Genomic DNA, 72,089 nt, shown 5'->3' on the forward strand with positions numbered 1-72,089 from the left:
ATAATATGTATCATAAGAATTACTGTTTTGTAAATGAGAATGTGATACAAAAGTATATGTATCAGATTCATTAAAAATTGGCAAAAGTTATTATGATACATAAGCAATATGCCCCGGGCAGTCATGTTTAATACATTAGAATATGATACATAAACCTTAATTTTATATTCGAGTTTGACAATGAGAAAAACATACAAATCTTTTCAATTGATATATGGAAAGATTATTATATTTCAGTTGCTTACTAATTCTGATACATTGTAGTAAATGTATCAGATACATTGTAGTAAATGTATCAGATACATTAAAACAGCAGATACATCTAAAATATTTGCTATTACAAAAAAAAACCTATTAGACATCAATCAGTTCTCCTTGACTTGGAGATATATCTCTCCTAGATTTTTTTGAATCGTCGTTTTCGCTAATATAACCATCCATGGCCTTCTTACAACCATATCTCCACAAGAGTGCGGTATATCTTGAATGAAAAAATTCGACATTTAGTCCAGTATTTGAAATAAAAATTTCATCACTAAGATATTCAGCAAAAATGGCTAGGAAAACTTCATAATCCCTGCAAAAAAAGGAATACATAGGTTTAAAAAAAGTAAAATTGACATATTAATGATTTATGTCTACATAATTGTTAATACTCACAAGCTGGCACTTTTCTGTTGCGCAATTTCTTCAACGTATTCAACTGCAAATGGGTGATGTAGTTCAAGCATGTTATCGGTTGATTTGTCCTTTTATGAATCAAGCGATGACCAATCAGTACGTTCGTTGTTGTCAAAGAAACCACTATCTTGCAGGTTTGTCGGTAACATTGCTGCTATCTTTTGGATCTCTTGGGAAGGGTTGCTACTTCTTCGTCCAGGCGACGAATCATACACACGTATCAACCTCTTTTTTAATACAACTACCGCAAGAACCCAATGAAAATCCCTATCACAGTTTACGGGTATGTATACCTCATCTATCAAATACCAGGACAACTCAGCTAGTATTGAGAAACCTCTTATTATGTTCTTCACAGGTCTCTTGTGATGAGCTGTAATAGTGTCCCTTACCATATCTTCTTGGGTAGAAATGTCAGGTGGAATGTGATAGTAGCGTGTGTGTGCAGATTTGATAAAAATTTTGAAAATGTAGTTTGTCGTTGTGTATCAATACTGATTGCTCAATTGCATCTTCGATTTCTTCCGAAGGTAGTAAAATATTACATCGATGTGTTGCACATTTTAAGAAAGTATTAGTTATACAACAACAAACTGCATGTATCAGACTATGTATGTATCAAATACATTAATCTCTATATATCAGATAGTAAGTATGACTTGTATCAGATTCTTTATGATGAAATTTTTACCTCATCGTTCCAGCATCTGTTCGACTGTGACATTAGATAGAACCAGTTCTTATTTTTAGGAAATGCCACTACAAAGTCCATTTTTTCAAATCCGAATGAAGAGCACTTGGATTTATAATGTTCCTCCTTCGGTTTCCTGAATAGAAGCTTATATTTAAATAACATAACATATATAATACACAACTTGTATTGATATAAGTTGTATATATCATATTTACTTGTTGCCATGCGATTTTAGTAGTCCTTTATCTATCCATTGAGAGTAGTCTGTGGAAAGCTCGGATGGGGAATGATAGCATATATCAAAACCTTCATAAGGGTGTGTCTGATGCATAACAGATGTCAATTTTTCCTTACCCTTTTCACTCGACCCAAAGTTTGAAAGATATGGCGATTGTAAGATCTTAGAAGGAATCCTACTTCTTCGAAATGGGGTATTTGCATCATCAGGCAATACATTGGGTTTCGACGGAAGAGTGGTAGGTAGCTAGCTATCGCATAATAGACATTCATCCTGAACTACTTGCTCACGACTAACAACGGTCAATGGCATGGCCGGTAATGGAATTCCATAAATTAGAGTATCTATCACATCCAGAGTTTCGGTCGAAAATGATGTTGAAGTATTGGATTCCGATGTGTTTGGTTGGATTTTTTCTTTTATAAACTCCTCAACTTGCTCTTCTACTTTATCAGTTTTATCAACGGCTACTCTTCCATCTTTCTTTGCATTGTTCTACATGTAATGTATAACGCCATTATAAAACTTATTAATATTGAGTTTATCTCAATAATGTATCTGATACACTACCTGTAATGTATCAAAATCAGCAATAAGCTGAACAGTATTTGCTTTTTGTGGTTCCATTTGGTGTGCTGATACATCCTTTAATTATGGTGTAATAATAAATATTTTCGGTTCCTACAAATGTAATAAAAACAATTACTTAAGAAAAAAACTGCTAAAATGATACATTACCTTAACCAAACTTTGTACTGATACATTACTTTTAATGTATCTGCTTACATATGAGGATCAAATGATTCTGCATTATCTGCTACAATATTGTGTTCTGATACATCATCCACATTTTGTATCTTGTTGGATGGTTCAGCTTCTTGAAAACATAATAACATTTACTTATGATATATATGTATGAAATATTTAAATATCTATATATTTAAAGAGGTTGAGCTTACACAATATATATAGCATCAAATTGGTCATCAATTTGTTCCTGATACATTACCTTTAATGTATCAGAAGAAACATGTTGATCAAATGATTCTGGAACATCTGATGAAATATTTTGTTCTGATACATTGTCCACCTTTTGTATCATGGTGGATGGTTCAGGTCACTGAAAATATAATAACATTTACATATGATATATGAAAATGAAATGTATCCAGAAGTTTAAAAGTATAAATATCAAATATTACGTGATGTATGTACCTTAATATCTTCCTGGACATTAGATTGGTCATTTGCTTGGGGTGGGTCAGATTTATTTGCAAGATTGTGCTCCTCTGATCCAGTAGGTGCTTGTTGTTGTTCCACTATATAGAATGTTTGATCAAAATCATCTGTTTTAAATTGAGATGATGTGCTAGTCATGCAATGCGCTATACTGTCAATGGCTTTCAAAAGATCAATATGATTTGAATCAATTTTATTCTCCAAACGTTTGAACTTTCGGTCGACCTTGATACAGTTATATGAAAAATCAGAATGTATCAACTTATTAAAAGTATATTGTATGTGATATATCTTAAAGTAATAACTTACGTATCTCTTTAGAGACTTCTTTATGGACTTCTTCAATGCTTTAAATTGCATATGAACAATTTGCTCCGAATGACTGGAAGATTCACCTCCTACCGTTGACTTCGCCTCTGGTACATTATCATGAGAAACATGCTTTTCTGATTCATTTGGTGGTATGACATCCTTATGCATGTTGGTTGTTTTTACTTGAATTGTCTCTTTAGCAGGGGTAGTATTCATTTTTTTGGAAGGAGGTGGAGAAGATGTATCAGCGACATGACTAGATCTTTTTAATAATTCTGTGGGTGGTGTTGTTGAAAAGTCCTCAAATTCGGGGACTTCATGAGGTTTTTTAAAATTGACCTTGGCAGCTGATGTAGAAGCTTCAGGTTGATGTTGACTGCCATGAATGACAATAGATTCCATTTCATGTTGAGATGACACAATGTTGGAGCATCGATACTGCAAAAAATATTATTGCTTGTCAAAAAATAAGTGAATAATTGATACATAATAATTCTGGTACATAAACATGATGTATCAGAAACATTAATCCTTGATACATGAGAAACAGATAGAAAAACAACATTATCTAAAGCAGTAGAATCTGATACATAAATGCAGATGTATCATGAGATGTAATTCTCGATACATTATAATTTGATACATAAGGTAGAGTTTTCAGGAGCTGTAAAGACTGATAAATGAGTTTCTGATACATACATTTATATGAATCAGAAAGGTTATAACTTGATACATTTTCATTTGATACACAAAGTAGATGTATCAGGGGCATTATATCTTGATACATTTATAACCTGATACATAAATATAGCACCTGATACATCTACTTTATGAATCAAATTATAATGTATCAAGGTCACGAATATGGAATGTATCTTAGATGTTATGTATAATGAATCGGTGCATCAATGAATAATCTTCAATGCATGTACCTCACTGAAGATGGTAGACATGAAGGTCTCAAATTTTGACTTCACGGAAACAACACGCCATTTAAGAATTCTGAAAATTTTATTACCCACTCTTACAGTAATTTCAGAGGGCACTTGAGATGCACATTCATATACCCATGCATTCAGAGCGTATGGCATGTCGCTTAGATGATACATTTGTTTGGTATTTAAAAACTTCTACCTCATTCCTTTTATCAATTTGAAAAATGCTATTTTCTCCCATGGGTATTGCTCATATCTACCATCTTCTATCATCTTGAAATCATCAACAGATATAGGTGCATCACCTAGTTAAGAAAAAATAAAAGTGTGGATGAAGTAGAGAATGGCCATCTGAACAACATCTTTATTTATTTTCCATCCTCTAACCAGAAAATGCACAACGAAACGAGCATTGTTGACCCCTTTTTTTGCACCAGGAAAATATATAGACAATAATCTACTTGTTGGGTCATTAGAATACCGAAAGTCATTGATATTACCGTTACATTGCAAACCAGTAATGATAGCAAAATCCTTTATTGTAAATCAGATTATATTACCCTACATGTGACGAATGTGCAATTCCTCTTTGTTTTTTTGCTCTACCTCAAGAAATAAGAGGCATTTGGTGATTTGCCCTTGAAAATTGCAGTTTGGCATATCTAAGTAGTGACCAAATATGGATTGCCTAAATAACTTTATACCTTCTTCACCTATTGATGATTCAAAATCATCAAAAATATTAGCCCTATATGCCGTGCCGAATCTCAATGGGTGGGACGGGATCTTCTTGATGACGTACTTCATTTCCTGTATTGACCTGAAAAATGGTTAAATACAACTTGAACTTTATACATAAATACAATATATCAGACGCATTAAAATATTTGATACATGAGAATCTGATACATACAGAAGATGTATCAGAAGAAGTAAGGCTTTATAAATTATAATCTGATACATAAATGTAGATGTATCAGAATCACTAAAACTTGATACAATAGAAACTGACATTTAAACACGATGTATAAGAAGTAGTAAATCTCCAGAAAAAATGACATTTAAAAAAATACTAGGTATCAGAAGTGTTAACGCTTGATACATGATAATCTGATACATAAACAATATGTATCAGAATCAAAAAATCTTCATAAAAACGTCATTAAAAAAACTTAATTGAACCCATACCTTTGGGAGATTAGGGAGTGTTGTAACCCCTTCAATCTTGTTATCTAGTTCTTTAGGTGCATGTTTAACTGGAGCTTTCGACTTTAATTTCTCAGATAGCTTATCCATCACTGCTAGATCGTTATAATGTTTGGATCTAACCTCGTCGTAACCTTCTCAAGATGAATCAGAATCAGGTGAAACAAGAATTCCTTGATTTTTGTCCAACTGTTTGAGACCATGAACGAATTCCATATGTATCATTGAAGATATGAGTTAAAAAAATAGAAAAATTTACAGAAGAAAGCAAAGAATACCAATTTTAGAAGATTTTTCAAAAATTTACAGAAGAAATCAAACGATAAATTTTTTAGGAGAAATCAGATTGAATGAGGATGAAGTGAGATTTCAGATAAGAAAAAACTTAAAAATACCTTAGTTAGAACCTTGAAATTGAGTAACAGATGTACTCATAAATTCAAAATCTCAAAAACGGATGAAGAGCAGCGAATTAGGGCGAGAATTTAGGGAGGAAGAGTGATGTATCAATGAGGGAGCGAGGGTTAAAGGAAAAAGAGGGATTTTGGATATTTTTTGGCATAATAGGGAATACAAATAAATATGATATTAGAATATGTGTAAAAGGGTAATTTTTCTATTATTATATGTATGGTGTTGGAATGTTGTAGTGTAGAGTGAAAGTGGAAATTATGCTAAATTGTAAAGGGAATTGGGTATGCTGGAGCATATGATTGTAGTGAAAATGGGTTTAAGGGAAATGAGGAATTGGTAATAGGGCCAATATGGTTAGCAATTGAATTTAAAATTTGGCCATATGGCTTTCAATTATAGTCAAACGAGTTAACGATTTAGTTGAATTTGAATATAATTGATTAAATCGGCTAAGAATTAAATAAAATGAATTAACACTAATGAATTAATGAGCTTCTTAATCTTAATAAAATAAACTAATTATCTTAATTATAAACAAAATATAATATATTAATTAAGCTAAGCTAATTAACAAAATATTTAATCTTTTTAGAGGATTTTCGAATATTTATAAAAGATAATAATTCTATCTATAAATATATAGAAACATATATATTATTTAGAAAATTATAGAAAACGACAAAATCGTTTTAAAAGAACTTGAAAATATCTCAAATTTTATATATATAAAAAACTAATTATTTTGAATTGTTGAACACTGAAGAAGCTAGATGACTAATTTACGTTGTGGAGGATCAAAATTGGGTGTCAACAATCATCATCATCACTATTATTATTGTTGTTATTGTTATTATTATTATTATTATTATTATTATTATTATTATTATCATAGACGCCTACTTTAATGCGGGTATTTTAATTTAATAATTTTACAATATTATTTTACTCGATAATTTAGCCGTTACAAGTATGTATTAAGCAGAACTTTCAAATTTTGTCAAATATTTTCATATTTAGAAAAACAATCCTCCTTATTTTTTCGTTTATGGGAAGAATATTATTATTCTCAAACCAATTTTGTCTATTTTTCACTTTCTCTCCCACATTAATATCCCATAAAATCCTCCTACAAAAATCAAAAAATATTTTCTTTGAAGGAAGAAATCACTTTTTCTCCAAAAATAATTGGGAAGAGCAAGTGGTTGTCCATTTGTTGCTCCCTTTTTTAATTTGGGGCCCACTGAAAGTGGGCAAGTTGTCCACTAGTTTTCTTTTCCTTTTGGCTATAAATTGTCAAAGTTTAACAATTGAAAAGATAACATAAATAATGCAATATCTCTCAATTCTCTCTTTATTTCATTCTCTCCTCCTTATTTTGCTAAGTTTAGTTTAGTTTATAACTCGTTATCAGCACGAAGCTCCTTTTTTTTCCAGAAAATTAACTTCTATATTAGGTAATTCTACTAGAGAAATTTAATTTTAGTTGTCGTTGGTATTTTTTAAATTAATTTTCATCATGCCAAACTTGTCAAAATTAGAGTTTGTAGCATTTGATATTTCTAGCAAAAATTATTTGTCATGGGTACTTGATGCTGAAATCTACCTTACCGCTAAGGGTTTTGGTGATACTATAATCGAAGAAAATAAAGCATCAAGTCAGGATAAAATGAAGACTATGATTTTCCTTCGTTATCATCTAGATGAAAGCCTGAAGGTTGAATACTTGACAGTGAAAGATTTAAAAGAGAGGTATGACCACCTCAAGGCAATGGTATTGCCAAGGGCTCGTTATGAGTGGATGCTGTTATAGTTTCAAGATTTTAAAACTGTAATTGAGTATAATTTTGCTATATTTAGAATCACTTCCAATTAAAATTATATGAAAAAACTATAAATGATGATGACATGTTAGAAAAGACACTAACTACTTTCCATGCCTCTAGTGTGATATTGCAGCAACAATACGGTGAAAAAAGTTTTCAAAAATACTCTGAATTGATCTTATGCCTTCTAGTGGCTGAGCAACATAATGCTCTTTTAATGAAAAATCATGAAGCTCGTCCCACTGGAACTGCTCCGTTACCAGAAGCAAATGTGTTAGAAGCACATGACCAGTCTGAAAGAAGACAAAATAAAAATCAAGGCCACAATAATGTGCGTGTATGTGGTAATGACAAAAGACGATATAATAATCGTCATGGTGATGGTAAACATAAAAGAGAGAACAATATGAGTTCTCAAAATGGCCCTTCAAGAAGTAACTGTCATCATTGTGGCATGAAAGGCCAATGGAAAAATAAATGTCGAACGCCTGAATATTTTGTAAGGCTTTATCAAAATTCCTTTCAAAAAAAGATAAATAGAGGTGATGCCTCTTCTTCTAATGCTCGGATAGAGTCACATTTGGTGTTTAAAAATAATGATGAGGCAAGACCTTCGCTTAATGATAATATTGATGTTTAAACACCAAATGGAGGTTGAAAACTTCTTTAAGGATTATAATTGATGTTTAATTTCATTATATGATTTACAATATGTTGTCATTTTTATGTACTTTTGATTATCATGTTTTTACGTTTCTTTATTTAAAAAAAAGAAAAAAGGACTTATATTTTTCTAGCAATATTGTTACTTATTTTATCTATTATAATGTATTTTTATTTTATGAAGATAAATAAATTTCCCAGTCTTCAATTTGTTCCAAGATGAGTAATGGAGATATATATCTTTTGGGTAGTGCCACAACTCATACGATATTAAAAAAAAGAAATATTTCTATCATTTAATTATGAAAAAGGCCTATGTCAATACAATATCCGGTAGTATTGATTGAAGGCTCTGGAAGAGCGGCCTTATTACTACCTGGAGGACCAATATTGGTAATTGTTAATGCATTGTGCTCAAGTAAATCTCAAAAAAACTTGTTAAGTTTCAAAATTATTCGCCAAAATGGCTATCATATTGAGACTTCGAATGAAGGAAAGGTTGAATACCTTTATATTACTACAATAAATGCGGAGAAGAAAATTGTGCATAAAAAATTACCTGCATTTTCTTTTGAATTGTACCATACAAATATTGATACTGTTGAATCACATGCCATAGTAAATAAAAGGTTTACTGATTCTAATAATTTCATCATTTGGTATGACCGGTTAGGCCATCCTGATTATAACATGATGCGCAAAATTATTGAGAATTCACATGGACATACTTTGAAGAATCAAAAAATTCTTCAATCTAAGGAAATCTCTTGTGTTGCTTGTTCCCAAGGAAAACTGATTATTAAACCATCAACAACTAAGGTTGGGATTGAATCCCCTGTGTTTCTGGAACGTATACAGGGTGATATATGTGGGCCAATTCACCCTTCATATGGACCATTTAAATATTATATGATTTTGATAGATGCATCTACAAGATGGTCACATGTGTGCTTATTATCAACTTGCAACATGGCTTTTGCGAGATTGATAGCACAAATTATAAGTTTATGAGCAAAATTTTCAGATTATGCAATAAAGAAAATTCTTCTTGATAATGCTGGTAAATTTATATCTCAATCTTTTAATGATTATTGTATGTTAGTTGGAATAAAAGTTGAGCATCCGATCGCTCATGTTCATACTCAAAATGGTCTAGTAGAATCATTGATTGAACGCCTCCAATTGATAGCCAGACCATTGCTAATGAGGACAACACTTCTTCTTTCGGTGTGGAGGTATGCTATTTTGCATGCAGCAGCACTTGTGCGCATAAGACCAATAAATTTTCATGAATTTTTTCCATTACATTTGGCTTTCGGAAGGAAGCTAAATATATCCATCTTAGAATATTTGGGTGTGCAGTATATGTCCCAATTTCTCCACCGCACAAAGATAGGTCCCAAAGAAGGTTAGGAATATTTATTGAGCATGAATCTCCTTCTATTATAAAATATTTAGAATCTATGACTGGAGATTTATTTACGGCAAGATTCGCTGATTGTCATTTTGATGAATCAATATACCCAACATTAGGGGGAGAACATATGAAATTGGAAAATGAGATAGATTGGAATTAATTAATACTATCTCACTTAGATCCTCAAATAAATTAATGTGAGTAAGAAGTTCAAAAGATGATTTATTTGCATAATATTATAAATCAACTGCTTGATGCATTTACTAACCTTCTACGGGTTACTAAATCGCATATCCCAGCTGCTAATGCTCAAGTTCGAGTTGATGTCCCAGTAGGACAACTTGTTCAGGCAAATGAGGCTATGCCACACTTAAAATGTGGAAGACCAATTGGTTTCAAAGATAAAAATCCTTGAAAAAGGAAAAGAATAAATGATCAAGATAATCATAATTTGGGGGCAATTACTCAAGAAGATCCTAGAGACACAAGAAATGGTGATACCACCGAGGAGGTCCAAGTACCTGAAAATAATAAGAATGAAGAAATCTCAATAAGTTATGTCTCGACAGGAAAATGGTGGAACCAAAATGATATTGTGGTCGATAATATTTTTGCTTATAACGTTGCCATTGAAATAATGCAACAAGATAATGATCTTGAACCAAAATCTGTCGATGATTGTAGACAGAGAAATGATTGTCCAAAATGAAAGGATGTAATTCAAGCAGAGTTAACTTCACTTGAAAAACGTGAAGTTTTTGGATCAATAATCCAAACACCTGAAGGTGTCAAACCAGTAGGTTACAAATGGGTTTTTGTACGTAAACGAAATAAAAAAGGTGAAGTTATAAGATATAAAACACGACTTGAATCCCAAGGTTTTTCACAAAGGCCTGGAATCGACTATATGAAAACATATTTCCCTGTGGTGGATTCAATTACCTTCAGGTATCTAATCAATTTGGCAGATCATGAAAAGCTTGAAATGCACCTAATGGACGTGGTCGGTGTCTATTTATATGGCTCATTGGGCCACGACATTTTTATGAAAATTCTCAAAGGGTTCAAAGTGCCTGAAGCATACAAAGATTCTTGAGAAACTTGCTCAATAAAGCTTCAGAAATCCTTATACGAGTTGAAACAATCAGGGCGCATGTGGTACAATTGTCTTAGAGAATATTTTCTAAAAGAAGGATATAAAAATAATCCAATTTGCCCTTGTGTCTTTATAAAAAATTCTGGATCTGAATTTGTCATAATAGCTCAAATGAATCCATGTCACAATTGATTGGATACGCAGATGTGGGATATTGGTCGATTGCAAATAGGCTATTTATTTATATGTGGTGGTACAACTATATCATGGTGTTATGCCATATTTTTAATCGAGGTTAGATAAAGAACAACATATAGACTCTAAAAGGATTAATTATTGTATAGAGTCGCCACCTAATTTATTAAGAAAAATAAGGAAAACCTATTTGATGCATGATCTATATGATTCACGTTTTGATCTACGAAAAACTAGTTTAGATTCTAGATAACGGTTTACATTATTCCAAAGGGAAGGTGTTAGGCATCCTTCGAAATTCACAAAATGTGGTACCCGACTAGACTTAATTTATCAAAAAAGGAGGAGATAAAATTATTATTTGCAAGTATAACATACATATATATAAAAGAAATATGAACTAAAATTGTATACAAATATATGTGTAAAAATAATATGTATCAAGTAAATAATGTATATTATCATCAACTATTTATATAAAAATATGAGAAAGAGAATATATATATAAAAGATAGTTTTATGCAATATTAAAAAGAATTGCCCTTTATTAATATATAAAAAACGAAGCTCTTTTACCATTAAAAATAAACCTTTCGTCATGTATGAAAAAAATACTTCTTTTATAGAGAAAAAAACAAATTCTCAAATAATATTTTTTAACTTACAATATCAATGAGAGGATAAATTATGAAGAGTATTTTAAAGAAAAAAAATATTTAATATTGTCTAAAAATGTAAATTAATTGATTAAATATTTAACAAAATTAAAAAAAATTATGTAAGTAATTACGGCCTAAATTTTAGCTAACGTCAATAATATACACAATAAAAAATTAAAAATAATATTTGAACTTCATTAAATTCAAATAGCTTCAACTCTGGGATGAGTACCTGTAAAGACACTTAGTAGAAGTATTAGTAAAATATAAATAATAATAATAATAATAATAATAATAATAATAATAAATAAATAAATAAATGAAATAAAATCCATCTTATAAACATGGGAGGCCTTGGAAATCGACGGTAATTTCTTCATCGACCAGCTTTAATTTGTAACTATATAATATATAATGTAAACTTAAAGTAAATTTTCCCTCTTTTAAAATAGAGGGGCCTCAAAAATCGACGGAGATTTTTTTTCATTGGTCATACAATATAAAGTGATTAACGCAGTAACTATAGTAAAGCGGTAAAGGCTTAAAACAATCTAAGACATTTGTAATAGAGTCAAAAATAAAGAAAATTGCCGAGAAGCTTGAACAAGTCACTAAAAATATTAGTCCACAAATAATAATAAGAAATAATGCATAACCATAATAATAAAATAAATCACAAAGAAGGCCACGTACAGTTAATCAACAAATGAATATAATAATTAATAATAAGAATAATCAACAACAATAGAATAGAGCAGTACATGATAATAATAATAATAAAATAAATCAACACAAAGAAAGCAACGTACACCAACCACTTGGAAATTCAACATCACATCAAGTTGAATTCAAAAAAGTAGTAATAATGACAGCACATTCTTACAAATAAGGATACAAATTTAAAAAATGAGTAAAAGTGAAGCTACCCGGTGTTTGACAGAGATGAAGTAATCCCTCTAGATCTGATAAAAAAATAAGACGGAGTGCTGAGAGCTTCCAGTTCCTAGTTTAACGGAGACGAAGGTAATAAGGATGTTTCAACGAGCTTAAGCTACTGGCAGTTCTCATGAGCTGTTGTATGTTTTTTTTATTATTATTTTATTATTATTTTTGTTTTCACTCTGGTTCATCGGAGCTTGAAGCTCCTCGCCGGAGATGGAGGTAAAAAAAAAGCAGAAAGGGAAAGGAAAGTCGGTACATGGTGAGTCTGTTGATGGAGAAATGATGAGCTGCTGGATTATTTAGTGTTGGTGACGAAGTTGGACTTATGAATGAAAATGGAGGAAATCTAATTTCATTAGAAATCGAAGTCGAGCAGATGACCAAAATAAAGAAATGATCATAAACTTGCTACTTTTAGCTTTAATTCCCACAAATGAAGTTGAAATCACCAAGAATAGGATGTACCCCCTCCTCCCTTGATGAAATTCCTAGGATAGTTTATATAAAGTAGTAAAAGTGTCTTTTTTGGTTTGATTTTAGCCTTGCGTGATAATATGCGTAGATTGAGGAATTGTGGGGTATGTGAAATTATTGACTTTTGATGCCAGGTGCATTTCATTGATGTAGTAGAAAGTTAAAAAAAAATGGTGTGGGGCTACTTTATTTCAAAAGAAGAGGCCCTTTTTTATAAAATTATGGATTCAAAAATTATGACCTAATTAAATATCTGAGTAATTTAAAATATGTTTTGTATTTAAAAATATTAAAATGAATATGAACAAATATAACAAATGACATGTAAAAAATATAAATTAATGAACTGTGATAAAAAATAGCTATAATTAAAATTTAAAAAAAATTGAGAAAATTCCCATCTAAGGATAATTATTAATAAAATTGATTTAAAATTATAAAAATATACTTTTGAACTATTTAACAAAATAAAAATTAAAAGTATTAATTTTACAAAGTCAGGCCAAAATTGGGTGTCAACACATGTCATTCAACAAAGCAAACTATGGTTGTCACTTTCTCAAATCATGCAGAGATAATAGTCGTCAATGAAACAAGTCGAGAATGCAATTGGTTAAGATCAATAACTCAACACATTCAAAAAACATGTGGCCTTTCTTTGAAAAGAGACGTTCCGACAATATTGTATGAAGATAATGTTGCATATATAACTCAACTGAAGGGAGGATACATCAAAGGAGATAGAACAAAGCATATTTCACCAAAATTCTTTTTTACTAATGATATTCAAAAGAAGGGTGAAATAGATGTCCAACAAGTTCGTTCAAGTGACAATTTAGCAGATATGTTTATTAAGGCATTACTGACTTCAACCTTTGAGAAAATGAGATACAAAATTGGAATACATCGTCTTTGAGATATTAAGTGATGTTTTCATCAGGGGAGTAAAGTACGCTCTGTGCTCTTTTTTCCTTAGCCAAGGTTTTATCCCACTGGGTTTTCCTGGTAAGGTTTTTAATGAGGCAACATTCAAGGCGTATTACAAGATGTGTATACTCTTTTTCCTTCATTAGGCTTTTTCCCACTAGATTTTTTCTAGTAAGGTTTTAACGAGGCACAACATCTATGGATGTTCAAAATAACTATATATATTATTTCTTGTAAAGTTTTTATTGAGGCACATTACACGTGGACATCTAAGGGGGAGTGTTAGAAAGTAAGTGGAAAGAGCAAGTGGTTATCCACTTGTTGCTCCCTTTTCTTTACGTGGAGCCCACTGAAAGTGGACAAGTTGCCCACTAGTTTTCTCTTTCTTTTGGCTATGCCAAAGTTTGGCAATTGAAAAGATAACATAGATACTGCAATATCTCTCAATTCTCTCTTTATCTCACTCTCTCCTCCTTATTTTGCTAAGTTTAGTTTAGTTTATAACAATAATCCATTTTATAATTCTTTTTCCCCCTATTTTACTCCGTCTCTTCAATGTTTATCCTCCTCCTCCTCCTTCTACTACCTAGACATGACAGAGGCAACAAAAAAATCCATCATATTTTCTCTGCATAGAACTCACATATTCTTTCCTTGAACCTATCTCCACCAAGATGCCACCACCACCACATTACCCTCTTTGTCCCACCATAGACATTATCGACCATCTCCACTCATGTTTTCACTGTGAGAGTCGCATTCATTATTCATTTCCGATAAGAGCTTGAGTTCTTGTTCGAAGTTGTATACTCGAGGTTTTGGTTCAAGTTAATTTTTGGTCGACGAATTTCAGAGGTGTTAGAACATGAAGGTTCAATCTTTATATTTGTTCTTGATTGATACATGAAGTTCCATGCTTAACATTATGCATTTTTTTGAAGTTTGGATGAGATTTTGTAATTGATTATGTTAATTTTCTCCATTTCGTATGCTAAATAGTATTCTTTCAGTGTAAAAAAAGAATGACATACTTTTCTTTTCAGTCTATTTTAAAAAGAATGACCCTTTTTTTATATTTGGCAAACTTTAATTTCAACTTTCCACGTGACATGTTTAATACCACAAGATCAAAGGATAGTTTGATACACTTGACATTGCTTTAATTTAGGACCATAAAATTAAAAAGTCTTCTTTATTTTTTTAAACTCTGTGTCAAGTCAAACTAGGCTATTCTTTTTGAACGGAGGGAGTATTATGTTTAACTTGTGTTTTGCAAGTATAATATTTTTTAGATCATTTTAGTCACTATTGATGTTCATTGTATTCATTTTTTTATGTATTGAATTAGATTTCTTATTTTGTTGGTTTGGTCTAAGCAATGTAAATTAGTATGACAAAAGTTTTTCTTTTATTTATTTGAAGTTAAATTAATACTTATGTAGAATGTATAATATTTTAGTGTTGCTTATGTCATATTTACATTTATTGTGACTAGAATGTGTAATGTTTTAAAGCACAAAATCTTTAAGAAATTTGACCTGAGAACATGCCTGATGTAGCGTGATTTCACTAACCGTTAAGGATATATCATGAGTTTATAGGAATGAGCATACTGTGAAATATGAGTATATATATGAAGAATTTCATATCATAAGGTTGTTATTCGTAATTTCATGGAGTGAGATTGAGGTCGTTGTGCTAAAATTATTGCATCTCTAGCTAGGAAGTGAGCATGGGCGGGAATCTGTATGAAGTTCATGGGCATTGATTATAGGCATAACGCTGATATGTGAGACATAAGTAAGGTGTCATAAAAATTGAAATATGAGGAATATACTAGAGTGAGAATGGATTGATATCCATCATAACTCTTTTTGAACACATTAAAATCTAATTTCAAGACTGGATTGAACCCTATTATCTCTTAGGTCTAAAGCCGACATGCTAAGTCTATGGCCTATTCCATATTCTCTAACTGAGCTATCTTCACTTTACTCTAATGGTTGGAACAACGCTAATCACATGACTACTAAACTCTTCATGATGGACCATATATGCAGATACTAAAGTTCTTTCTAGGGGTTCTTTCTAGGATACTTCTCTTAACTTTCTCCTGTCTCTATTGTCACCTTTCTATAACCTCTACTTATTGATGTACATAGTCGCTTTCTTTAACTCCTAATAATCAAACCCCTCTTTATTAGACTACTATGACCACTTTTCTAAGTTCATATCTACCTAACTTAGGAAACTTGAACTATATTTAGGGGCTCATCATCATCTACCTATAGCCCCTTCGGTCTAACACTTAAGGGTACTATATAATATAATCTTTATATCAGCCTATTCAATAACTTACTACCTCATTACTAACTTATTGGGTGCATGACTATAGCTACATACTTTACTTAATCACTTAGGTTACTACACTTCTAGCTCTAGCACTTCTACTATGAATGGCTCATAACATTGCAAATTACACTATCTTTTGGATGACAACACTATCTAAGTGTTCTAAAACACACTTCTCCTCCTTAAGGTTTCATCTCTATAGTAAGATTTAGAGAAAAGAGTATGAGAGCATATATCATACTTTGTCTCAATGCGTGATTTAGGTGAACAAGAAAAATGGTGCAGCTTTTGGAGTCAAATAAAGTTAAGCGCACTAATGGGATCTTCTTGAGTTTTTTGCAGCCTTTTAACATTCTGCTAGATCTATTTGAGGAAACTATATTGATAAGGATCTTGAGCTTTGCTATTCTAGCACCTCAAAGATGAGGAATAGTCAAATAAATTGGAGCAACACATGAATCTGCATATATTTATTAGGGAACAACTCAATTGCATGATTTAAAGTAAGAAAGAATGGGGAACTTTCTTAAATATTTGTAGTCCCTCATTTATAGAAGCGGGCCCCTCACAATCATAAATAAAATCTTGTTGGCATGGTTTCATAGACTCTAGAACACTTGAATTATATGCTCTGATATTAAGTTTATCACGATCTGAGTCTATATCTTGAATGTAGTTGGCACTCAAAATCATTATTGGATATTGACTAATGCAAAAGCTGTTAAAATATGAGCATGCATAACCTAAAAAAATGAACACAATAACTCTAAATTAAGAATATAAAATTTATATAATATGCATATGTTTGCAAAACAACTGAGACTGTAACTAAACTTACTCATCTATGAAGTCTCTAACATACTAAAGGTAGGCTATCAGGACAAGACCTAGGCTACCTGAATATTCTACTAACAATGTATACTAACTACTAATACTCAAAATAAACTGGAGCTCTCCAAAAATAAGGAAGTATCAGCAAAGCTAGATGAAAGTGATCCTAGTGATGCGTTTGATGTCGATCCTGAATTTGAATATACATCATTAAAGGATGAAACATCAAATGATGTAAGTACATGGACTGTACGATATGTAAAATAGCTTAATAAAATAACTAGCTAAAACTGCACATACTGAGTTGAATGAGTAACTCTGAATATAGATTGAAATAAAGTCAAATCAATAGTAATACATATATGTGTGATTTAACAACAAAATTTTACAACTGAAAAAATGCAATAAAAGCTAATACTAATATAATATGACGTTACTTTTCTTGGGGAGTTTCTTACAACTAAAATACATCACGTGAGCTCATGATATCCAACAACTAACCTAGTTGGAAGGGTTTCCCTATACATTGTCAGGGTATAAAATTTATCTATCTGATATGGATCCACTAACTGAGCCTCTCGGGTTAAACATGTTGGCTGACTAGCAGTATACTCAAATCATATGGTTGCTCGATTTATGGGACTTAGATTTTCTAAACTCATGTTCTCTCGGTGCTAAATAATCCTCCCAAAATAATCAATTTAACTCATAATATATCATGAAAACTGTATCCGAAATCATACTGTGAGTCTTTGCTCAAATTTGTAAAATTGTATTGCTGGTGAGATTATGCTCACAACTATCTAAGCCATAGTGATTTTCTGTGTTCATGCTAAAAGACAATTCTCTTTTGAAATCACATCTATTTGTAATGAAAAGTTGTAAACTATCATAATAAATCTTCAAAGTAACTTAATTATTTTTTGAAATATAATCTTTAAAATAGGTATAAAGAAATTCATGATACACTTTTTTGAACTATTTCTTGAAATAATGCATTTGAAGTTTAAAATAAAGAAAATATTTCTTAAAATACTTCTTGAACTTACTTATTTCATGAAAACAATGCATATGAAATACTATGACAAGGTTTTCAAATAACTTTGGATAAAATGGTCCATGCTTCATAATAAGATTATCAATGAATCAAAGATGATTAATGATATGAAGTACCATAATTTTGATAATAAAAATCAAGAATCAATGATAGGAGATAGAGGAAATTCGAAATCATAGATTTAGGGGTAAACGCCATAGCTTTAATCTTACTATGGTGAAACTGTAGATGTAGGGCGTGAGGAATAACTAAGTTCCTCACTACGATAGCCTTACATACCTTGAATCACTGCAATTGATACTCTAACATTGAAGAGCTAAAGTTTGTTCTTGAAACATGAGATGAGTTTTCTTAAAACCCTAGGTTTTGATACTAGATTCTTGCTTAGGATACATAACCATATGTTAAAAGTACTAAAATATTATGAGGATGTGATTACCTTGATGTGAAAGAAGGCAAAAATCTCTTTGAAAGATGATGGGTCTTGTTCAAAATCAAGTCTTGAACTATAGAAGTGAGTTCTTGATTTCTATAGAGATAAGAAGGGGATTTGATGTTAGAACCTTGTTAATAAATCATGATCATTAGAGATTAGTAATGTTTTGAAATACTTGAGATGCATGGGAGGAACATACCTTGGTGTTGCAGATGGAGGGGAGGAGAGAATTTGAGAAAAAATAAGCCCTAATTCGTCCAAGATAAGTTTTTTAGTGACCCACTGACTTAACTTAATAAATAGAGTAACTTAACATCATGGGTACTGGAAAAATGGCCTGGCGCGGCATGCCTACCGCCCCGTGGAGTGTACTGCCAATTTGACTATCCTTGAGTAAAATGCAAATAAATTTTAACTCAAAAGTCATATTGACAAGTGGTTGGATGTGTTGAAAAAAGACTCAAATATCTTTAATTTGGTGGGTAATGGGTCACATAACTCTTTCTATTCATACTTTTTTGAAGTTGACCCTTATTTGAACTTGCACGAAAACTTAGTCGATAGAGAAGCTTTAAACTTGACTTAGTACTAGGGGTTCTTTATGGCCTGAATTCACATCTAATACACTAAAAATACTTAGAAATTGATCTTAATACATATATACAATTATAAATCATCGGAGTTAGGCCTACATAGACGGAAAATGATTCGGGTCTTAACTTTAAAATTTTTAGGGCTGTTATAATTTTTGAGACACCTTCTTGAATAATTAGTGGAGCAACCAAATGATATGTGTCAGTGTGACACCTGATTCAATGTAGTACCCAATCCAATATGTGTCGGTATGACACCCGATCCAATATGTACCGGCGTGGTACCCGATTCAATATGTGTCAGTGTTACACCTGATTCAATAAATACTTGCGTAGTACCTGATCCAGTATGTGTCGGCGTGACACCGCATCCAACAATCACAATTACAATCCACAATGAATAGTTCATGCACTTGTACAATCAAATAACAGGTTCATTGCATGCAGTTGGTTACAATAGTCATTTCATTAGGTTCATTCCATCTTTCCTTGTTCACATACATTCATGTTATTCTATTACTGTAGTTAACATGAGCATATAATATAGACGAAAAAATAAATCATCACATACCTCGAAATCAAGCCTGAATGCTCCTATAAAACTTGAGTTTTCCCTTTACGGAGTCTCTTGGCTTGTTCTTGGTCTAAAATAAATAATTAATATAAAGAATCAATGAAGATGACCTAATTTACCTGGATTATATCAAAATACTAACCCTTGATCAAGTTCATGATCCTACCACCCAACTAGGACTTTTTGCCACCATTAGTTTCAGGCCAAAATCTTTCCCCCAAGTTAATTCCTATAGATTCTACTAACTAGGAATCAAATTATACGTTAGAGGGATGGATTACTAACCTTTATCAAAGATATTGGTGGAAAACTGAAAAAGAATGGCCCTAGACTGTCCTTTTCTCTCCCAAAATGAAATTGGAAAAATAATCCCATTTTTTTGAGATTTTTACCTGTTTAATTCGCGAGTGACCCACCATAGCGGGACCAGCCCACCATAGCAGTAATAATCCCTTCGTGGTGGGTTGCACGGGAACATAGAATCTAAATTTTAGTCCCAAGCCCCCATTTTGCAACACACCCTCAATCCTCGACGTTCTAAAATAACTCTTTCACTCTAAGATCAATTACGAGAGTTCTACTCGCCCGAATCCAATTCCGTAAAGTCATACAAGCTCCTTAATGTCTTGACTATCAACTCAAATGATCAAACTCATAATTTAATCTCCCATCCATTGCCGAATTACTTCAGACCTAACCAGATTTTTTCCAAGTCTGACCTATACTCAAATTTTTAAGTTACTACTCAAAAAATTTTTGGCTCAAATTCTTTCCCATTGACTTATCATAACGATGGAAAAAAATCATTACATTTGCTAACTTCATGAGCGATTTCAAATTATAACTTTATAATCTAGAAAACTAACTCAAGTACCTGGATCAACAGTTAATCCTAACTATTCTACAAGCACTCCAACAAGATAAACTCTCTTCTTTGTTACAAACCTCCCACTTGCACTCACTATAATCAACATAAAAGTTATACCTCATTAACACTCTTATTACATACTCGATGAGAACAACATAAACACTAATTCTAGGCTGCTTGTTGCTTCCTTCTCCTCCTTCCATATTGCTTCTATTGCTCTGAGAAAAGCCAGTATTGTGTGTGCAATAACTATTCATATTTGTGTCGCATCTCTTTCTTTTATATGTTTCACTATCATATATAGACAATTTCAATTTGAACTTGAACGTTGTTGACGCGCTTTTCTTTAGTTAGATTAGTGCAAGTTCCTTCCATAAATATCCATATGCATTCCTTCACTTATGTTATCAGTAATAACTCAAACTACGAACCTGGTTCACAGAGTGTTGCATAAACCTAGTTCATTTGTTAATCATCAAAATTCATCGAAGCTACATGATGCGCGCCACACCCCAACATATTTTTAGAGTGGGTTAAAGTTCCATATTAGTTGGGGAATGGATTAACAGTCTACTTAAATGGACTTGATAATTCTCTGCTCATGAGCTAGCTTTTGAGATTGAGTTAAATCCAAGTGTCATTTTTTATATGGTATCAGAGTTAGGTTCATTCTTGTTTGGGCTGTCGATTCATGCTCCAGTAGGGCTTCTGAGTGTTAGAGTGGGTTAAAGTCCCACATTGGTTGGGGAATAGACTGCGGTCTAATTATATAGACTTTGGCAATTCTCCCCTCATGAGCTAGCTTTTGGGGTTGAGTTAGGCTTAAGTAACATATCTTTACATATATATATATATATATATATATATATATATATATATATATATATATATATATATATATATATATATATTCATATATTCATCTCAACATCCTCATTTTTCGCTATTCTCATCAATTGGACGTGCGAATTATTCACCAGCCAATACTCCGCTCCATACAACATATCTGATATGACCACTCTATGCTATTATAATAGTAATTATTTTATTGAATAAACGTTTACAAAGTTCTCACTTTTTTATCATCATTTGTATTAATTATAGTTAGAGTTTTAATTGTCATTATTAAAATTTCATATACGGGAGCTTCTTTTTTGTTATTCTAATCTTTTTTAGTTTATTCTATTCATTTTCACATCCACCCCTCAAAAATTAGAAACCCCAGATCAGCTCCACTAGCAGTTAGCATATTTAAAGATAGAGGTGGTCCATTCTTAAATGACATAATACATAAATATGTTTTTTTTAATTTGGCCTAATTTAATATTTATGTCTTTTAATTTTAAGTATGCATAAGTAGATATTTAAACATGTATAAAGTTGAACAAGTAGACACATATGTCCTATGTGTCGTCCTCCAAATCAATTAGAGTGCATCTCACATGAATCGCCACATAGAACGTGTGTGTCTATGTGTTCAATATTATACAAGTTTAAGTATTTATTTATACACACCAAAAGTTGAAAAATCATAAATATCGATTAAGGCCAAGTTAAATGAATATATATTATGCCTTCTTTAGTTTCGTACTTCAATAAATAAAATCACATAACATGAGACGAAGGGGGTATAATCTTACAAAGTTTGATCATAGTGTCATTTAAAAATTCGGGAAAATGACTAAAAGGACGTCTACTAGACAAAATTTGCAGTAATACACTCATATTTTACAGGTTTTTTATGACCCTCTGGATATTTTTTTAGAAGTATTTTTTTGACATTGATTAAATGAGCTGAATAATAAATCACACTTTGTAATTTTGTTTGTACACATGCGCTGATCAAAAGACAAAAAAAAATCAGGAATTTGATTATTATCACTCATTTACTGCTCTTCGAACAAAATTAAAAATAGAAACTCTCTCCTTCACACTTCAATTTTTCCATAGAGTCTTAAAATTTTTAATCTCGTGAATCACTATATTCTTTCATAATTAAGTTTTAGCTTGTGTCACGGTACATTGGATAAATGCCAAATCATACTTTGAGAAAAATCCATAGGGATACTAGATCTCCAATAAAATATGAATGTGTTATTGTAAATTCGATCATAATTTAAAAGTCATTTTAGTCATTTTTCGTTGAAAAAAATATATGAGTAATAGTAGTTTGTATTCGTATATCTAAAACTCTGGATCCACTTCTTCCTTTGAGGATTTATTGCAATTAGATCTTCGTCTAAAATATCCATTACTTAATTAGCATTAACACAAATTTCTTCTCTTCAAGCTAGTCCCTCAAATATCGACAAGTTCTAGTTATGGTCCATATAAATTATGCTAAAATATATTTAATCTTCAATTAATTAATGTGTATTTTTTATTTCTGAAATTATATATATTTACAGATTTAACAAAAAATAGTAAGTTCTAAACCATTCATCATTAATGTATTATGTTAAACTTGTATTATTAATTTATATTTGAGGGTAATATAATTCTCAAAATATTATGAATATCTCATATTTTTTATATAAACAATAACATACGAGAGGATGATCAGCCACACTGGGACTGAGACACGGCCCAGACTCCTACGGGAGGCAGCAGTGGGGAATTTTCCGCAATGGGCGTAATCCTATAAGTGAGATTTAGGGAGAGTAACATATCCTACCTCTATCTTTGTTGGATAGTAAGATTTTTTATGATAGACTTTTAGACAAGAAAAGAATTCAAAGCATGGTATGATGAAATCTGAATACACTGATCAGATGAAGAAGAAACAGAAAAATAGAAATGAACTGCAAAGACAATTAGGAATCACTACTTTGGGAAATTTTCTCTGTATATGATTGAATGAATTTGTACAAGCTATTCCAATCTATATATAAACATAGCATCTTTACTAACTAACTTGACAGCTGACCCTAACCAACTTTGACAGCTTAATATTCTAACTAACTGATGGACCACTAACTAACTATCTTTGTAACAGAAATAGAATAAGCTAGTTATTCTAATGCTATGTAATTCATGTAGTTTCAATACTCTCCTTCATACTAGGTCCCATGAAGACATTTAGGACACCTAGTTTGGACAATAAGAACTCATGTTGTGTCCTTCCCAAAGCTTTAGTCAATAAATCTGCCAGTTGAGCATGTGACGGAATATACACAGTCTTGATCAATCTCTGTTGAATCTTCTCCCTGATGAAGTGACAATCAATCTCGATGTGTTTCGCCCTTTTATGGAAAACAGGGTTTGCAGCAATCTGGATAGCTGCTTTGCTATCACAGTATACTAGCACTGGATCTTCAATCTTAATATCTAACTCTTTGGCCAAGTTAGTGACCCAAATTACCTTAGTTGCCAAACTTCTATATTCAACTTTTGCTGAGCTTTTGGAAACTGTTGCTTGCTTCTTGGATTTCCAGGCAATGAAAGAGTGACCAAGCTTCAGAATATATCTTGTTATAGATTTCCTTGTGTTTGGGCAAGAATCCCAATCAGCATCACAATACCCTGTCAATCTCATGTCCTTTTATGATGACATCAATAATCCTAACCCTGGTTGAGTCTTAATATACCTAAGAACTCTCGATGCTGCATTCCAGTGTTGTATTGTAGGTCTTTACGTGAATTTACTTAATATTTGCACAGTATAGGCAATGTCAGGTCTTGTGATGGTTAAGTATAGTAGTTTCCCAATCACTCTTTGATATTGTTGTGCATCTTCAAATAGTTCAACTAACTCAGTTGCATTATCAATTGCATACTCAGTTGTGGTCAACTTCATATTGCATTCCAAAGAAGTTAAAGCTACCTTGCCTCCTGTCAATCCAGCTTCTGCTAATAACTCTAGAGCATACTTTCTTTGATTCATCAAGATTCCCTTCTTTGATCTGCTAAACTCAATTCCTAAGAAAAATTTCATCTCTCCTAAATCTTTAATTTTGCAAGATTGATGAAGAACTTGCTTGGTTTCCTGTATCAACTGTGTATTATTCCCAGTTATTAACATGTTATCTACATAGACCAATATTATGACCATGTGGTTACCTTGATTTTTGGTGAATAGTGAGTAATCTAGATGGCTTTGCTTGTATTCAAAATTCATTAAGGCTTCTGTCAGTTTGAAGTTTCACTGTCTGGATGCTTGTTTCAGTCCATACAAGGACTTGACAAGCTTGCAGACCGTAGGTGTCTCCCCTTGAATCTTCAAACCTTTAGGTAATTCCATATAAACATCTTCTAACAAGTCTCTCAGTAGGAAAGTATTGTAGACATCCATCTGAAATAATGGCCAATTTTTAGCAGCAGCCAATGCAGTGACAGTTCTGACTGTCACTATTTTCACCACTAGGGAAAGTCTCTTGGTTAATAATCCCAGCAATATGGTTATACCTCTTAGCCACAAGTCTAGCTTTATACCTCTCCACAGTTCCATTGGACTTGTATTTGATCTTATAGACCCATTTGTAGCCAATCATTAACTTACCATGAGGTATAAGAACCAGGTTCCAAGTCACATTATCCTTCAAAGCTTGCAGCTCTTGCTTCATAGCATCCACCCATCTTCAATCATGTACAGCTTCTTCATAAGTAGAGGGTTCTACATCTGTGGAAATCTTGGCTATGTATGCTTGGTAAAGGGGAGAAATATGCCGGTAAGAAACATAGTTAGCTATGGGATGAGAAAGTTTGGTTACTTTAGTGACAGTGTGATAATCTTGATGCTATGTAGGTGGTACAATGGTCCTTGTTGACCTTCTAGGAGAAGTACATGCAGCTGGTTGCTCAGGAGCAATATTCAGACCATATTGATCAGTATCAGTAGCATCAGCTGGATCAACATCTAATCCCAAATCAACATCACCACCTGAATCCACTTGACATGGTCCTCCACCTGAATTCAAAATACCATCACCACTTCTGGAATCCACACTAGTTTCAGCATTCACTAAGGGATCAGGTAGATCATCCTCATCCAAGTGAACTGGCATAGTAGGCAAAAATACAGTGGCAGGAGAATTTTGAGATGATCCACCCTTAAATGGAAACACACTTTCACGAAACACTACATCTCTTCTTACTAACTATTTTTTTCCAAGTAAGTCATAAAAGATATATCCTTTCTGAGTTGTAGAATATCCCATCAATACACAAGCAGAAGCTCTAGGTGAAAACTTGTTAGGTTTTACAATCTTAGTTGCATAGCACAAACAACTAATAATTCTAAGATGAGCAATTGAAGCTTTGTGTTTATGAAACAATTCATATGGAGTTTTACCCTTGAGAACTGGTGTGGGTAATCTATTTATCAAGTATACTGTAGTTAAAACATATTCACCCCAAAACCTAATAGGTATGCTCCCTTGGAATCTAAGAGCTCTTGCCACTTCTAATATATGTCTATGCTTCTTTTCCACAACACCATTCTGTTGTGGAGTGTGTGAGGACAGCTACTCTGATGTATGATGCCTGAATACTCAAAAAGATCTTTGCATTCCTTATTAAAAACTCACTATCATTATCAGATTTAAAAATCTTAACAGAAGTGGCAAACTGAGTTTTTACCATTAAAAGAAACTTCTTGAGTACAGTGACAACATCAGACTTTAATCTCAACAAATACAACTATGTCATCCTATTATAATCATCAACTAGTGTCAGAAAGTACCTAAAACCATTGTGAGTAACTGTTCTGTAAGGACCCCATACATCTAGATGTACCATATCAAAGACACTACTACTTTTAGTACAACTCAAGGGAAAAGGCAACCTAGTCTATTTTGCTAGGGGTCATACTGTGCATTCATCCTTGATGATGTTGTCCTTTCCTTCCAGTGCTAATGACATTTTCCTGAGAACATTTATTGATGGATGTTCTAGTCTCTTATTCCACAGTAGATATTCTCCAGCATTGTATAGAGCAACAACCATCAGATTTGGTTCTTTATTTGGGCTATGATTATTGGTGTGATCCAACAATATGTAGAGACCTCCTGTTTCTTTACCAATCTCCTTCACTTGCCCAGTGGATAGGTCTTGAAACACACAAAAGTCATAAAAGAATCTGATTAAACACTGCAATTGTTTTGTGAGTTGTGATATAGATAAAAAATCATACTTAAAATCAAGCACTACCAACACATCTCTCAAGACATCTCTACTATCCCACCTATACTTCCCATCATGAGAAATTATGGTGGTTTGACCATTAGGTAGATGAACTTCCTTTCTACTTCCCTCTGGTAGAGCATATATATCAATCAGTGCATCTAAATCTGAAGTAATATGTTTAGTAGCTCCTGAATCCACTATCCAGTGCTTATGACCAATATTAGTACTATTTTCTACCACAAAAGCATGAACAATACCTGCTATGTCATTTGTACCTGCCATATTAGCTGCACCTGCCATGTTAACTGCTGGTTCTTTTATGGCCTTTTCTTTGTTAAGAATCATCACAGTCAACTGCATTTGCCATTCTTGTTCCTCCATATTTCTTCCTAAACTTAGGATGACCTGGGAGATATCTAACCACTTTATAACAAGTCTCCTTGGTGTGTCCTTTCAGCTTACAAACCTCACATTGCAAGGCATAGTTCCTCTTGCTTCTTTGTGAATTGGAGTTATAACCAGTATTGTTAGGTGAGTTAGTGTTTCCAGCTTGTTGATAACCATAACCACCACCACCTAAATTATTATTTCCAACATGGAAACTACTCTGTGTATTGTAACTAGGTTTGGTACTCCCTGCATAAAGAGCATTTAATGATTCTCCTAATTCTCCCCCCCCCCCCCCCGAATATGAACCAAATGCCATTCTGTGACTTTCATCAACAATGATAATTGAATAGGCTTTATTCAAGGAAGGTAGAGGTATTATCATCAGTATTTGGCTTTTTTGTTGGCTATAGGATTCATTTAGTCCCATTAGGAAAAAAAATAGGCGTATGTACTGCAAATGACTATGACTAGCATACACCTTCGACTTATCACATCCACATGATGGAGGAGGGACGAGTGCATCAAATTCATCCTAAAGTATATGCAATTTAGTAAAGTATGCAGATTTCCCTATGTAGTTGATAACCTCTAGATCCATCAACCTTGTCAAAATGCTCCTTCAGATCTTCCCAAACTAATGTTGCATCTGTAGCATACACATTCCCATTCATGAGCTCCTTTGACACAGAATTGAGGATCCAAGATAAAACAAACGCATTACACTTCTCCTACTGCTTTTGTAGATCATCTCCATAGTCACTCTTCTTACAGGTTCCATGCACGAAACCTAGCTTGCTCTTAGCTCGGAGGGTGAAGAGCATTGATCTGCTCCAAACTACATAGTTCTCCACGCCTGTGAGCTGAATGCCAGACAATTGTGCTCCTAGATTATCTGTCTGATGAAGATAAAGAGGATGACTGCGCTACTTCTCAACTGTCTCAATTGTATAGTTATTTGCCATAGATTCTTTGAGAAATTTAGAAATTTTTGATCAATTTCAACTGGTATTGCTGTGAATAAAAGAGGATCGAAGTGAACTTGAATCAATCTTTGTGTCGGTGCTCTGATACCATGAAGAAATCTGAATCCACTGATCAGATGAAGAAGAAATAGAAAAGTAGAAATAAACTGTAGAGAGAATTAAGAATCACTACTTTGGGAAATTTTCTCTCTATATGATTAAATAAATCTGTACAAGCTATTCCAATCTATATATACGCATAGCATCTTTACTAACTAATTTGAAAGCTGGCCCTAACCAACTTTGACAGCTCAATATTCTAACTAACTGAATGGACTACTAACTAACAAACTTTGTAACAGAAATAGAATAAGTTAGTTATTCTAATGCTATGTTATTCCTGTAGTTTCAATATTGTACTAAGAAAATACGATAACTAGATACAAAGCAAGTGAAACAAAATATACAACAACAATAACAACCCAGTGAAATCCCACAACATGGGGTCTGGGGAGGGTAGAATGTACGCAGTCCTTACTTCTACCAAGGTAGGACGGCTGTTTCCTAGAGACCCTCGGCTCAGTAAAAGCATAAACGCATAAAAAAAATGTTAGATAAGAATAGGAAATTAAAAGCTTTATGAGAAAAACAACAAATAAATAACGAATAGATAACAAATAAATACAAATAAATAAATACAAATAACAAATAACAAATAACAAATAACAAATAACAAATAACAAATAAATAAATAATGATAGAGTAATCAAAGCATAGAAAGTAATAAATAATAACAGAAATAACAGAAATCAGAAATCAAAGCGCAAGAGATCGTAATGCACTACTACGCCTACGGATAAAGAAGAATAACGAGACTATGAACTAGCCTTCTACCCTAATGTAGGTCCTCCACACCCTCCTATCTAAGGTCTTGTCCTCCGTAAGCTGTAACTGCGTCATATCCTGTCTAATCACCTCTCCCCAATACTTCTTCGGCCTACCCCTACCTCTTTTCTAACCATCCATGGCCAGCCTCTCACACCTCCGCACTGGGGCATCTGTGTCTCTCCTCTTCACATGTCCAAACCATCTCAGTCGCATTTCTCGCATCTTGTCTTCCACCGAGGTCACTCCTACCTTGTCCCGAATAGCCTCATTTCTAATCCTGTCGCTCCTGGTGTGCCCACACATCCATTTCAGCATTCTTATTTCGGCAACTTTCATCTTTTAAATGTGAGAAGTCTTAACTGGCCAACACTCTGCCCTATACAACATAGCCGGTCTAACCACCACTTTATAGAACTTGCCCTTAAGTTTTGGTGGCACCTTCTTGTCACATAGCACTCCGAAAGCGAGCCTCCATTTCATCCACCCTACCCCAATACGATGTTGACATCATCGGCAATCTCCCTGCTGCCTTGCATGATAGACCTAAGATACTTGCAACTACTTCTCTTTTGGATGGCCTCGGCACCAAGCCTAACTTCCACGCCAACCTCTTGAGGTGTCTCACTGAACTTGCACTCTAAGTACTTTGTCTTGGTCCTACTCAACTTAAACCCTTTAGACTCCAAGGTATGTCTCCAATCCTCCAGCTTAGCATTAACTCCGCAGTGAGTCTCATCGATCAGGACTATGTCATCCGTGAAAAGCATACACCATGGCACCTCACCTTGAATTTGTCGTATCAATCCATCTATCACCAAGGCAAAAAAAAGGACTAAGAGTTGATCCTTGATGCAACCCCATCACCACTAGGAAGTGCTCTGAGTCCCCTCTTACTGTCCTTACCCTGGTTTTGGCTCCCTCGTACATGTCCTTGATCACCCTAATGTATGCCACAGGTACACCTTTAGCCTCCAAACATGTCCATAGTATTTCTCTTGGGACTTTATCATAAGCCTTTTCTAGGTCGATGAATACCATATGCAAGTCCCTCTTCCTCTCCCTATGTTGCTTCACCAGTCTCCTCATAAGATGGATGGCTTCTGTAGTTGAGCGTCCCGGCATAAATCCAAACTGATTCTCTGAAATAGACACGTCTCTCCTCACCCTCATCTCCACCACTCTTTCCCACACTTTCATAGTATGGCTTAGTAGCTTGATACCTCTATAGTTATTGCAACTCTAGATATCCCCTTTGTTTTTGTATAGAGGGATCATTACGCTCGACCTCCATTCTTCGGGTATCATTGTCGTTTTAAAGATGACATTAAATAACCTAGTCAACTACTCCAAACCTACCGAGCTCGCGCTCTTCCAAAATTCCCCAGGAATCTCGTCAGGTCCGATTGCTCTTCCCTAGTGCATCCTACGAATGACACTCTTAACCTCCTCGACCTTAATACTCCTGCAATACCCAAAATCGCGACTCCTCCCTGTATGTTCTAAATCTCCCAACACAAAGTCTCTGTCCCCTTCCTTATTCAAGAGTTTATTGAAGTATGACTGTCATCGATGTTTAATGAGGGTCTCGTCTACCAATACTTTTCCATACTCGTCCTTAATGCACTTCATTTGGTCCACATCGCGTGCCCTTCTCTCCCGCGCCCTGGCTAGCCTGAATAATTTTCTATCCCCACCTTTCTCTTCTAGTTCAGCATAAAGGCGTTCAAAAGCTATTGTTTTTGCCGTCGAAACCGCCGACTTCACCTCTTTCCTCGCTATCTTATAAAGTTCCCTATTCGTCCACTTCTCCACCTCATCCGTGCTTTCTATCAACTTCGCATACGCCATCTTCTTTGCTTCCACCTTTTTTTGCACTTCTCCATTCCACCACGAGTCCCCTTAATACCGACTATAACCACCAGTCGAGACTCCCAACACTTCCCTTGCCACAGTCCCAATACAACTAGCCGTCCTATCCCACATACTGGTCGCATCCCTATTACTATCCCAGGCACATATGACCTTTAACTTCTCTCCCATCTCCAGGGCATTAGCCGTGGTCAAACTCTTCTATCTGATCCTACATCGATCATCCCCGAACCTCTTCTTCCTCATCATCTTGATCCCTAAATCCATCACCAAGAGCTTATGTTCGGTTGTAAGGTTGTCTATCGGAATGACCTTACAGTCTTTGCACAGACCTTTATCATCCTTCCTAATGAGTAAAAAGTCTATCTGAGTCTTAGCCACCAAACTACGGAAGGTTACCAAGTGGTCTTCCTTCTTTGAGAAACTCGAATTGGCTATCACCAACCCAAAAGCTCTTGCGAATTCCAAAAGTGAAAGGCCTCCCCTATTTCTGACCCCGTAGCTAAAGCCTCCATGCACATTATCATACCCTCCCGAAATAGACCCGATGTGCCCATTAAAATCCCCTCCCCACGAAAAGCTTCTTAGTAGGTGGTATACCTCCCACTAACTCGTCCAAATCCTCCCAAAAACGCCTCTTATCCTCCTCTCTTAAGCCTGCTTGTGGCGCATAAGCACTAATAATATTGAACGTGCTCCCTTAAACGACCACCTTAATCGACATCATCCTATCGTCGACTCTCCTAACCTCCACCACCTGATCTTTTAGATCACTGTCTACTAAAATTGTCACGCCCCGAGAGGGTACCCTAGGCGTGACCGGCACTCAGAAACCATTTCTGACTTCTGAGAGAATCACTTGGTCTCATTTCTTATTTATTCATCAGCGGAAGACTTAAGAATACTAATGTGGGCTTGTCATAATCAAAGGAAAAATAGATAATTATTAGAAGAAGTAGTTTCTAAGGAGAACTACTCCGATTACATCATCAGACTCTGTCTATGAAGCCTCTAATACTCTTAGATGGTGCCAATGACATGTCCATGGCTACCTCAAAAGAAACATCACACTCAACAATAATAAAAGGATAAGGAGTTCCTTCGAATACAAGAAGGACTCACCAAATAGCTGAAAAGAAATGATCTTCAACGATGCGCCTGTTGAGGATCTCTAACACCTGTATCTGCATCATAAAACGATGCAGGTCGAATGACGTCAGTACGTGGAATGTACGAGTATGTAAAATGGCAGGAAGGTAAGGACAGATATCAAGATACTCCTCTCAATAAAACTCAGCTCAGAACTCAACATCATCTCAACATGAATATGTAATGCAAGTTTAAAATATAATAATAAAAATAATAGTAATAAGCAATGCTTACTCAGTTGGGAGTTTCTCTAACCGACAACCATCACTTATGAGCTAGCCATGATACAACGAAACGATGTCGTTGCCACATCCATCCAATACCTTGCCAGGGTAAAGGACATCACCATCTTGGATCCACTCATCAAAGTCCTCTTTTTGGGACTTAAGAGGCATAGCCTCCATCCTACGCTGACTACGTAGTTCTGGGTTTGAGTCAATTAAACTCTTACCCAACTCGGTGCTCAATACTACTCCCAAAATATGTGCTCATATTAAACTCATCATCTAGTCTCATTGGACTTTAATTTAAATCATCAAACTCATCTCATTACCTCTTCATCAATTATTATACTTCGAAAACATCATTTACATCTCATCAAAACATCTTGCTCAAAACATCATTTACTCAAAAAAATCATTTAAACTCAATTCTTTTGCTCTTTCAAAACTCAATAAAATACATATATAGTATTAATTCGTATCACTCTTTTTATCAATGAAAATATTAAAAAGCCAACATCTTTACTCAAAATATGTGTAAAAATATTCATGAACATCAAATCAATTAGGATTCATGGGAAAGTAGCCATGAACAATAATTCCAATAATATGAGAGATAACAATAATAATAATATTAATGCATAAATATATCAAACTCAATAGAAGAAGAATTATTTCATTTAGAATTCAAGATTTGGATAAAACTCAACTATAACTCAATTATAATAAATTTAAATATTGGGTGCATGGACGAACTCAATCCAATGCTATGAAAGCCTTACATACCTTAAATCCGAAGGTTTACTCCGAATTGGAACACTCTTGGATCCCTAGCCTTTTCTTCTCGCCGGAGCGTTTTGTGTACTACCCGGAGTATAAGAATCACCGGAGTAGTATTTTTATACTACTAAAACTAAAACTATATTTGAGAAGAAGTATATAGAGAGAAGAAATGCTTAAGAAAGCTTGATGAATAAAATGAGGAAATAAGGTGGGTATTTATAGGTGGGAAAGAGGGACCTAACAATAAATAAAATAATTATAAAGAAAAATCTGAAAATTTAATGGAATATATTGATGTCATGGATGATATTAAATGGAGGACAATTTATGCCATGCATGATGTCAAATGCATCTAGATGTTTCCATGGTAGGTAAGATGAGTTCTTTTTAACAGAATACTTGTTTTCGAAGCTGCGTTTGAATAAGATAAATTCCTTATTAGGATTTGGTGTCTTCATAAGAATTGTAGATATGGAAGTCTAGTTTCATATCGTTTCAAGAATCAACCAATTTGGAGCAACCTATAGTGAGATATGAATTTTCTTCTATCAACACTCAATTCCGTCACAGCACTATATCTTGCAAAGATTAATTTATTTGACCTAATTATACTCCGAATTTGAAGTTATGTTCTTCATGAAAGTTGTAGGTAAGGATCTTGTGATTACCCAGAAATTTGAATCACCTAATTTGGACCAACCTATGAAAAGTTATGCCTAAAATACAGAGGCTGTATTATTTTCGTCGATAATTGAAATATCGACATACAACATTTTAGGGGTTGTTACAAAAATGCCTACCCCATTCCTATATTTCGATCTACCTGAGAACCAAAGCTTATACCCATCTACCTCCCTAGCTTTAGAACCTACCCATTTGGTCTCTTGGACACAAACTATATTAATCTTTCTCTTCTTTAGAATCTTAACTAGCTCTATGGATTTGCCCGTTAACGTTCCAAGAACCTACTCTCAGTCTAGATGCTCCTTTAACCCACTTTCCCCTCCTTACCCTCGTCCCCGACCCCGTCCCTGAATGAGAACATGACCCTAGTCTACCATCACTATCTAAAGCCACAAAAATACGTAGGAATTAATAAATTATTCAAAAATCTAAAGTTAGCAAAATGCAACGATAAGTGTATGAAAAAAATATAGGTAAACCGGAGGGTTGGAAAGAACCTGTTCCACGTCGGAAACACTGTTCACGCTGGAAACACTATTCACGTTGGAAAATGGAAAACCGCGAGACGACGCTGGAAATCAATAGATCTAGGCCAAATCTGAACAGATCTGGAGGTATTCGTCGGAAAACAAGCAAAAAGAAAGAAAAAAGAAGAAGAAAGAAGAAGAAGTGAAACAAAATATAATAATACATAATCTTTTTAAAAAAAAATAACAACACGATTATTAAATAATATACTAATAAAAAAATGTATAAGAGGCTATATATATGGACCAAAAATAAGTCAACTAAAAGTTAAAAATGCTTAATCAAATATTACAAGAACAAAAACTAAAATTCATCAATAATTACGAGACCAAAAGTGCAATTTTCCCTAATGTAAATGAAAAACAAGAGGGTGCTTTCTAATATCAATCATCAATTGCAATACCACGATCCCAAATTGCTAGATGCAATGTTATCTATTATTATTTGGGGCGTTTGGTAGGATATATTGGAAAAATAATACATATACATAAGTTTTGTGTATTTTTAATATTTTATTTGATATATTTTTCCAATTAATGTATAACTAATGCAAATAATAACTGTAAACTCTATTTGATATAAGCTATATAGAATTAATACATCGTAAATCATGATATTAGCAAGGCAAAGATTTTTAATGTATGTATTAGTATGGTTAAAAATACAATTGCCTCCCAAAATCTTTTCCACAGCCTTTAACTGTAGTTGTGAAGGTTATTTTTGTTAACAAATACTAACTTCTTTTAGAAATTATACAATGCATTTTATATTTAATACATCAAATCAAACAACTGCATAAGAAATAATCTCAACATAAGTAATACCAGCATTATTAATACACCCTATTCAACACTATTCTTAAACATTGTACCGAAACGACCCCTTTAGTATTAACCTACACTAACTAGTTTAGGAATTAGGGTTGAGATGCATTTGGTTGATATAAAAATGTATGCATGTGTTGGTATAAAACAGCTAGTTGAGTTTTTTACACAACTTGGTCACGTCTACTAGCCTCTAACCTTCAGAATGAACTAAAAATTCAATGATCAGTATCAACAATAACACAAAAAAATGGAAGAAAAAGAAAAACCAACTATTAAAACAAGATCATACCCAATGTGATCCCATAAGTAGGATATGGAGAGGATAGAGTGTACTCAAACCTCACCCCTACCTTGGAAAAGGTAGAGAGGTTTCTGATAACTCCATTAATGGAGCTTTGAACACTAGCGGAAGAAAGGAGATTATACAGAAGAGAAGAAGAAGATGTAGAGGAGAAGAGATTGTTTATTCATCAAGTAAGAGAGTTAGTTACAACATGCATTATACACCTCTAATGAGCTATATTTATAGAGCACATGTAGGGGCACATGTAGACTAGCTAACTTCTAACTACTTTCTAGCAAACTATGCCACATCATTTAACCATGGTAGCTTGCTAACTCTACACTATGATTAATACTCCCCCTCAAGCTCATGGTTTTAACAAATCCATAACTCCAAGTCTGCTCACCAACAATTGATGTTGAGCTTTACCAAGACTCTTAGTGAGAAAATCAGCAAGTTGATCTTTAGTGTGAATAAACTCAGTCTTCAGCATTCTTTGACAGAGTTTTTCCCATAAAAAATGACAATCTATATCTATGTGTTTTGTCCTTTCATGGAAGATGGGATTTGCTGCAATTTGGATTGCAGCCTTGCTATCATAGATCACTTTCACAGGCAACTCAATGTGGACTCCAATTTCCTTGAACAGACTGATCAACCAAGTAACTTCAGCTGCACAATTGGCCATGCTTCTGAGCTCAGCCTCAACTGAGCTCCTAGACACTTTCTCTTATTTCTTTGACTTCCAAGAGATCAATGCTCCACCAAACTTAACTAGATATCTAGTGACAGACCTATTGGTCTCTAGATAGGCTCCCCAATCTGAATCACAGTAGGCAATAAGGTTGCTTGTGTCTTCAGCAGGCATTAGCAGACCAAGACCTAGAGCTTCTTTAAGATACCTAACTACCTTTAGTGCAGCTTCCATATGTGACTCTTTAGGACTGTGCATATACTGACTTAGCACCTGAATTGGGAAAGCTAGATCAGATCTAGTCATAGTAAGATATAGAAGCCTCCCTACCAACCTTTGATACCTCCCAAGATCCTGCAGTATGTTATCCTCAACTTCACTATCATGCGAGATGTATTCATCATACTTTGATGAGGTTAACTTCTGGTTTTATTCTTATGGAGTGCCTTCAAGATTAACTCTGCCTAGCCCACACTCAGCTATCAGTTCCAAAGCATACTTTCTCTGTGACATATGAATACCTTTACTGGACCTAGCACACTCAATTCCTAAGAAGAATTTGAGTTCACCAAGATCTTTTATTTTGAACTATTTCTGTAGGACTTGTCTAGTTACATATATGAGAATGGTGTTGCTTCTTGTGACAAGCAAATCATCCATATAGACCAACACAATAAGTATATCACGATTAACTTATTTAGTGGATAGTGAGTAATCATGATGACTTTGAATAAATCCCATCTTGATCAAGGACTCTGTTAGCTTCAGGTTCCACTGCCTAGGAGCTTATTTAAGACCATACAAAGACTTATGGAGTTTGTAGACCTTAGTTCCATTCTCCCCCTGTCTAGCAAACTAATTAGGGATAGACATGTACACTTCCTCTAAGAGATCTCCATTAAGAAAGGCATTATGAACATCCATTTGGTAAATAATCCACCCTTTGCAGGGAATAAGAGTAACAATGGTCCTTATAGTGACCATTTTAGCAACAAGGCTAAACGTTTCACTATAATCTAGACCTTTTTGTTAATTAAAACCTTTGTCAACCAGCCTATCTTTTAATCTTTCCACTTCACCTGTAGACTTATACTTCACCTTGTACACTCACTTACAGCTAATAGGCTTCTTACCGGGAGGTAAATCTACCAGGGACCATGTATTGTTATCTCCTAATGCAACAATCTCCAAATGCATAGCTTTAACCCACTAAGGGTCTGAGGTTGCAGCCTTATAGGATGTAGGTTCAATGATAGATGAGTAGGCAATAAGACAATACATAATAGGGTGAAAGATGATCGTAGGACAAATGATCAGAGATAGGAAATGAACAAGAGTTTGATTTGGGATGAGTAACAAAGTCTGGAAGCCAAGTAGGAGGTTTAGTAGCTCGAGATGACTTCCTAGTAGGGGCAAGAGAAATAAGTGAAGGTACTATAGGAAGAATAGGAGAGGAAGAGGTAGTATGCATAGGTGGTATGGGAGCAAGATTAGGTGAAAAAGAAGAAGACTGAGTAGGTGACAAAGTAGGAGATTGAGTAGGAAGGGGAGAGGGAGGATCAAGTGGTACTAGTATGAGAACAGGAAAGATAGGATCAGATGACACTTGCATGTCTCCAAAAGGAAATATATCTTCCTTGAACACAACATGTCTGTTGACAAACAAATATTTGTAATGAATATCATATAGAAGATGTAACACCCCTCAAAATTTTTCCCTAAGATTCTAACCTTTCTTGTATTCGGGTAGGGTCGAACTCGAGTATGGTGGAGCATTTGCATGAGTTAAGATGAGTATTTGAGAAATTGAGCAGCGCTAGAGGTGATGTGGGTCATGAAGGACCCCTAGGACCAAATCAAATCCAAAAGGTTCGTTGTGGATAAGTTTGAGGAGGAGTTCGCATAAGGGGTTGACTTCTAACGACCCTATTTTTTGAAAGACGACAATCTGGATGGCCCATGACCTACCAAATTAAAGGTCGTCGAGTCTTCTTTCCAACGCCACCAAGAAAGTAAATTTTGGAGTTCGGAGTCAAGAGATATGACGATCCTAAGACGAACTAGCCTGACAGAAATTTTAGGCCTGGGCTGCAACTGCTGGGGATCTGGGCTTGGCGCTGCAATGGAGCGATGCGCCACTATCGCGCCAGGAACATGCCTCAGTAGTTTGGTCCCTGGCGAGGCGCGCCACTACGAGGTGTGCAGGGTTTTTCAGGCCAAATTTCCAGAACCAGAAAATATGGCCTTGGCGCTGTAAGGGCGCGACGCGCCACTATCGCGCCAAAAACATGCCTCAGTAGTTTGGTCCTTGGCGCGGCACGCCACTAAAAGTTGTGCAGGTTTTTAGGCGTAATTGGCCTGGCGCTGCAATGGCGCGACGCACCACTATCACGCCAGGAGCATTTTTAGCCTATTTTCAGAACTTTTGAGAAGGGGCAATTTGGGAATTCACCCAAATTATATATGTATCATCCTTGGGTATTTTGGGATCACAATTTGCAGCCTCACTCTCTCTCTAAAAAGCCTTAGAAATCCTTCTCTCTCTCTCTCTTCTTCTTCTTCTTCTTCTTCTCCTTCTTCTTTATTTCCATCAAGAATTGTTCCAAGAGCTTCAAGATTTGAGTTCTCCATTGAAGACCCAACCACAAGGTTTTCTTCAAGTCTTCACTAAGGTATGTAAGGCTATCCAAAACATGGGTTAAGTCCACCCATATGCCCTACTCTCGCTTTGAGGTTAGATGTCCATAAAAATGGAATTCCTTGGTGTGGCTTATGGTTGAATGAGTTTTGTCTCCTATTTATTTGATTCTTTATGTGTTGAGGTTGTTGAGCTAAGAAGTTCCTAAAATCTTCATGTTAGTATGAGTTGATGGAGATGACTTGTTATTATGTTTTGTTGTTCTCTTTAAACATGTGATTATGATGCATAAGTCAATTTTCTTGAATGTGCTATTCTACTTGAATTGTTGGGTTAAAGCCTTAGAGTTGTGATGAGTCCTAAGGAGAGGTTATAAATACTTATCTAAATGAGGCTTGATTGAGTTGATTGGAGGATAGAATTGACGAGTGGACGAGGTCCTAAATGGAACTTGCCATTATGACCTAATTGAGTTGAAATGAGGATAGAGTTGATGAGTTGGCAATGTCCCACATGAAACTAGCCGTGAGGGCTTGTTTGAGATGATTGGAGGGAGTCTTATGAGCATGGAGTCATGGGAGGAGTATCAAGCACCGAAGCGGGTAAGAGTATAGTCCATACTCGAACCCCAGAAACTACGCCGCCAACGTAGGTAGGGATGGAACAGTTAAAATCGGATGCTTCCCGTGGGATCGAACCGTTAAAGTCGGATGTTTCCCATTTTATTGTCCTGAAATGATAGGACTTGACTAATAGATGGTATCCATGATTAGGGAGGCGTTCATGCCCTGGCAAGGTATGGACGGATGTGGCAACAACGTCTGATTGTTGTACTATCACTGGCTCATAGGTGATGGTTGTCGGATAAGAGAAACTCCCATTTAGGTATTGATAGTACTCCGAGTCAGTTGAGTTGAGTGGATTGTGATTGGTCCCGTCTAAACCATTTCTTATTAGACTTAGGACATTTGAGTGAGTTGTTATATATATATGAGTTGAGATCTTGAGTTGATATTGATGTTTTCTTAATATTTGTTTCATCCGGCCATTTTACATACTCATACATTCCACGTACTGACGCCATTTGGCTTGCATCATTTCATGATGTAGAGACAGGTACCAGAGATCATCAACCGGCGCACCGTTGATTATCCACACACTTCCAGCTACTTGGTGAGTCCTCCTAGTTTCCGGAGGATCTTGAGCTCCCTGTATAGTTTCGTTTTGTCTCCTTATTTTGATGTTTGGTAGCCATGGGCTTGTCATTGGCACCTCCTAGACTTTGATAGAGGCTTCATAGACTAGAGTGTGGGGAGGTTGGACTGTTATTTTGAGGAGTCTTATTATACTTGTTTTGATGAGTTGAAAATGTTTGGCCTTCGGCCCCCATATTGTGAATAGTATGTTATGATTGAACCCTCCTTTGAGTGAATGTGATTGAATGATAGTGTGACTGAATCAGGTGGTTCGCTTGAAGGTCAGAAATGGCTTTCGAGTGTCGGTCACGTCTAGGGTACCCTCCCGGAGCGTGACAGAAGATAACCTTTTTGAGTTGAAGAATAACCCATCATGACAGCAGGTAAGGCCTTAGGAGAAAATTTGTCTAGTATCTTTGGACAGGTATTACAACATAAACAACCAAAGACTTTAACATGGGATAAACTGGTAGGATGAAAATAAAGCATCTCAAAGGCAGACTTATAGTGGAGAACATGGGAGGGAATTCTGTTAAGTAGATATACTGCAGCTAACACACATTCAACCCAAAATCTTAAAGGAATAGAAGCTTGGAACCTGAGTGCCCTTGCCATATCTAATATAGTTTTGTATCTTCTTTCAGCAATCCCATTCTGTTGGGGAGTGTATACACAAGTTCTTTGATGCCTTATACCAAGAGTAGATAACAATGATTGAAAGACATTGCTAAAGAATCCACTACCATTGTCAGTCCTTAGTGTCTTAACAGTGGTAGAGAAGTGTAAAGAAGTGTCTGAGAACTACTATGGTATCTAATTTAGATGCTACAAGAAACAACCAAGTAAATCTAGAATAGTCATCAACAATAGTCACAAAGTATTTCATCCTATTATGAGTAGGTATCCTGTAGGGACCCCAGATGTCACAGTGAACTAGTTCAAACACTGCCTTTGAAGCATGAGAACTTACAGGAAAAGAAAGTTTAGTCTGTTTAGCAAATGGAAAAACAGTACAAAAAGACTGTACTACATTATCTAAAACTTCAATACTTACTGACTTCTTTATTATTTCAACTGGAACATGGCCTAGTCTTTGATGCCAAAGTGAGAGTGAATCAGAATTGCTAACTGAAGAAGAGCTGCAACTGTTTGCTGAATGAGTTGAAGCTAAGTTGTTGACACTTTCCTGAAGAATGTAGAGACCTTGATCTTCTTTACCAATCCCCTTGACCTGACCACTAAAGAGATCCTGAAAAACACAGAAGTCAGGAAAAAAGACTGCCATACATTGTAGCTCTTTGGTTAGTTGTGAGACTGACAGAAGGTTGCACTTAAAATCAGGAACAAACAGAACATTCTCAATAAGGTTATCACCAAATACTTTGGTGTTACCAACATGTGAGACTGACACAATATTTCCAGTAGGTAGTAACACTTGTCTTCTTTAAGATCTTGGAATTGACTTACAACTTTCTAATACATCAAGCTTAGAAGTCATATGGTTTGTAGATCCAGTGTCAACTATCCATTTTTTATCTACATATTTGGACACTAAGGCAGATAAGACACTACCTGCAGTAGCTGCGTTGGCTGAGTGTTCTCCTCCACTTTCACCTCCTTTGGCCAGCATTTGCATGATCTTCTGATACTGATTCTGTGTGAAAAACATTGCAGGAGTAGTTAGATTTGCAGGACTTTGACCATTCTGTGATGTACCTGCAAGTTGAGTAACTTCAACCCAATTAGCATAAGAACGGGAGGTAGAAGGTCCACCATTTTTCTTTGATTTCCATCCAACTGGATATCCTTTAACCTTGAAACATTAGTCTTTCGTATGTCCTCTATAACCACAGACTTCACACAGAAGAAGTTGCTTTTGAGGTTTCTATGGTTTGAACTGATTATCATAGTGTCCTCTTCCTGGATTGCCATCACCTCCTGGTTAATGTCTAAAGTTTCCATCATTGTGGTTAGGACCACCTCCACTCTTTTGACTCAATAAAACAGTACTTTCAATAACTCTAGGTAGAGCATTTTCACAACCAGTACTAGCTAAATTCCTTTGACTCTCATGATTTATGACTAGAGAGAAGACTTGTTTCAAATTAGGAGTTGGAGTCTACATCAAAATCTGACTTCTAGCAGCTCATTTAATCCCATTAGGAATTCAAGCAGCCTTTGATACTCAAAATGCTCTTTAAACTTTTTCGACTCATCACAAGAGCACCCTGGACAAGGCATAATAGAATCAAACTCATTCCACAAGCCTCTAAGAGTAATGTAGTAGTCTGTTATAGTCATAGTTCCCTGACTGAGATTATGAATCTCTTTATGCAACTGATACACATGTGCACTATTGATTTTATCAAACCTCTCCTTCATATCACACCACACCTTGTGAGCATCACCACTATAAACAATACTACTCAATAAACCAGGTCTAACAACATTCATTATCCAGGATAGCACTATAACATTACATTTTCCCCAAACATCAGGCAATTCAGATGCAAAGTGAGATTTAGGGAATCTGCCATCAACAAAGCCTAACTTGCTTATGCCTAGGAGACCAATATGCATGGATCTACTCCAGATTACATAGTTCTCTGATCCAGTAAGTTGAAGAGAGATTAAGGAGCTACCTAGAGTTTCATTAGGTTGTAGATACAATGGATGATTATGATCGATGATTGGAGCTATGTAGTTGGTTAGTCCAGATTTGTTTGTGTAGTGTTCGAGTTCAAGTTATTAGTTCCCAAAGATCCAAATGCAACTTCAGCTGTCACCATCTTTGCAGTCAGCTTCGAATTTCAACCTCTGGAGTTGATGCTTACTCTTGATTCAATCCTAAACTTCAGCTTCGAATTTAAGCACTTAGGACTCCTAAGCTAGAGCACACATTTTTCTTCTAGCCTAAGACACTACTAGGTTCTCATACCATGATAACTCTATTAATGGAGCTTTGAACACTAGTGGAAGAAAGAAGATTATATCGAAGAGAAGAAGAAGATGCAGAGGAGAAAAGATTGTTTATTCATCAAGTAAGAGAGTTCGTTACAACATGTGTTATACACCTCTAATGAGCTATATTTATAGAGCACATGTAGGGCACATGTAGACTAACTAACTTCTAACTACCTTCTAACAAACTATGCCACATCATTTAACCATGATAGCTTGCTAACTCTACACTATGGTTAATAATTTTCGATTATCACCTGTAAATAATACCACTACACAAGAAATATATCAAGAATGATGCTTCCTCCAAGAAGCTCGTGTATTACCTAAACAATCACAGATTCACAATTACCACCACTATGATCAATTGATAACTACCCTGGGGAGGGTGGAGTGTCACAAACCTCAACCCTACCTTTAGAAATGACCTGTAAATAATACCACTACACACGAAATATATCCAGAATGATGCTTTCACCAAGAAGCTCGCGTATTACCTAAACAATCACAGATTCACAATTACCACCATTATGATCAGATAATAACTACTCTGGAGAGGGTGGAGTGTACGCAAACCTCACCCCTCCCTTAGGAAAGGTAAAGAGATGATGGTTTCCGATTATCACCTGTAAATAATACCACTACACCCGAATATATCAAAAATAATGCTTCCTCCAAGAAGCTCGTACAATCACAGATTCACAATTACCACCACTACGATCAGATGATAACTATCCTGGAGAGGGTGGGGTGTACGCAAACCTCGCCCTACCTTTAGAAAGGTAGAGAGGTTTTCGATTATCACCTGTAAATAATACCACTACACACTAAATATATCCAAAATGATGCTTCCTCCAAGAAGCTCGCGTATTACCTAAACAATCACAGATTCACAACTACCACCACTACAATCAGATGGTAACTATCTTAGGAAGGGTGGAGTGTACGCAAACATTGCCCCTACCTTGGAAAAGGTAGAGAGGTTTCCGATTATCACCTGCAAATAATACCACTACTCACGAAATATATCCAGAATGATGCTTCCTCCAAGAAGCTCGCGTATTACCTAAACAATCACAGATCCACAATTACCACCACTACAATCAGATGGTAACTATGGGAAGGGTGGAGTGTACACAAACCTCGCCCCACCTTGGGAAAGGTAGAGAGGTTTCCGATTATCACCTGCAAATAATACCACTACACACGAAATATATCCAGAATGATGCTTCCTCCAAGAAGCTCGCGTATTACCTAAACAATCACAGATTCACAATTACCACCACTACGATCAGATGGTAACTATAATCCATAAATTTCAAGATTGGAAGCATTCAAAATAGTGCACGTCGAAGTGAATAATTCAGCTTCAATTTCTAAAATAATAAAGTATTTACAGAATCTGAAAGCTACAAAAGTTGCTAGTCTGGGGAAAAGAGGATCCAAAAACAACTGAAAAGAACATAATCCTTTTCAATTTACACCTACACTTCCTAATAAAGCTTTGTATAGGCTACTAATCTTTCTCTTGTAATGTTGATCACCTGTTGTTTTATTATCTGTATGTATCCGCATCGTCCTTGGGATGCAATCTATCGAATGTAACTGTCCAAAATAATATATAGCTCCAAAAAGAGACCAGACCAGAACTGAAGTACTTCAAGGGAAAAGCAAATCTCCATCGTTTACCCAGCGAACAAACTTCTCAGAGAATTGGCGGGGTATCTCCTTACTCTCTTTAGCATCAACGCGGATATCTCCGGTAGTCTGCTCCTTCTAAAATAGGAAATTTGGAAAGAAAAAGGAATTAGTCGTGCACATTAAAATGTAAAAAGAAGTAAAAAGTACGATCAAGCTTATTCTAAGCTCTGAGTGAACTGACCTTCAAGCTTGCCCCGGAATCAGGAGCTGAAATGTGTGTTTCTTCTTTGAGCTCATTTGTCACACTATCCGATGACAAGCCCCGAGATGGAGAACCTATGATTGAAGATCTGCAAAAACAGAACAAGATTAAGATTTAACAAAAAAAGTACTATATAACAAACTAGGCCATTAAGACCTTGTTTTCATAAAACGATCAATCTGACATGTATAAAGGTGGGTGCCTTTGGTCATCAAACACAAAGTTTACCTGTCATATGTTTCTTCTTCACATGAATTTCCCGATGAAGAGAGCCAATCAACATCTAGAAAATTTGAGGAATCGAACAAAGCACCTTCATGAAATTGAAAGCTACTACTTCCGAGACACTGATCTAACTGCATATCATGGAAAAGCTGTCTGCTTGATATTGAGGGGTTGTACCTTTAACAAGAAAAATAAGCACCAATACCGATGAGTTATATCAAAGTAGGAATATTTTTCCAAATAGCATCACATCAACCCAAGTAAAAGATGAAGGATAAAAACTTCAAAAACATACATCACTGGTTAAGACCTCGGTTAAACATGTATCTTTGAGCAAACAAAATTTTTCAAGTTGCAACATTGTGATACCTTACCTTCAAATACAACCATGAGGTTAAGTGTGATAAGGTAAGTTCTTTTTTGATAAGAAACCATACATTATCTTTGCATATTGCCATTAACAATATTTCTTAAAGGCACATGCATTAATCTTTGTTAAAAGATACATGCAACAATGCATGAAGCATTCAAAATCATTCAACCTTCAAGTGCATTGGTCCATGGAAGCATGAAGGAACCATGAGGGAGATGTTTTTCTACCGCAAGTAGCAGTCAGCAGCCATTCGATGAAGAAATATCCGAGGACATCATGAATCACCTGAATATGTTACTGCTTCAAATGAACTTATGAAGCACATAAAATCTAAACCAAGCTACCTGGTAAACGGAATATCACTGTCACAGGTAGAGATTTCTGGTGAAGACTCCGAAATACCCTTACAACCTTTGCCATGTTCAGTCAAAGGCTGGTAAGTGTCTTCAGTCTGATCTATGTCAGTGTCTTTACCTTGAGAACTGCTTCCGCAACTTATGTTTCCTTCTGATAGCGACCTTTTAAAATATGACCTGCGTATTAACAAACTGCTTTGCTAACAGCTTTGATACAATTGTCTGCCAAACAGAAAAAGTTTCTTTCTGTTTTGGATACTTGATCAGATTACTTGAAAGACAGCTTTGAGATGTACATTCTCCATATTTTTTAATTTTCGCGGTGGACACGAAAATCAGAATCATCTTTAACCTTCATATCAGTTAGATGGTTACAAGACAGGCTTACAGTGAAGACAGGCATAAAATAGTGAATCTCATGAATCGACATAATATTATAACAACCAAATAGTGATTCAACAGAGTGGCCTTTAAACAGTAAAAAAACAATCTGGAAGAGAGAAACAAGCGATCAATAAGTCTGTCTTGTAATGGATCATTCATACCTAGATCTTTCTGCAGTTACACTTGATCCATGCTTCCTAACATCATAGTGCTGGTCTGGATTCAATTCCCACAGAGACGGCGCACCTTCTTGTGGCTGGAAATGGCCCAAGAACCTGGAAATGGCACCACATTACTCATATTTTTTTCAAGTTGCCCGTATCTTTTTGGAATAACAGCCTGACAGAACTTATCGTAAAGGAAATAATTCACATACACATTAATGGCATCTTGTTTCTCAGGGTCCATGTACGCATTACTGTAGTAGCGTTGAAGCGATCGAATGATCTCTTGAGACCTTGTTGTTGCTTTCCATTGGCCTCGCATTTCTGAAAATATCTGCTTGGGTTCATATTCATCAGTATGGCAGATCATCAAAAAAAAAAAAAAGTCGTCCCACCATCCCATCCACTAAAATGAAGATATCTTATAAGGAGGGCATCAGAAATTCAATGGACTGAAAAAGCCCCTTCCACAAAACCAACTCATTGCTATAGAAGAAGCTTGGAAAAGATAATTGCAGAATTTCTCGTAAATAGCAATGATAGATTACCTTATTATGTGCAGCAGAGCCACCATATTGTAGTGCAAGAGTGTCTCCCATGTTTTCATAGATCTGCATTAAGTCTTGTGCTATAGAAGAATGTGAATCAATGTTGATGTTGTCCACATCTACAAAGCCTAAGGCATGCAGCTGATGGGACAGAGCAACCAGCCCATACGCATACTGGCCAACATTTGTGCGATCCAAACAGTCTACACAATTCGTTCTTAAGACTCCCTTTTGGACCGATGAAACTTTGACATAGTAAGCTCCACGCAGTTCTTCACACTCATTATCTATTTCAGCATCCACTTCATAAAGGTCCTTTTTAACATGATCTCTTCTACTGCCACAACTGCATCAAATTAGATCAACGTGAAGAGAAAAAAAAAGAGCTTTGATGCTCTCGAGAGGGCAGCAAACATGAATTGAACCCTGGTGAAAAGTTATTTCCAGTAGGAACTTTTTCAACTACTGAAAAATACTCCAGAAATCACGTGTACTTCAATTGCTTTAGCATTAGGGGGTGTATCTCACTGTGCTTGTGTGTGTATTTTCCATGAATTGATCCAATCAATTTATCGTTTATGCATTGAAGTGAAAGAAAATATCAACTAGCTTACAACAAAACTATATATAATTAAATGCACCACACTGAGGCTAAATTAACTTATGCCTCAACATATACCCCAACCAACACATGTTGAATGCGAAAATACCAAGAAAATCCAAACAAACATGTAAGCTCGGTAGCACAAACAGTTTTGCAAGATTCTCCTAAGTAAAATGACAGATTGAGAACAATCAACTCTCCCGAACTAACAAACTAAAATCTTCAAAAGAATCATTTTGATTGGCAACTTACCTGACGGGTGACAATTTTAGCAACTCCTCAGTTCTTGAAGTAGGGATAAGCTGACAGTTTAAAAAGCCAGTTAACTCCAAAGCATTAGCAGCCACATCACCTAGACGTATCAAGGCCGTTGTAGCTTTGCTGTAAGAGAAAAGCCAGATTGCCATCAAACCCATAGATCAGTACGATAGATTTAAAAAAAGTAAGAAGAACAACTAGAAAGTAAAAACGAAAAGGAGAGGAAGCAACAACATACATTCTCGGGTGTTTGTTTATATCCCAGTGAAGAAATCTCAAGCGGTTGTCCTCAGGAAGATCTTTATTTATGAACTCAATAGCATTAGCGAATTCTGCACGAAGAATCATTTCTCTGGGTCTCTTCTCATGAGTCTGTTTAACACAAAAATAACAATCAACGCAAGGGGGAGGTGTCAGAAAAGGTCACAGTACTGCTCGTAATGAAAAAGTCAGAATAATGGACTGAATCCTGGAAAATATTACCTTAATCAAGTTTAATATAATAATTGGATTTCCATATCTTTGAACAAGATCTTCAAAGTGAAGTTTGGTGGCTTCAAACTTAAAGTCCTTCCTAGACACTAAAGGGTAAGAGAGTCAACGGAAATTGAGAAAATGGATACTCAAAACAATATTAAGTGTTTTTGGTCGTACATATGATGTCAGGTTTCACATTCAAGCGTGAAGTTTCTTGAGACCAAAAAAGAGGTATTGAACCACGGTTCTGTACAACAGCGGTTACTCCAAAAGGGGACCCTTCAGGTACATCTTCAAAGACAATTTGTTCTGTCTCAACATCATTTGCTACATGACCCTTCTCATTTACTCCTCTTTTTAAATATCTGCGTTAAATAGAAACAACAAAAATTGGTTAAGCACTTAGTGATGTTGAGGTCACTATATACTAGAATTAAGAATTCACATGAAAAGTAATTTAAAACACCTCAGAGATAAGAGAACTATCTTCATAGTTTGGTGTTACCTAATTCTAGGCCACTTGTCAAGACTTAAAATAGCAAATAAAGGATAACATATGATTCTATACGAACCTGGTACCAGCATAATGACGAGAACGTCTAGCAATTAGGGTTAAGATGAAGTCTTGTGCAGAAATGGTAAGTGTTGCCTGGTCCACAAAACACAAGAAAATCATAAATTGTTCAAAGTATGATACTACCTATGGTGCCATTAAATAAGAAAAGCAAGCATAATAGATCACAAAGATATATTCTGAGATAAAATCACAAATTGTTTACATCCAAATGTGGTATCATATCAAAAAGACATGTTTCCCAGCTATAATGAGCTAAGATTTAGATTTTCGCAGTTACATGTACAAATTTAAAAGAGCATTTTCAGACAGAAAATACCTGTTTAAAGAACCCATAGACTAATGCAACAGTCCATAGAGTATTTTGGAGTTGATTGTGAATTTCTCGAGTTAAGAATTCATTCCATACAAACATTGTCTCATAAACGGCGAGTTCTGTCTGTGAGTTGCTCAGATTCTTTTGAAAACTAAGCATTATATGATAGGAGTAGCTGAAAAAGTAGTCCTTGGTGAGATCCATCTTGCTCAGCAGCTTTTTGTATCTATTTCACCGAAAGAAGAAAAGGAACCAAAGAAAAAAAAGTAAGCAAATATCAATTTGATGCAACAAATAAATAGAGGATAGAGGAAATTTTTTGAAATAAAAAATTCAATATTTGTGTGGCTGGAATCCTGAAGATACCTTTGTCTCATTCAACATGTAAAAAATAACATCAGAACACCACTGTAATTTGCCCCTGTACATTTGCAGGAAATGAACTGGCACTAGGCTCTATGAACGACTAAGCTATAAAAGGCTCAACTATAAACATCCTCAGTATACTCATCACATGAGCATCTGAGTAAATCAGTCAACATGACATCCATTAGACAGTGAATACATTACAAGGTGTATTGCTAAAATAGTATAGCAATTACCTCAACAACATAGGACTACTTACAAAATTCAATAGTCATCATCCAAATAAAAGAATATTAAAACAAAAGTAGAAGTGTTTTTGTTCCATTATAATGCCTTCCTAAAAGTACTATGGACAATATACATTGACATGCAGAATTGACGAAAGACCTGTTCTCATCCTTAGAATAAGCCATATTGGAAAGCACTGTAGAATTGGGAACTGGAAACATCTCAGTCTTAGTGATAGCGTAAACAGCATGACCACATATCTTTCCGATCTTTCTTCTTTCCGTGATAACCAATAAGTAATAAGGTCCCAAAAACTTTATAAAACCTAAAACATAAAAGAAACATTAGTTGCGTTCACATATCTACAAAGAAGGTGACACTTCAAAAGTATAACATACCGATAATTCCATAGCAGCGAGAAACGAATTTAAGCCCTCCAGTAGACTTGTTTCCTTCATGTATTCTTTTTCGGAGGTCTAAGCATTCGGATCCCGAATATATGGTAGGATCTTCATGAATGATTAGCTCTGAAGATTCTAATCTGTCAATCTTTAATACTTTCCAAAATGTCTTGGTCTTGTCATATCCAATCATGTAGAAGTTCTGTCCCATATAAAAATTAAGTTAAATATATAGTATAACGACAAGGCATAATGAATGACTATAAAATTGTGCATAATGACATGTTTAGGTCAAGTCAGTAAGTTCAGCATAAGAGAGAAACAGAACCTACCAAAATAGGAAAAATAACTAAAATGGCATATTATTTCAAAACTATAGTAGTAGAATCTCGGAGAGTAGATATGCTGAACACTATATGGGTAAAAAGCATGTGAAATGGTACCTAAATCCGTACTCAATAGCATTTATTACTCATTAATGATGCACTCATTAACGCAGGAACGAGAAAACTAGGGGAAAAAAGGCGTGAAACTTGCGCAGATTAAATGCACCTAGCAAGCTAGACACAAACACAAGCTTCAACACAAGTAAAGGCCAATAAAACCTAAGTTGATCCAAAAAGTGAAATCAATTTATCTCTCGAGATTGAAAAAGTAATGGTTATATATTTGAAACCATACAAAACAAAGAGATGTAAATAAACATATGAAGATTGAATAGTTCAAGTCTACATTCAACAAAAACAATCAACTCTCTCCTTCCCATTTCGTTCATCTTGCAGAATCAATTGGCTAACTTTTATAGATAAATCCTACTAAAATCAGTTTAAATTAAAATTCATATACTCTAACACAACACAAAAATTATCAAAATGACGAAAACACACATTTTAAAGTGTTGATCAAAGTTCACCAATTTCACAAAAAAAGTATAGAACATTTTGAGACAGAAACGTAAATTTTCATCTCTAAGTAACATATAGAAATGAAATGATAACAGATAAAAAGGAAGTTTTCGAGTATATACCGAGCAAGTCTCGTAGAGACGAAACTTCTGCAGATAAAAACCGCTTCCTTTCGGCTGTAAATTGATTACACGCCGGTACTTGCTGTCTATTTCCATGTTTCCAATCCAAAAACTCGAGCAATCAGTTGCTCATAAAACTGAAAAAAGAGAAAAAAAAAATGAAAATCACAGGTCAACTAACTCATACAAAATCTAAATGCTTCAACAACAGCTATTCCAAACATAACAGAATTTTCACAAACTTTAGAATCAAATACAAGTTCAAAAATTGAAAAATAAAAAAAATGACTGATAAATCACAAATGAAGAACAAAGACAGAAATGATGAAGAATTGACGAAGAGATTAACCGGTAAGAAGGTGAATTCTCCGGCGAATGACGGGGTTTACAGATCGGAAATGGAACAGCTCCGGCGACTCTGTCCACAAAATAAACGGACATATATATACATAAATAAATAAAAAAGATTTATGTAATTTCGTACAGCTCAGCGTACAAAGGAACTTTTCAAAATCACAGTATATAATAATACAATCATCATCTAGGTGTCCTTAATTTGAATTTACTATTAATTTTTTATTTAATTTTTCACATTTTGAAAAGAAAAAAAACTTTTGTCGTATATTTTTGAAAAGTGCAGTTACAAATTATTGCCTTTGCAAAAGTTCTTTTTCTCCGGTTTATAATATTTTAATCATTTTTTAAAAATCTAGTATTGTTTGGATAATTGAGTATGTAACTTCAGGAGTAAATCACGAGTTGAATTAATTTATGAATCGAATCAGTTATTTTTGCGTATAATTATGTGATGAATTTTATTTAAATACTCTCGTGATCCTACCGAAAAGCTACGTAGATTGCTAGAAAATTTTACGCGAAAATTATTTACGGCGTGAAATTTGTCAGTGAATTATTAATATGTTATATATAATAATGTGATGGTAAGATTATTTTTTACCAAATATTACTCGAATAAATATTTCAATCCAATGAATTAGACAATTATAAATAGAGTGAGTTTTCCTTGGGTATTATGATATGTTAAGACAATTTATTCCTATTCAATATAATCTCGTAATGGTGTCGAAAAGTTACGTAACTCACCGGTTAGGTTTTATGCAGAAATTATTCATGTCGCGAAATTCATTTAACGATAAAACAGTTAAGTACGCTACATTTAATAATGTGATGGTAACTTACTTATAACTCAATGCTTTAATTTTGTTTGTTTAATTTTACTGATTATTACTTCGATCAAAACGGAACAAAAAAAAATATCAAAGTCACCAAGTCTATTTGTCCTTTTAGAAAAAAATAAATTATCATGATTTTTTTACTTTCGTTAATTTTTTAAAATTATTTTTTTGAGTTGAGGGTCTATTAGAAACCGTCTTTTTATTTTTCAAAATCGGTGTAAGCTCTATATACATATTATTTTTCTCAAACTTTACTCATAGAATTATACTAAATATAGTATTGTTATAATGCAATAGACAAAATTAGGAAATATTTAACTTAATTTTCAAGTAGTTCAACCAAAAGATTAAAAATGGTCATGCGCTAGTTCTAAATTAAATTAATTGTATGACTTCCTTCTTCCTCGATTAAATACATAGAAAAGTTGACATAAGCATATATAATATTAATATATTATGGAATGTTTCATTCATTTGCATATATTATTATCTATATATTCTTTTAATCGATAGTTTTGAAAAATATAACACTAGAAGACTTTTTGATCGTGTTATATCAAAGAGAATCACGACGGCAAAAGCGTAACATCGTCGATTGTAACTTGTTCTTATATATAATCTATTCTCTAATCTTATTATAAGTTTACGATTATTTTTTATAATTTATTATCTCATAATTATTTAATTACGATTATTTTTATAATTGACAGTATCATTTTATTACAATTATTCTTATGATCATCTGCTCGTCATTTAGTTAGACTACATATTTTTATAATGGATTTTCTCGCTATTTAATTATGATTATTTCTATAACTAATAGTCTCATTTAATTACAATTATTCTTATGATCGTCTATTTCATATTTTAATTGCAACTATTCTTATAATTGATTATCTTATCATCTATTTATGATTATTCTTATGATCATTTATCTCATCATTTATTTATGATTATTCTTATGATCATCTATCTCATTATTTAGTTACGACTGTCAATCTCATTTGATTACAGTTATTTCTATGATCGAATGTATTAATATTTAGTTATTACTATTCTTATATTTGACCATGTCATCATTTAATTACAGTTCTTCTTTCATTATTTGTATGATCGATTGTCTCATCATTTAATTACGTCTATTCTTATAATCATCTGTCTCATTTAATTTAATTCTTATGATCGTTTTTTCTTCTTTTAATTATAGTTATTCCTATAATTATATTATCGATTGTCTCATCAATTTATTATATATATATTTTTTATTATTATTATCAATAGTTTTATTGATTTACAAATTTTATGACTATCTCTTCATTTAATTATAACTATTATTTATAATCGATTGTTTCATCATTTATTTACGGCTATTTTTTATAAAATCTACCCTCCAATAATTTGTTTAGCTGGGATTATTCCAATAATCTAATTTTAAATAACACAACACTAAAGACAATTCCAATCATTACAATTCATGGGGAGATGTGAATACTATAATATATCACACCAAAAGGCACACCATAGAAAGGAGTTATAGCTCACATTAGAAACATGACTTTGAATTACCTTAATCACATTTCCCTTAACCTCTAAGAAAATATAATGATATTTTTTCCCTGGGCCCACCCAGAAAAATAATGCTAATTCGAATATGCTATATTCTTTTTTTTGAAAAAATTAAATTATACAAAATTCATTTGATAGAATAAATGTTTTTCAGTAAATATAAATTTATGATATTGATCGTAATAACATATTCTTATAAGAATTTATTTATATAATATTTTTAAGGTCATAAACTTATTTAAAAAATATTTTTTAAATATTCGGAATGTTACGTGGGTAGTAGTTAGTGTATGAAGTACTTCTCTTTGCGTAGAATTTCTATTACATTAGAAATTAGTCATTTGATTATATAAAAATACCCAAATTAAAATCACAATACTATAAGTCATTAATATATATTGCAATATTTAATTTAACTGCTAATAGTCTTTCTTTCAAACATCCTTATAATTTTATGGCTAGTATTTCCTAATTTTTTTTTTAAAAAAAGAAGATACAATGACCTCATATTTAATTTTTGAAAAAAAAAAAGTAGATAATACTTAGGTGTGACATGAGTTGTACACAAGGGACGTTGGCTGTATATGACATGGAGAATCTGATATGTACAATATTCTTTTTAATTTTAAAGTCATATGTGAGCAAGATAGGCCGATTTCAATTTTACTTAAAATAATTATTAAAGATTATAGTTACATACTTACATTGTAAGTATTTTTCTATTTATTTTTTTGATTAAAAAATTTCAAACTGATCTTAGCATATAATCATGTTTGACACAATACTAGAATCAAAGGTTTTTCCCACTATAAATTAATATAAAATTTGTGTTATAAATTATGAATTCATACTACACCTGATAAAAAAAATCTTTATAAAAATACTAAAAACTTTTTAATTTTTTCATGTGAAAATAATATTATTATTATTTTCACTAATTTAATTACAATATCTATAAAACTAGCCTCCGAAATAATAGAATAATAATTTTTTTTAATAGTTACAATAAATATTTTATTCATAAGGTAGGCTTTTGCTCCACAAATTTGAATTACTAGTTGGGACTCAAATCGAATAGAAATCTCGGCTGAGAAATATTCTTTATTTTTTAAATAATACATATATATTTCATAATTTTGATGTATTGTACTTATCTTTAATTCCTTAATTTAAAATTATTATATTTTTTATTTTTTAAATTACATGTCGAATCAAAATCATGAAAATAAATTGTTTGGGAGGTGTCACGATTATGGTTTGCTCGAAGTGACAAGGATTAGCACGTGCAGTAATGACACATGTTTACGCAATTATTGTCAGAACAAAGTCCGAGGATGTGTTGTCTGTAAGGCCCCACTTCTCTAAATAGACGACAAAACAAAATAAAAACCATTTGGCTTATCATCTCTAAATCATGCTATTTATCAGACAAATAACACAAGAAAAACGCATACTTATTCTTATCCAAAAAATTGACAACGTTATCTTTTGCCTTCTTTCTTCACACTATACAGGCGTTGTGTTTTGCATTTAAAAAAGAATTATAATTTAAAAATAATATTTGAAATTGAAATTGTATATAAATATGTATTTTATTTTAGTAAAGAATTAAATTCTTGTGAGTAATTTTTTTTTACGAATAAAATCAATTTCTCAACTCATGATAAAATATTCTTATTAAATATTTTTAACTCAGAAGTTTTTGCATGTATTCACGAACATTTGTTACATACATAAAGAAATTGTTAGAATTGAAATAATTAAGTGTCACGTGGAAACTAACAAAGCAAATCTCAAAAAAATCATGAGGAAGAAGACAAATGAGAAACATATCAAAAGAGACAAATATTTAACGTGGTCCGATCAATCGACCTACATCCACAGGATGAGATGAGTACTCAACTACATAAAAGAGAGTACAAAATATCGAGAAAAATAACCTCATAAATTTACTCAAAATACAAAAAGATTCACACAAGTGTTAACGTAACACTTGTTTCTCACAAATTCTCCTCCCACACAAAACCCTCAAAGCTCCCAGGACAATTTTGTGAATGATACAAAGTTAGAAAGAATGAATCTTTATTTATAAAGCCATAAATATTTTCTTACAAGAAAAAAAACTAGTCAAATATAGAGACTTTGTACTTTCCTTTTAGAAAAAAGAAAACTCAACTATGCTAGGAAAGTCAGGGCAAACACCCCACATAAATCACGTAACATATATTTTTCTTTAATAATATACATATTAATTTAAGCATTCATGAGGTTTTACCGTTTATGGAATCAATACATATAATTAAAAGAATTGACATATGTTAAGTAGTTAGATATATTTAATAGGAACACTTTATCATATATTTAGATACTCAATTGAAATATATTATACTAATTCAAGTGTGAAAATCAAATTTAGTGACAAATTTTATGGATTGTTGAACTATTATGCCTTTTATTTTTATTTTGGAAAAAGCTACGTTGCTTCAATATAATGTCAATTATATTACTCGTTAATTTTACGAACGTCTATCAATATCATTGATATAAAATCTATAATTGATTTTTAATAATATAATTCTATTAATAATAGGTCGATGATCGATGGTCAAAATGAATGTTTGTCCATGATTTTTTTATTTATTTTTGGCGCAAATAAATTCGAGAAATAAGCCGACGTGCATGTGTATATAGGAATATATTTTTCATGCAAAATTGCACCCAAATAACCAACGGACATCTCTCAATTTTTGATTTTAAAAAATTGGAGTAATCAACAAAAATTCGTCGATTACTGTAAATCGACATCGTCCGTTTGTCCCCCTCCCCCCCCCCCCCTCAAAAAAAAAAAAATTGACATAATTTGCCTTTATTATTTATTATAATCATCTTCCAAATGTATTTATTAAAATATTACATTTATTATATTTAAAGGATTATTTAATAAAATAATTATTATATTTATTACTATTTAAATAATGTTTTAAATTAATACTCTACTGAACATGAAAAAACTAATACCACCTAACAAATTCAAGAACCAAGTTTTTGAACTAGTAACACGAAAGTGAACAGTAAAGACAAGATACAAAATTTATTGTAGAAAACTTCCTTGCTCAAGGAAAGAAAAATCACAACCTACACTCGTAGGATTTTTCCCAAACTTCACTAATCTTTCAAAGAGTAGTTCTAGATTACAACTCAATAATCAAGGAATTAACTCAAATCCCTAAACTGTAACGATTAACTATAATCGCAACTCAAACTCTCCAAGAAGGCAAACTCACTTCTTGTTACAAGCCTCACTATCTACCTTAGAAAATTACAACTCAATAATATTTTTAAGTAAAACTCAAACACAAGAATTAACCTTCGAAAGAAAACCTAACTCTAGTTCTTCTTTCTTCAATGTTTTTCTCTTGAACTGCTGCTTTGTCTCTTGCTTGACAGAAAAAAAGTCTCGATTTCAGATGACCAAGAAGCTACTGCAATTAGTGTCGTAGCTTCCCTTTTATAGTGTGTGCAAGCATAAATCTAATTGAGTCCTATTTGGAAAACTATTTGTCCACCTGATTCTTTTCCTTTTAGGAGTCCTTATTATAAGAGTCTTTATCATATCGCTTTCCTTGTTTGTTTCTGTTGACTTTTTATTTTCTTTTTGCTATAGTCCTTTTTGTTTTAATCTATACGTCCTGCAACATGTATGAACTTGATTCACCTTTGTCATTATCAAAACCTAGAACATTGTTGGGTCATCAATTTCCCCTTTTTTGATGATGACAAATTAACAACTCCATCTTTATGCAACCTGTAACTATTTTCAACCACAACAACAACACTCTCCCCCCTTTTGACATCTCAAAAAGGAAACAAGTAAGACAACAATATGACATAGACAAACATAAGATCAAGGTCAGAAGGGACCAACAGCCCAAGACTAAAATAGACTAAGGAAAACATCAAATCTGCTGATATTAGCCATCTAAAACATTCCATAACAAGGAGAAACATATAGTAACTAGGTTGTTTGAACAAGATAGTAAAGCACATATACTTCACAACATATACAATATGTCCAAAAACAAAAATTAGCTATTTAAGCACCCTACACAGTCAGATCAAAAATAAACTGAGGAACTAGGAGAGACACTAAGAAGAGGGAGGCTTGGCTGGTGAAGAAGTCAGAGCAAAAGTGGAGGGGATTGGGGAGATGAGTTGGATCATCCTATCCATACGAGTATTATTTTCCAATTGCAGCTGAATCATCTTTTACTTCAAGGCAGCCACCTCAGCCTGTGACCCCACTAGTTCCCTCATTAAGGCATCATTATCTGCCTTCAAACTAGCATTCTAATCCTTTACCAGATTGAGTTCAGCCATTAGCTGGGAAACTGGACCTACAACTCGAGGCACCGCAAGGCTGATTCACTATAGGCAGGTAATCACATTCAGCCAAAGTATTTTGATCAATCATATCCTTTTTAGTTATTACCATCCCTTTTTGCAAAGGCACACCAAATGCAGCGAAGACCAAAGTAAGAAGATTTCCAAATGCCAACTGATGAGGACCAAATTTAGGGCCAGACACCCTTTCTATATGGAGAATAATCAGAATAGGCCAGTTGATTGGTTCATCCTGATCAAGAGCATTGGCAATGCCCATATCTCGAAAAGTAGCCTCATGCCTGTGTCACCCCTTGGAACCACACCCTTGTGAACAACTTCATAGAGCAACTTATGGAAAAACTGCATTTCCCCCTTGAGTACCTTCCTATGGCGATTTGTAACGGTCCTATGTATGAATTTGGCAGTAAGCAGACAACCTTCATCCTTTTTTCAAACATACTCAAACAGGCTAGTGGTGGGAACCTTCAAAATTTCACCCAAGAAAATGTGATCAAACACAAGCTTCACTCATTTGACTATAGAAGTAACAATATTATCCTCAAGGATAGTGAGATTTGTGTAAAATTCAACCACCTCATTTTCATGGATCACTAGGGTAGTATCCAGAAATAGGTGCGCCCAACCCTGAACAATCAGTTTGTGGAGCAATCGCTGAACAAAGGAAAACTCCCTAACCTCTGGGTCGATAACCCTCCCACGTTGAACAACCTTTGAGTAAAAATACAAACCCTTCCCCATAGCAAAAAATTTAGAAAGATTTTTGTTTATCTTAGTGGGGGTGGGAGCAGTGTCGGAGAGGACAGAATCATCGGCATCGTTAGTACTAGATGCGATATGAACTGGTAAGGAGGGGGGTTCAAGTGGAGACTTACCCTAGTGATCCATGAAAATAATAGATTAGGCAGCCTGCGATTCCACCACCATCCTTTTGCTACGCATGAACGGAGTGTGTGGTCCAACTTGCTTGACTGCAATATGCTTTCTAGGTCATTTAGGGGGATTTTGGCAAAGGTGGGTAATGGGTATGTCATCACTGGAGACCGAGGGTTCTTACGTGAAGGGCAGAGATAAAAAAGAGGTATTAAGGCTTGGAAACATAGGGGGACAATGGTAAGGTTTGGCGATAAGAAGGGTTGGATAAGGTGAGGACAAAGGAGAAGGTGAGGGGGTAAAGGATGGAATGGAGAAGGATGGAGGAGGTATAGTGATGGCCAGTGGGTCTAATAGGGTAGAGGGTGCTTCCGGTAGAGTTTGATGAGGAGGTCCTTGAGGAGACACAACCCTAGACGGCAGTAATGATATAGGTATGTCAGGAGAGGGTTTCGTTGCTCTTACTGCCATTGGAGAAGAAGGTACTGTAGGCGAGGCGGGGGGGAGATTCCCCTTGAGATACTGTCATCGGAGAAGTGGGGAGCGGAGAGGGAAAGGACGGAGTCCTATGTTTAGGATATAGGGAACGTTCCCCCTAAGATGATGTAGTGTCTTCATCGTCGAAATAATTAACAAGTGGATTCATGCTGAGATTAGGTACAGTGAGGGGAAAATGGTGGAGAAGATGAAACGAATAAGATGAAGGGCATGTGGTATGCAGTAAGAATAACGGTTGAGGTGATCGGAGTTAGAAAAAGGATTAAGGGGGCTAACAAAGGAGGTAATAGGGGTATGACAGTTTGAAAAAAAATGAAATAGGAGAGAGAAAAACACAGTCATCATCCCACCAAAAAAAACAACTTGATGGAGAATAGAAGGGAACCAGGTTCCTCGGTTTTTTTTTGAGTAAATTAAATGTGAGGGTACTAGTCATAGCATTATTCTCATAAATGCATATTGTGAGTATGAATGCTAAGCTGTATTTATGCTGACATCCTGGTGCTGACATGTTTTCAACCATGTAACTAGCATATGATTGTGGAGACTAAGGGTAATATCAGCAGATCCCAGTATCCTTAGTACCACTCAATCTTAGATGTATACCTGTTACAGTACAACATGTGATCTTAGTGAGAATCTATGACAATGAAGAGGAAATCTTTACTCATTTATATTTTAAGATAAAGGGAGAATGTAAAGGAACTCTTATTGGTAGATTAGGCCCAAGGCCAAATGATTTTTCTCAAACTGATCTAGTCCTAGCGACTTGGTGAAGATGTCAGCAACCTGTTCCTCAGTTTTGCAGAAGGTCATAGTAATGTTCCCTTTTTCAACATTATCCCAAAGAAAATGATGGCGCACATCAATGTGCTTAGTTTGCTTTTGATGAACCGGGTTCTTCGCCATGTTAACTGCACTGGTATTGTCACACATAATAGGTATACAACCTACATTGATGCCATAGTCCAAGATTTGTTGCTTGATCCATAGTAGCTGGGCACAGCATGAATCCGCAGCCACATATTCAACTTCAGTGGTGGACAAAGCAACTGAGTTTTGTTTACGTGTCGCCCAAGAGACTAAGCATGATCCATGAAAGTGAGCCATCCCTGAAATGATTTTCCTGTCTATGAGATATTCGGCATAATCTGCATCAGTAAAACCAATCAGATCAAAAGAGTCACTTGTAGGGTACCAGAGGACCAGATTCAGAGTTCCTTTGAGATAGCAAAGAATTCGTTTGACAGCCTTCATGTGTGATTCCTTTGGACATGATTGAAAGTGCACACATAATCCAATACTGAACACTTTGTCCGGTCTACTAGTTGTGAGGTATAGTAGGGATCTAATTATGCCTTAGTATTTTGTTTCACCAACTGGGGAACCAGTTTCATCCTTGTCAAGTTTAGTGGTGGTGGTAATAGGTGTATCATGTACTTTGAAATCATGCACGTCAAATTTCTTTAGTAGTTCTTTGATGTACTTTTGTTGATGAATCAGTGTTCCTGATGATGACTGATGGATTTGGAGTCTAAGAAAGTAGTTCAATTCTCCCATCATGCTCATTTCAAATTCACTACTCATAAGTTTTGCAAATTCGACTCCCATATGTGCATCTGTTCCTCCAAAAATGATGTTGTCAATATATACTTGCACAATTAAGACATGAGGACTCTTTTTCTTGAGAAATAATGTATTGTCGATCTTGCCTCTTATATATTCATGTGAAAGAAAAAATGTGGACAGCCTATCATACTATGCACGTGGTGCCTTCTTGAGAGCATAAAATGATTTGTCCAGTTTGTATACATGGTTAGGATATTCATGGTTTTTGAAACCTGGTGGCTGACAAACATACACTTTCTCTTCTAGATATCCATTCAAGAAAGCACTCTTCACATCCATATGATATAATTTGAATTCCATGTGTGCTGCAAATGCAATCAACATTCGGATAGCTTCCATTCGAGTTACTGGAGCAAATGTCTAATCATAGTCAAGCCCTTCCTCTTGATTATATCCATGAACCAAAAGCCTTGCCTTGTTTCTTATGATCCTTGATCATGGAGTATGTTCCAAAAACCCCATCTTGTTCCTATCACTATTCGATCTTGAGGTCTAGGAACCAGGTTCCATACCTTACTTCGTTCAAACTGATTTAACTTTTTCTACATGGAAAGGATCTAATCCGCATCTAGGAGTGCGTCTTTAATATTCTTGGATTATATGACTGATAGTTATGCCGAGAAGGCACACAAGTTCCATATTTTGAACCTAGTTTGAATTCCTGAGTCAAGAGAGGTGAGTAGGTTCTGTAAGGGATGTGAGCTTTTGTGTTTTCAGTTCTTTGTCTTACTGCTTTCTCCTGAGAATGAACGAGAAGGACCAGGTTCAGTAGAGACACCGTTCTTATCTAGAGAAGTATCTTTTGTTGGATTATTTTGTTTATAGTTTTGGTCTGGACCTTAGATTTTTAACTCAATTTGGAATAGACTCATCTCTAGACTTTGCATCTCTCTAACTAAGGATTCAATCCAGTCCCAAGCATGCGTGAGCTTCACCATTTTTATTTGAAGGTTTAATGTCCTCATAGTCAGCATCATCTCCTTGTAGAAGGTTAGTCATACCCATATCATCACGGTTGTCCTGCACATCTTTCTCGACCAAGTGATTAGATTCATCAAATATAATATGTGCACTTTATTCAACACGATTAGTCTTTTATTGAGAACTTCGTATGCTTTTATTTGAGAAGAGTACCCGAAAAAAATTCCCTCATCACTTTTGACATCGAATTTTCCTAGAGCATCCTTGCCATTATTGTGTACATAACATACACAGCCAAAGGCCCTGAGGTGTGCTAAGTTTGGTTTTCTGCCTTTTAGTAATTCATAGGCATTTTATTGAGTGTAGACCTAATCATACATCTATTAATCAAGTAACATGTAGTGTTTACAGCTTCTGCCCAATTCCCCTTAGGAAGACCACTGCCAATCAACATAGTTCTTTCCATGTCTTCCAAGGATCTATTTTTTCTTTCCACTAAACCATTTTGATGTGGTGTTTGTGGTGCGGAGAAATTGTGATCTATCCTATTTTTCGCACAGAATTCGAAAAACTTGGAGTTTTCAAACTCTGTTCCATTATCAGATCTAATGCTCATTAATTCACATTTTAATTTCTTTTGAATCAGTTTCACAAAAATTTCAAATACATCATATGTCTCATCTTTTGAACTTAAGGATAGAGTACATGCGAATTTAGTGTAATCATCAATGATAACAAACACATACCTCTTACCTCCATGACTTTGAACTCTCATTGGTCCATATAAGTCCATGTGCAACAGTTCCAGAGGTTTCGTTGTGCTTACCATACCTTTTCATTTAAATGAAGATCTCATATATTTTCCTTTTGCACACGCTCCACATACTTGATTTTCATTGAATCATCCTGTTGGCAGTCCTCGTACAAGTTCTGTTGAGATTACTTTGTTTATTATTAAGTAGCTTGCATACGCCAGTCTCTTGTGCCATAAGAATAAATTATCATCAACTGCACTTAAGCTTTTTAGCATGGGTGTTTCTGGACCCATAATGTCAATTTTGTAGTTGTGTCTTTTTCCTATAAGAACTCGTTTCTTTAATTTTGTACTAGTTATTCTGCACGCAATAGATGTAAAGAGTACATTATTCTCTCTATCGCACATTTGTGACATGCTGAGAAGATTATGTTTTAATCTTTTGACATAGGACACGTTATTTATTGCTTGAGAATGGGAGGGTTCAACTTTGCCAATTCCCATGATTTTGCCTTTCTTTTCGTTTCCAAAGGCTATGCTTCCTCCATGGATGCCATTCAGTAAGAGGAAGTTTTCTTTGTTTCCCGTCATGTGTCTTGAACAAGCGCTATCCAAGTACCATTGCTTATGTCTTCCTCTTTACTGTTTTTGCATAATCAATCAGAGATTAATTTTGGGCACCCAGATCCACTTGGGTCCCTGTTTGTGAATGAAAGGATGAATTAGGTTTTTCTTAGTTCATTTGGGTAGGTACTTATGTGTGTGAACCAGTTCTGTGATTCCTGTTCTATAAGATATTTTTCTCACAAAGGTTAGATTAATTTAATAGCCATGTTTCTCTTTTTAACAAGTGCGTTTGATGAGTATTTTGTCCACAGTGAATACATGGCATATCATAATAATTTTCATCAGATTTTATAGAATTATTCTTGAAACCTATTCCTTGTTTAGTTGAGGATTGACTTCTTTAAATATCATCAAGCATTGTAGATGACTTAGTCCATCTCATATTGTTCTACAATTTTCTTTTAGTTTTTTCGAGTTCTTCAACCAGTGCCTCATTTTTTTTAGTTAAAAACTGTAATTCATTGTTTAACCTTTTTATAGTTTCATCTAGAGCAAGGTGTACATTGGTTTGTACTTCTTTTCCTTTCCTAAAGGAGTTCATTTCATTAATTATTTTTGAAGATTGTTGTTTAAGGCTTCTAAAGTCTCATTCTCTGTTCTCAAGGTTGAATATTCATCCAACATCTGTTCTTTTGCAGCACGTTTTACATGATATGCATCGATGAGGACACCAGATAGAGATTCTAGTTTCCTTTTGAAATAGAGATGAAGATTTTCTTTGATTTGATGAAAGCTTACCTTGGACTACTTTTTGTCCTCTTCGTCTTCTTCTGAATCTGTTCCAGCAATCAGTGCTAGGATTGTATCTTTTGACTGATAATGGTTCTCTTCATCTTCTGACTCTACAATTGCCATTAATGCTAGGAAGTCGTACTCCCTTTCTCCTTCCATTGCCAGTAATGACTGATTTTCAGCTTCAGTCCCATTAGACTCTTCTCCAGACGAATTTTCCATTAATGTAAAAGCTTTTTTCATAGTCATGTCAGCTTCTTGATTAGTCATTCTTCGATTTGTAGGAATGTATTGATCACTCCTGACTTATTTTGTTCTTTCAGGATTATTCTTTTTGTACTCCATGGCCTATAATGGGTAGAATTTGATGAAGTGATCTGGACTTTCACACTTGTGACATAGTTTCTCTCTCATGTCTTTGTTGGTGGTTCTTTGAGATTGTCTTTTCTGACTTGTTTGCCCTTTTCTCACCATTCTTTGAAACTTTTTGTCATTAATTCTATATTTTCTTCTTCAAAATCATCTTTCTCCGTGGCTTTAAGAACGAGGTTCTTCTCTTTTCTTTTTCTTCTGATTTCTTTTTCTTGATTCTTCTTAGTTTCATAGATCAGTAGACTTCCAATGGGTTCATCCATTATCATAGTGTCAAGATTGCGTGCCTCAGTGATCGCTTCTACTTCGCTTTCCCATTATTCAGGGAGAATACTTAGGAGTTTCCTGATAGCTTTTCCAGTTGAAATTACTTCTCCCAAAGAGTAGATTTCATTGATTATGGCAGTAAACCGAGTATACATGCCTTGAACTGTTTCTCCATCCATCATTCTGAACAGTTCATACTGTCGATTCAAATTATTGATCTTGGATTTTTTGACTTGATTTGTTCCTTCGTGGGCAGTTTGCAAGGTGTCCCATGTTGCCTTTACATCCTGACAGACAGATATTCTGTTGTATTCATCTGGACCTATTCCATAAACTAAAATCTTCTTAGCCCTTGCGTTGTTTTGAATTGCCAATTTGTCTTTCGTATTCCACTCCTTCCTATCTTTTGGTACTTGTGTTGTCCCATCTATTCCAGTCTTCATAGGAATAGTAGGTTTGTCAAGGATAACAATCCAGAGGTCTGGACTAACTCCTATCAGATGATCCATCATCCTGTGTTTTCACCATCCATAGTATTTTCCATTGAATAGTGGTGACCTTGTTTATGATTGCCCTTCTTGTGCAGTGGGTGGTGCAGCCATAGACCCTTTTTAAAATTTGAATCTTTGAGTGAAAAGACCAACTCTGATACCAATTGAAGAAACTAATACCACCTAATAAATTCAAGAACCAGGTTCTTGAACTAGTAACATGAAAATGACCAGTAAAGACAAGACACAAAATTTATTGTGGAAAACTTCCTTGCTCAAGGGAAGAAAAACCACAACCTACACTCGTAGGATTTTTTCCAAACTTCACTAATCTTTCAAAGAGCAGCTCTAGATTACAACTCAATAATCAAGGAATTAATTCAAATCCCTAAACTCTAACGATTAACTATAATCGCAACTCAAACTCTCGAAGAAGTCAAACCCACTTCTTGTTACAAGCCTCACTATCTATCTTAGAAAATTATAACTCAATAACATTTTTAAGTAGAACTCAAACACAAGAATTAACCTTCGAAAGAAAACCTAACTCTAGTTCTTCTTTCTTCAATGTTTTGCTCTTGAACTGCTGCTTTGTATCTTGCTTGACAGAAAAAAACTCTCGATTTCAGATGACCAAGAAGCTACTGCAATTAGTGACCGTAGCTTCCCTTTTATAGTGTGTGTACGCATAAACCTAATTGAATCATATTTGAAAAACTATTTGTCCACCTGATTCTTTTCCTTTTAGGAGTCTTTATTATAAGAGTCTTTATCATATCGATTTTCTTGGTTGCTTTTGTTGACTTTTTATTTTCTTTTTCTTGTAGTCTTTTTTATTTTAATCTTTCCGTCCTATAATGTGTATGAACCTGGTTCACCTTTGTCATTATCAAAACCTAAAATATTGTTGGGTCATCAGAACAAGTAAATATGAACGAATTACGGAGGAAGTATTTAAAGTAAACTCAACTTACGTGCTCTCCAAATCGTGTCATGTGCGCAAGAAAATTTATTGTATGTGATCTTAATGAAAATATATTACTCGAAGAAAGAGTTAATTGAATTAGAAAACAACCTAATTTGGATATTTTAGTGATGTCCAATGTCTTTTGAGATCATTTTTTTTATAATCCAATTTTAGTATTTATATTAGAGTTTGATTAAATTTGAATTCACATATTATATTATAGGCCTATTTTTAGAAGAGATACTCTCAACCACAAAGAAAAAGTCATTCACAAAGTTTCGAACTCAACATTTCTAATAAAAAGTAAAAAAATTTTAATCATCCAACCATAATCCAAAAGATATTAGTATTAGATCTGATTCCGTAGAAAGACAAACAGAAGATCAATTAAAGACACCGTTATTATTTTGATTAATTTTCTATTTGTATTTATAAACAGGATTGTCTACTTTTGCATTATGTTAGGGTAGAGGCCAGTTTAATCATTGTTCATTTATTAATTTATTTATTAATAAAATATTAACAAAGTAGTTCATTTAAAAAGAAATATACAATATCATTACATTAAAAATGATCTTTAACGATAATTAATTTACGGCAATAGTTAAATTGTCATCTAATATATTTTTTAAAGGCAATTAACACTCTTTATAAATGTTTCTAAAGCCTATAGCGAAATTGGATTAACACTCTTTATAAATATTGCTAAAACTTATAGCCTAAATAAAAAGTGGCGTGTTATATTAACATTAACACTTTATTTCCCAGTAAATTTCATGTTAGAAATTTTAAAGGGACTACATCATTTAAAAATATTGGCAAGCAATATTTCAAACAAAAGGTAATTCAAAAAAAAAGAGAAGTATCAAAAACATCCCCAAATTTAACGTAAATTATTGGTTTCATCCCTAAACTATTGACAGACTTAAAAACACCCCTTAACTTGACAAACTAAGCTTAAATACACCCCTCTCATGCCACATGGCATAGCAAGTGCCTACAATTTATTTAAGCGCGTGAAAGGGTAAAAAAAAGCCACATCAGCCTTTTTCTTTTTTTACATTTTTCTGTTCAATTTTAATTATCAACGGCTACTATGCTTGTTTTTCTTATTTAGCTTCTCCTCCATTAACACAAACCTCCAAACAAGATCCAATTTCTTTTTTCATTTTCTTTTTTAATTGCTTAATTTCATAGCAATAATATTATTTCTCCTCCTATTGTGTTCATGACTGTTTTTTGTCAATATGGACTTCCGACAACATTAAGAATGTCATGGTCGGATGACAATCTCAGAAGAAAATTTTGGGATTGTAAAAACTATAAGGTATAAATTAGTTGTTTTTGTCAGATTTATTTTATGTATTAAACTTGGTCACTAATGTTCTGTCATTCAATTTCTTACAGTTGAATGCTCGAGCTTGTTGCAAACCCAAATCGAAGAAGATATTAACCTTGACGATGGTGCTTAACAAGATGAGCAAAATATGGAAGCAAACAAAACCCTAAAAAATTTCAAATTGATATTTCATCAGTAAAAAAAAATTCGAACAAAACCCTAACAAAATAAAGTAATATCAAAATATACACTTATCATCACTTTAACCAACGTTTTCTAGGTTAAAACTCTTTGATTTCCATGAAAATCGAAGGGTTATGTTGTGACATTGGAGAAAAGCTTTGGTGGAGAAGAGGGGTGAAAACTGAAAGACTCGTTGCTGAACTTTAGAATAACAAAAATCTTTCTTTTATTTCTTTATGTTAATTTATCTTTTTAATTAAAGAAATAACAAAATTTCTTTATATTTATTTTTTTAATTACATATATATGCCACACCAATTAAAATAATTCATGTGTAGCGCGTGAATAATGACACATTTTTGTTTATGAAATGGGAGGGGTGTATTTAAGCTTAGTTTGTCGAGTTGGAGCGTGTTTTTAAGCCTATCAATAGTTCAGAGACGAAACAAATAATCCACGTCAAGTTTAGGAGTATTTTTAATACTTCTCTTTTTTAAAATTATATATATATATATATATATGCCACATCAGTTAAAAAAATCCACGTGTAGCGCATGAATGACACATTTTTGTATATGAAATAGCAGGGCTGTATTTAAGCTTAGTTTGTCAAGTTGAGGAGTATTTTTAAACCTGTTAATAGTTTATGAACGAAATCAATAATCCACTCTAAGTTCGAAAGTATTTTTAATACTTCTCTCTTAAAAAAAATATCCAAATGAAACAAAACAAATAAATAAATAAAAAATTACAGGGTAAGACAACTCGAGAGGATTTTCTGCCACTCCGTTTCATTTATTTAACTAATTTTAAAATGTTCATTGACTTTTCTTTAAGATGTGGATAGCCAAATTCTCTGAGAGTAATGATTGGCTAGTTTCCACCTTACTATATTAATTTATAATTATTTTTTAAAAAAGGAATTTAATCTATGGCTAGCGTTAGCAGATGTCATATAAAATCCTCCGATTGAATTTTTTTTATCGTATGTATCGATTCTCAACTTTCCCTATGTGTAAATTATTGCCGCGGGAGAGTCTGAGAAGATAGTAAGCACAATTTTCTACGCAACGATTTCGGCTAGATGTCAATCTGATGGATGGATAGGCGTAGTTTGAAATAATTATATTTTATACTTTTTATTAATAATTTTATATAGATTTTAAGTCAGATACACCTACATACATGTTTTTGCTACCAGATATACTAAAATAGAGCGAGAAGAATAGGAGGTAGGCGAGCGAGATTTGTCTATATATCCCAAATACATACAGATCATACTAGATGCACACTAGATACATGTATTCGTATGTATCTAATGTGATTCGCATATATCTGGGATACTAGATACATAGGAGAGTGGTGAACGGGATTGGGAGAGAGGCAAGTGAGATTTGTTTATGTGTATCAAAAACATGCAGTGTCTCTAGAACAAACTACACATTGACCCTATGTATTCTGATTGACGCATCAAAATTTAATAAAAATTCATAAAATTGTAAAATAACGTGTATCTAAGTAATTAGCTTTTAAATTAGTAGAATTTCTGTAAATTGCTCATATTTTGTATTAATGGTTACTTTTGCTTTTCTTTTTTTCTTTTATTGGTAACTAACTTTATTATTTAATTGCCAAGAGCAAGTCATTACAAGCAAACAACCTTCACAGCATTCTTTGTTCTCATCTAAATCTCTCAGTAAACTAGAGCTCTACCATACCTATTGTTCAAAATTTAAAACTATTCAAAATATTCCTGATGTTGGACTTAGATCTAACAATAGTAGTGTAAGCTATTTCTTTTGCAATGTATTCTCTATTGCTACTCTTCTTCACAAAGATTTAGTTATTTTTCTCAATCCATATTCCATAAATGCATTCTACCATGACAATTTTTAATATTTGAGCTACTGATGACTTCTCTTTCTCATGTTGGATGCTCCATCTCAGAAATTGATCTCAGCTAGTAGAGCTAAATCTCTTATTATGGCTTCATTCAAGCAGTCTGTTCCATAGGCTTTGTCCAAAATGGCATTGGACAAACAAGTGCTCTATAGTCTTATTTGTGTTTTGACACAGTACACATAGCTGAGGTACTTTCACTCCCCATTTAGCTAATCTATCAGTAGTTAACAACCTTTTGTGAAGCATGAGCAACATAGTAAAGTCTGCTTTAGGCCGAGCTGCATTCTTAAATATAAGACATTTCCATTGCATTCTTAGTTGTTCTCCTATCATGTGGAAGTAGCACTGCCTGATCAAGCTCCCTTTTTTGTTTCCAATCAACTGCATTTGATCAGCCACATTCTTGGCCTCCATTACTTTCTTGACCATCCAACTATCTTGTTTTGTTGTTTGCCATATATTTTGACCTTTTATTTAATAGTTATGAATCCATTTTATCAATAGCTTATCTGCTTTGCTTGCTAGATCCCAATATATCTTTGTCACTACTGCTTTATTCCACATTTGCATATTAATCAGTCCCATACCACCTGCAAATTTAGGACAGCAGACTCTATCCCATGCCACTAATGCCTTTTTAGTTATATGGCCCTCCCCAAACCACAAATAACTTTTACATAATCTTTCAATTAGCTTGATAATCTTTGTAGGTATAATAAATAAATGTGTCCAATATGATTGAACTCTAAATAACACAGTCTGAACTAACTGTGTTTTGCCAGCATAAGACAACTTCCTTGCTGTCTAGGAGTTGATTCTAGCCATTATCTTCTCTATAATAGGGTACCACTGAAGTACTGATAGTTTCTTTGCTGACAATGGGATTCCAAGATACTTAAAAGATAGTTCCCTTACTGCATATCCAAGTTGTTGTATGATTAGTCGCCTATACTATGGTGCCACCCCTCCAAAATAAATGGAACTTTTGTTAAGATTAGCTTGTAAGCCTGAAGCCTGATAGAATTGAGAGAAACACTGCTGGAGGGACTTAATAGAATTCAGATCACCCCTGAAAAAGATAAATAGATCATCTTCAAAACATAGATATGTAATTCCTAGCTTAGAGCATTTTGAATGAAATTTAAATGTCTTAACCTCGTTAAGTCCATTTAGAGATCTGCCGAGGTACTCCATTTCTATGGCAAATAAAAATGAAGACATGGGATCACCTTGCCTAAGTCCTTTAGCAGCTACAAAAGCTTGGAAAGTAGCTCCATTCACCACAATAGAGTAGCTTACTGTTTTAACACAACTCATTACCCATTGTATAAACATTCTAGGCAATCATGCAATATGTCTGAATTCTTTCACTGTGTTGGGACTGTTTACTTTTGGAATCAAGGACACTAAAAAGCAGTTGACAGGTTTATGGATCTTTTCAGTAATAAAAAAGCTTTGAACTATCTAAATAATATCAAGTTTAATGACTGCATCCCTCTCTATATAACCATCTATACCTGGAGCCTTGTCATTCCCAATTGACTGCATTCCTCTATATATCTCCTCCTCTGAAACATCATCACATAAATTAATCCTTTGCTATCTAGCGTTGGTTCTCTCTTCATAATCTGAATGTCAATGATAGGTAAATTGGGTGTTGATGTACCCATTAAGCCCTTATAAAATTGGACAAACTCATTTTGAATATCTTTAGAGTTATGCGGTCTCTCACCTGCCAGAGAATTAATATTTCTTACTTGCTTCTTTTGTGTTCTCTCTTTTATGACAGCACTGAAATATTTGTAGTTAGCATCTTTCAATTGAATCCCTTTTGTTCTTGACTTTTGCTTTAAAGCACTCTCCTCTATCATAGACCATTTTTCCATTTTCATCAGAATCTCCCTCTCTTGATCAATTAGCGGTCCATATTAGGTTAAACTTAAAATAAATCTATTTAATTTTCTTAACTCCTTTTAAACTATTTTAGTCCATCTTTACCATATTTATCCAGTTACAACTACTTAATTGTTATTGGCAAAATTTAATAGGGATAAATCAATATAAATGTATAATAGTAGGGGTATTATTGGACAAATACTCAAATGGAAGATATATTTTAATTATTTTTAATCCTACAAGAGTATATTTGTCTCTTTTTTGTTTTTTTCTACTAATTTTCCAATAGATGCATAATAAAGGGTATATGTGTGGTATAGTGTCATGATCTGAGACTATTCCCTAATCGTAATAAGGTGCTTGGACCCACAAGTGACCCCAAGCTAACTCATGATTTGACATGACATTGAGATTTATATAATTAACAACCGTAGATAACTAATGCGGAG

The 72,089-nt window shown here is 34.2% G+C and overlaps 4 protein-coding genes across 10 annotated transcripts; all 4 read right to left on the reverse strand.

Annotated features, from left to right (window-relative positions):
* Window positions 1-1,859: 1,859 nt before the first annotated feature.
* Window positions 1,860-4,255, reverse strand: LOC129894406 (uncharacterized). The gene is made up of 5 exons (XM_055970092.1): window positions 4,097-4,255; window positions 3,219-3,602; window positions 2,829-3,077; window positions 2,623-2,703; window positions 1,860-2,108 (listed from the first exon to the last, which is right to left on the reverse strand). Exons 1-5 carry the CDS (start codon window positions 4,253-4,255, stop codon window positions 1,860-1,862), a joined length of 1,122 nt encoding a protein of 373 aa, XP_055826067.1.
* A 21,958-nt stretch (window positions 4,256-26,213) lies between these two features.
* LOC129889098 (uncharacterized) lies at window positions 26,214-27,404 on the reverse strand. The gene is made up of 2 exons (XM_055964243.1): window positions 27,007-27,404; window positions 26,214-26,673 (listed from the first exon to the last, which is right to left on the reverse strand). The coding sequence occupies exons 1-2, from the start codon at window positions 27,128-27,130 to the stop codon at window positions 26,429-26,431; spliced, it is 369 nt and encodes a 122-aa protein (XP_055820218.1). The 5' UTR covers window positions 27,131-27,404; the 3' UTR covers window positions 26,214-26,428.
* Window positions 27,405-44,177: 16,773 nt separating this feature from the next.
* On the reverse strand, window positions 44,178-51,511 carry LOC129870909 (phosphoinositide phosphatase SAC2-like). Of its 7 annotated transcripts, none has more exons than XM_055945986.1 (17): window positions 51,376-51,511; window positions 51,027-51,163; window positions 49,997-50,201; window positions 49,758-49,923; window positions 49,008-49,230; window positions 48,687-48,763; window positions 48,292-48,479; window positions 48,121-48,218; window positions 47,876-48,009; window positions 47,632-47,760; window positions 46,776-47,109; window positions 46,440-46,561; window positions 46,225-46,338; window positions 45,668-45,856; window positions 44,954-45,127; window positions 44,705-44,813; window positions 44,178-44,598 (listed from the first exon to the last, which is right to left on the reverse strand). In XM_055945986.1, the coding sequence occupies exons 2-17, from the start codon at window positions 51,120-51,122 to the stop codon at window positions 44,482-44,484; spliced, it is 2,475 nt and encodes an 824-aa protein (XP_055801961.1). In that variant the 5' UTR covers window positions 51,123-51,163; window positions 51,376-51,511; the 3' UTR covers window positions 44,178-44,481. The 7 variants fall into 7 exon arrangements, 6 of the variants coding, with proteins under 6 accessions (XP_055801961.1, XP_055801844.1, XP_055801895.1 ...); XM_055945869.1 differs by having other exon boundaries at window positions 46,776-47,112; XM_055945920.1 differs by having other exon boundaries at window positions 44,178-44,589; window positions 46,776-47,121.
* A 13,401-nt stretch (window positions 51,512-64,912) lies between these two features.
* On the reverse strand, window positions 64,913-65,371 carry LOC129894413 (uncharacterized). The gene has a single exon (XM_055970104.1). The coding sequence runs from the start codon at window positions 65,369-65,371 to the stop codon at window positions 64,913-64,915; it is 459 nt and encodes a 152-aa protein (XP_055826079.1).
* Between the last annotated feature and the right edge of the window lie 6,718 nt (window positions 65,372-72,089).

This window comes from Solanum dulcamara, chromosome 1 (assembly GCF_947179165.1).
Source record: "Solanum dulcamara chromosome 1, daSolDulc1.2, whole genome shotgun sequence".
NCBI classification, from domain to species: domain Eukaryota; kingdom Viridiplantae; phylum Streptophyta; class Magnoliopsida; order Solanales; family Solanaceae; genus Solanum; species Solanum dulcamara.

Excerpts from the sequence above, each read along its gene's own strand:
- LOC129894406 (XM_055970092.1), bottom strand. The coding sequence starts at position 4,255 with ATGCCATACGCTCTGAATGCATGGGTATATGAATGTGCATCTCAAGTG. Across the intron at positions 3,078-3,218 it reads CCAGTCATTCGGAGCAAATT|GTCGACCGAAAGTTCAAACG; the intron begins GTTCATATGCAA and ends AACTGTATCAAG. Across the intron at positions 2,109-2,622 it reads TTTCTTCTGATACATTAAAG|AACAATGCAAAGAAAGATGG; the intron begins GTAATGTATCAG and ends CATTACATGTAG.
- LOC129889098 (XM_055964243.1), bottom strand. The coding sequence starts at position 27,130 with ATGGAGGAACAAGAATGGCAAATGCAGTTGACTGTGATGATTCTTAAC. Across the intron at positions 26,674-27,006 it reads AGGTACAAATGACATAGCAG|ACCTATCCACTGGGCAAGTG; the intron begins GTATTGTTCATG and ends GTGTGTTTCAAG.
- LOC129870909 (XM_055945812.1), bottom strand. The coding sequence starts at position 51,122 with ATGGAAATAGACAGCAAGTACCGGCGTGTAATCAATTTACAGCCGAAA. Across the intron at positions 46,339-46,439 it reads AAACAAGATGCCATTAATGT|GTTCTTGGGCCATTTCCAGC; the intron begins GTATGTGAATTA and ends TGCCATTTCCAG. Across the intron at positions 44,599-44,704 it reads ATTCCGGGGCAAGCTTGAAG|AAGGAGCAGACTACCGGAGA; the intron begins GTCAGTTCACTC and ends TTCCTATTTTAG.
- LOC129894413 (XM_055970104.1), bottom strand. The coding sequence starts at position 65,371 with ATGGATCATCTGATAGGAGTTAGTCCAGACCTCTGGATTGTTATCCTT.